Source organism: Muntiacus reevesi, chromosome 1 (assembly GCF_963930625.1).
Source record: "Muntiacus reevesi chromosome 1, mMunRee1.1, whole genome shotgun sequence".
In the NCBI taxonomy this organism is placed as follows: Eukaryota; Metazoa; Chordata; class Mammalia; order Artiodactyla; family Cervidae; genus Muntiacus; species Muntiacus reevesi.
In genome coordinates, this window is record NC_089249.1 from 218,036,511 (window position 1) to 218,108,599 (window position 72,089).

General features: G+C 39.2%; 4 protein-coding genes across 4 annotated transcripts; all 4 read right to left on the reverse strand.

The window, feature by feature from the left end:
* Positions 1–12,872: 12,872 nt before the first annotated feature.
* On the reverse strand, positions 12,873–13,823 carry LOC136157389 (olfactory receptor 2V1-like). The gene has a single exon (XM_065919300.1). The coding sequence runs from the start codon at positions 13,821–13,823 to the stop codon at positions 12,873–12,875; it is 951 nt and encodes a 316-aa protein (XP_065775372.1).
* Positions 13,824–33,914: 20,091 nt separating this feature from the next.
* LOC136157400 (olfactory receptor 2V1-like) lies at positions 33,915–34,865 on the reverse strand. Its single transcript, XM_065919307.1, has one exon. It carries the CDS (start codon positions 34,863–34,865, stop codon positions 33,915–33,917), a length of 951 nt encoding a protein of 316 aa, XP_065775379.1.
* An 8,799-nt stretch (positions 34,866–43,664) lies between these two features.
* On the reverse strand, positions 43,665–44,976 carry LOC136157411 (olfactory receptor 2V1-like). The gene is made up of 2 exons (XM_065919312.1): positions 44,054–44,976; positions 43,665–43,794 (listed from the first exon to the last, which is right to left on the reverse strand). The coding sequence occupies exons 1-2, from the start codon at positions 44,974–44,976 to the stop codon at positions 43,665–43,667; spliced, it is 1,053 nt and encodes a 350-aa protein (XP_065775384.1).
* Positions 44,977–58,755: 13,779 nt separating this feature from the next.
* On the reverse strand, positions 58,756–59,703 carry LOC136156025 (olfactory receptor 2V1). Its single transcript, XM_065918369.1, has one exon. The coding sequence runs from the start codon at positions 59,701–59,703 to the stop codon at positions 58,756–58,758; it is 948 nt and encodes a 315-aa protein (XP_065774441.1).
* Positions 59,704–72,089: the final 12,386 nt, after the last annotated feature.

Sequence of the window (72,089 nt, forward strand, 5' to 3'; positions counted from 1 at the left end):
GGTTGTCAGCAACAAAGACTGGAAAGATGGTAATCTTAGTTTTCTTGGTCAAAATTGTTATCATTGCTTATTTGTTCTCCAGTCTCTGGACTCAGCTCCAAACTAGGCAGACAAACCTGTTGGGTCATTATCACAAGTGTGCTCTCATCAGTCTGGTGTCCACGGTTATGCTTCATTCCTGGCAGTGCTGATCTGGAATCTACTTCCCTGAGCTGTTCTCTGGCTCTCTTGGAGGCATATCTCTGTAACTCACCATGTCCTAGGATTTCCCTGTCTACTGCCATGATCTTCTGACTCTGGACAGTTTACTTATCACTGCTAAGATGAAAACGGCATTATGCATGTCCTACACCTGGAGACTTATAAAAAAAATTAAATATATGATTAAGCCCTATCCATACCCACTAACAATCACCTTTAGGGTGGAACCAAGGCATATGCACAAAAACATCTTCTCAGATGTCTTAGAGACATAAGCACAACACTGGTCATGACCACAGCATCTCAAGAATCTCATTCTTGCTTCTTTTTTTCTATTCATAATTATGCTATCTCACACTGTTTCAAGACTCTTTGTCTCTCTTTTTGCACCTCTCCAGTTTCTATTAGGGGAACTTCTTGAATTGTAAACGTGACATCACACAAGACAGAATGAACACACTCCAAAAAGCACCCCTGGAGGCCCACCATTTGTAGAGTGAGCAATGACTGCTCCTTCCTTGGTAAATTCAATGGATGTCACTGAATCTTGGAAGAGTCACTGCTTCTCATCAGTTTAGAGTCAACTGAGGTTACACACTAGGTAACGTGAAGGATGAACAACCGGGAGACAGATGTGTCTAAGTCCTTGCCCTCATATACACCAGAGTCCAAGTAGCAAAGTGGGGTGAAGGGTTGATTTACATCCAGAGAGGTATTTCTGAGGTTTTGAGGTTCTCATGATGCATTTGACATAAAACTTACTTCAGGGGCAGTGCCTGCTGTGTTGGAAAATATAATTAAAAATCAAATGTCCTCCCTACCCTGAAAACCTTCCAAAAAGGTAAACAAGAAAGAAAATTGTTTTATTTTTGAATAAGCATTAAATCAGAATGTGATTTGCATCACAGATGATCTGCTAAGAAATTCCACAGAGAAGGAATATCAACCTTCTGTATAGCCAGGTGATGACAAACTATTACATACATGCACTCAAGTTAAACAATAACTAGTCCTCAAGGAAGAGGTCTTGACAGCACCTTTTGTCAGATTCCATGCTTAATTCATGTGGTAATTGGCATGATTCTCTGTGTTTGCTACTTGGCTTTATCCAAAGGAAATACAGACTTCTCACAGGTTTTGACTAGAGATGGTTCTGCAGCTTGGGGCAAGGTGCCTGCAGAAGTTAGGATCCTACCCTCCTACAGAGTGTGGGAGGTAAGGATTCTATCTTCCTTGATGATTACATTTCAAAGAGATGAATTTTAGATCCTTGAGGAGACATTCCTGATTCAGAAGTTTGGTTAGAGATTATTTTACTTTTAAAAGATTGCTATAGTTTATCAATCCCTGAGCTTCCCAGGTGGCACTAGTGGTAAGGAACCAATGCAGGTAGACGTAAGAGACACAGGTTCAATCATTTGTTCAGGAAGATCCCCTGGAGGAGGGCAGGATACCCCACTCCAGTATTCTTACCTGAAAAATCCCTTGTACAGAGGAGCCTGGTGGGTTACAGTCCGTAGGGTCACAAAGAGTCAGGCACAACTAAAGCGACTTTGCATGCATTCACTTACCTTATCAGAGACATAAGGAAGTTACAATTATACTTCTTCTAAGCAATTGCTGAGGAAAGAAGGAGGTGGGAGTCTTTTCCTTTGTTTTCAAGTTGGTTTGTCCTTACATCTATTCCCCCTTTTCCCACCTCCTTTCTCTTTCTCTGTCTCTCTTCACACCCAAGACTCACTAGAGGAAGAAATTTTCCTCCACTTGTCTAGGTTTTCAAGATGGTCTAAGAATTAAATTCACCTATGTATCAACACATTTACTGGAGAAAATCAAACAAAGTTTTAATAACTTTCATACGTGGGAGAGACCTAGGAAAAGTGATTAACTCACCAAAAGTACAAAAGTGAAAGTCCCTCAGTCCCACTCTTTGTGACCCTGTGGAAAGGAAAGTGAAAGTTAAGTCGCTCAGTCGTGTCCAACTCTTTGTGACCCCGTGAACTGTAGCCCACCAGGCTCCTCCATCCATGGGATTCTCCAGGCAAGAATACTGGAGTGGGTTGCCATTTCCTTCTCCGGGGGATCTTCCCGACCCAGGGATTGAACCCAGGGATCGAACCCAGGGATCGAACCCAGGTCTCCTGCATTGCAGGCAGACACTTTAACCTCCGAGCCACCAGGGAAGCCCTCACCTTAAATACGATCTTGGCTTTCAATACAAAAGAGGATGTTGGCGATCCTGATTTGTGACTATCCACATGGTGATGAAAAAGCAAATGTTTGGTAAATAAATGTTTGCTGGGCTATGCAGTGACAATGGGAAACTGAGTGACCTCTGATCTCTAGGCTCTACCTAGAGTCTGCTCTCACACACACGTACACCGAATCCATGTTCTTTGCAGATATCTCTTTTGATAGCTGTATTCTGGGAAAGGTCATCTATCTAAATTCTTTTAGGTACTTGGGGTGAAAGTCAGTTTCTTCTTTAGTCTTTTGGGCCTTGATTATTTTCAGCTCTAAGTAATGCATATGCTAAGGAGACATTTTGGGGTGACAAATTTTATTCTCCACATCTTTGTAAATCTATATTCCCTTTGCCTAAATCTACAGCTATTCACCTGTCATTTAAAGCTTCTCTCTCTCCCTTTCATTCTCTGACTCTCCTCTTCTGAGGCCCTGCTTCTTAGCCTTTCAAGAGAAATAAGATCAAATCCTGCTTGATAATCACTGATGTCAACTGAGACGAAATGAATTTTCATGGCAGGAGGAAAGGATGGGGCTATATCAGAGATCTGAGGTAGAAATGGGAGATGGTTATTTTCCTTATGTGATCGAGTTGTCTGGTAAGTTATTGTTTTTATGTTTGCTTTTTCTTCCCTCAGGGTCAATGCCATGAACATTTGGAATGACACCTCCCTATCAAACTTTATCTTTTTGGGCCTGTTCAGTTACTCACCGTATGACTTCTTCCTTTTCCCCTTGTCCTTCTGGCCTCTGCTACAGCCCTGGCTGGCAACATCCTCTTCCTCCTGTTCACTCAGGCTGACAGGCGACTGCATACCCCCTTGTACTCTTTTTTCAGCCAGCTCTCTATCATGGACCTGACCGCGATAGGCACAGTGGTACCCAAGATGGCAGCCAACCTTATCTCAGGAAGTAAATTCATCTCTCAGGGCAGCCATGCCACTCAGGTCTTCTAAATGGTCAGTGCTTCCTCCTGGCAGTCATAGCCTATGACAGGGACACGGCTGTGTGTCACACTCTGCGATAGGTACCCTGTGCTCATGAAACGGAAGACATGCTATCTGACGGCCTGGCATCCTGGGTGAGAGGAGTGGCTGATTAACGTGGGCATGGTCTTCAGCTTCCCCTACTGTGGCTCTCTCAGATGGACCACTTTTTCTGTGAGTTTCCCACCCTGCCTGCGCCTCTCTTGTGCAGACATATCCTTCTTCGAGGACCTCGTCTATGCTTGCTGTGTGGTCATGCTGCTGCTGCCCCTGTGGGTCATTGTGGCTTCCTATGCCTGGGTCCTCACTGCTGTGACTAACATGACCTCCACTGAGGGGAAACAAGGCTCTGACCACAGCTTCTTTCACCTAGCTGTGGTGCCTTTACCATGGGGGAGCCATCTTTAGCTACATGCAGAAAGCCTCTGCTAGGACATCAGTGGGAAAATGAGTCACCTTCATCTTCTACACCATCTTCACCCCAATGCTCAACCCGCTTATTTACAGACTGAGTAACATGGAGGTAATGAGAGCCCTGAAGAAAGTTCTAGGGACATGGAGAATGTAGTCATGTCCACCCTTCTGGGGTTTCCTCTCTCGATTTTGTTTTTCCTCTGAAGTCTAAAGTCTTCTTGTGGCTCAGACTTCCTTCTCTGTACAAATTGGGCGGGCCCTTGTACCTACTTGGGGTGAGGCTATGAGCCGAGCAATCTGAAAATGTTTGGATTCAAGAGGTCATTGTAACAGATGATAAGTGATCAGTATCACAATGATTCTTTCCTCCATTGAGCACCACTCTCTCCATGCAATGAAGGACTGTAGATATATTACTTACCTCTCCCCAGGTTTGCTAGGGAAAGTCTGTCTTCTGAACTGCATGTTAAAAGTGAACAAGGAGTAGAAAGAGATTCAAAACTCATTGTCCCTGAAATGAGGTGCAAAGATCAGAGGGTGGCCTTAGATGTAGAAACTGTGCAAACTTGGACAAAGTTACTTCGTTCTCTGGGCTTCACTTTATCATCTGCATCAACATTGTTGTCATTCATTTGCTCAGTTGCAGCTGACTCTGCAACCCCATAGTCTACAGCCCACCAGGTTTCCCCATCCTACACTATCTCCCAGAGTTTGTTTAAACTCATGTCCATTGAGTCAATGTGCAATCCAACCATCTCATCCTCTGTCACCCCCTTTTCCTCCTTCTTTCTATCTTTCCCAGCTTCAGGTCACCATAGCTACCAGTAAAGTTTGTCCAATATTTCACGACACTAACTACTAATTGGGATTTCCCTGGTGGCTCAGATGTTAAAGAATATGCCTGTAATTTGGGAGACCCAGATTCAGTTCCTGGGTGGGGAAGATCCCCTGGAGATAGAATGGCTACCAAATCCAGTATTCTTGCCTGGAGAAATCCATAGACAGAGGAACTTAGTGTAATACAAACTCTAGTTCAATGTTTCTGATGGTGTTAAGCAATATGATGAGATTTGTCTGTTCTTGAAATTGTACTTTAAATATAAGTATCAATTTGTAAAACATCAAAGAAAAACAGCTAGAACTTCGTTTTAGTCTTCTTACATGAAAAATACCTTGGAAATTTGAGAGATTCAAATTTGTCATTCTATTCTAGTAGGAATTTGAGGGAAGATTGATTCTTTATCACTGATACCAAGTTTAGAAGGGAAATAAGGTGTGAGGAGAAAACTTCAGCAAGAACTGGCTTCTATCATGTTTCTATCACAAGGGCTTTGGGGAGATTTGTGGAATAATCTCTTAAGCCATGCCTTTTACAAAAATATCCCTAAATAAAGTCTATCAAAAAAATCTCCCCTCAATCATTCCATTTTTACTACTCCCAAGAGTGCATTTTCACTGCACTCATACCCTGAGAGCCTAGGGCTTTGGGGCACCAAGTTGGTGTGCACACACAGTAGTGAAGGAGGGGGCACAGGCCAGTTCTGGGAGAGTTTGGAGTCTAGATACTGATGCAAAGTGTTCCAGGCAGAGGGGACAGCTGAGCAAAGGCTGAGCACAGTGTTCTAAAGCAGAGAGCGCCAGGGAGAGTTGAGGGAGAGCTGGCCAGAAAGCACAGCCCACATCTCGTACAGCCTCCATCTCACACAGCCTGATAGATATTTGAAAACATGGGGCTTAGAGTAGAGAGGAGGTATGATCTGCCCCCTTTTTATAAAATTACCCTGTACCCTGTAGACTCCACCACAAGGCTCCCATAGTCATTAAGATGAGATGGCATCTTGGCATCTCATGGCAAGAGATCATGGCACTTGGACTATGGTGGAAATTTAAGATAGCAGAAGTAGGCAAGTTCTGGGTACTTGTCTTTGGTCTTTTTTAAAAAATTAAGTACAGTTAATTTACAAAGATGTGTTAGTTTCAAGTGTTACCACAAAATGATCCTATATATGCATGTGTGTGTTCATACATAGCATATATATATATATATATATATATATATATATATATATATATATTCCCTGTGCTATACAGTATTCTGGGTACATTTAGAAGGTTAAGTCAGCTTATTAATTAATGTTTCTAGCTCATGGTTTTAGCAAGGATAAAATGAGTAACTGCATTTAACATACTGTGCACTGTGAGCTCTTTGTTAGTTCTTTCTATTAAAATGCATATATATTTTAATAATGAGTATATTTCTTTAAAAGTGATGGGCAATTTTGTGCCATTTGAAGGAAACCAGTTTTCAGATGGCTCTTTATAATGTCAGTGAGTTTTTGGGTGGATGTGTTATAGATCAACACGTGTGCTGCCCAACATTTCATTCTGCAACCTCCCTAGTGTCCAAGGGGACTTGGCCTTGGTGACTCCTTCCTCCCACTTCTCATAGACACAAGTTTCCGATTGTCCTAAACAATCCCCACACCACTTCTCCTCCTTCTCCCTCATGGGCTCCACAGGAAGCCATGAGTAGGTGGGCATCATCACACACCCCTAGCCCAGGATCAGACCTCCTTGCACCTGCAGGGATGATGAACCAGGTGGACAGGCAGTGCTGAGGACATGAGGGCTGTCTGCCTTTTTGAAGTCAAAGAATCATAACTTCACCACCAGCCCCAGGTGAAGGGACAGTTCTCCAGCAGGAGGACCCTCTTGCCTGGAGGGGTTGGTCATTGGAGGGATCAGCCCTGGGGCTGATCATGACCACCTCCTCCATGAACCAGGGCTCCACCCAGTGTGTGGGGTTCTGGGGCCTTCACCTCTGCTGTCCTCAGCTTAAGCAAGGCTGTACCTTAGCCAAAATGTGCAAGTTCCACAGGTGAAGAGGTTTCTGTACAGATCTTCCTCTATTTACCATGCAGTTAAGCATGGATAAATGTACCCTAGTTGAAAATAGTGTAAATTGAAAATGCATTTATTACATCAGATCTACATGCCACTGTCCAGTACTGTGAGAGAGTTTTGTACCTTATATCACAAGCTGGATTCAAGATTGTTGGGAGAAATATCAATAACCTCAGATATGCAGGTGACATCACCCTTATGGCAGAAAGTGAAGAAGAACTAAATAGCCTCTTGATGAAAGTGAAAGAGGAGAGTGAAAAAGTTGGCTTAAAACTCAACATTCAGAAAACTAAGATCATGGCATCTGGTTCCATCACTTCATGGAAAATAGATGGGGAAGCAATGGAAACAGTGACAAAGTTTATTTGGGGGCTCCAAAAATCACTGCAGATGATGAATGCAGCCATGAAATTAAAAGATGCTTACTCCTTGGAGGGAAAGTTATGACCAACCTAGACAGCATATCAAAAAGCAGAGATATTACTTTGCCAATAAAGGTCTGTCTAGTAAAAGCTATGGTTTTTCCAGTAGTCATGTATGAATGTGAGAGTTGGAGTATAAGGAGAACTGAGCGCTGAAGAATTGATGCTTTTGAACTGCGGTGTTGGAGAAGACTCTTGAGAGTCCCTTGGACTGCAAGGAGGTTCAACCAGTCCATCCTAAAGGAAATCAGTCCTGAATATTCACTGGGAGGACTGATGTTGAAGCTGAAACTCCAATACTTTGGCCACCTGATGCGAAGAACTGACTCATTTGAAAAGTCTCTGATGCTGGGAAAGACTGAAGGCAGGAGGAGTAGGGGACAACAGAGGATGAGATGGTGGGATGGCATCACTGACTCAATGAACTTGAGTTTTTGTAGACTCCGGGAGTTGGTGACGTACAGGGAAGCCTTGCGTGCTGCAGTCCATGGGGTCGCAAATAGTTGGACATGACTGAGAGACTGAACTGAACTGATCATTATCCTGGAAAAATTATAAAATTCAAAGTTTGAACAGTTTCTACTGAAAGCATATTACTTTCATACCATTGTAAAGTTGAACCATTTTAAATCACACTACTGTAAGTTGGAAGGGCTTCCTCTGTGGCTCAGTGGTAAGGAACCCACCCGCCAATGTAGGGGTCATGGGTTGGATTCCTAGGTCAGGAAGATCCCCTGGAAAAGGAAATGGCAACCCACTCCAGGGTTCTTGCCTGGGAAATCTCATGAACAAAAGAGCCTGGTGGCGTCCATGGGGTCACAAAAGAGTTGGACATGACTTGGCAACCAAACAACAACAACAATAAACTATAAGTTGGGGACATCTTTTTTTATCTATAGACAATTAGATGGACATGAATGTATCAAGTGATTCCCAGGTGTCAAGTCCCACGTAAAACTCCAAAATAGTCCTACTCTGATGTCACTTATGTCTTTGTGGGAGAGAATTGATGATCAAAACCGCAAGAATGGTATGAATATTTATGCCTCCATTTTCCTTTTTTTTTTTTTGCCTTTTTCTTCAATAATGAAGTCTCAACCTCATTATTTGTTTATCTTTGATTTTCTTTCAGTTTGAATATGATATGCCTAAAGTTTAGGACTTGTTTTGGTGTGTTTTTGGCATTCATTTTTTATTGAGGTATAATTGACATATCACATTATATTAGTTTCAGATGTACAACATAATGATTTAATATTTGTGTTTATTGTAAAACAATCACCACAATAAGTATAGTTAACATGGATTACCATACATAATTTTAATTTTTCTCTTCTGATGTGAACTTAAGATCTACTCTCTTAGCAATTTCAAATATGCCATAAAATATTATTAACTATAGTCATTATTAACCATGCTGTACATTACATCCCCAAGATATATTTATTTCATAGGTTGTACCTTTTGACCCTCTTGGAACATTTTGCCAACCTTTCCGAATCACCTCTGGCAACAACCAGTCTCTACACTTTATCTATGACTTTATTTTTTCTCTTTTTTTAGATTCCACATATAAATGAGGTCATCAAGTATTTGTCATTCTTTGTCTGACTCATTTCACTTAGTATAATACCCTCAAGGCTCATCCATGTTGACACAAATAACAAGATCTTTATCTTTTTTATGGCCGAATAACATTCCATGTTATTTACATATATATAACATTCTGTTATATGTACATATGTGTAAATATTTAAATAACATGGAATGTTATTTACATATATATGTAATGACATTCAACTAATGTGAAATGACATTCATACCAATTTTATAACATATATATATAAATAACACGTACACACATGTGTACATATATATGTATATATACATACCATATTTTCTTTAGCCAATCATCCATTGGTGAACTCAGGTTGTTTGCACATCTTGGCCATTATAAATAATGTTGCAGTGAAGAGGTTGTGTAGATATCTTTTTGAGTTAGTGTTTTCGTTTTCCTTGGATAAATACTCAGAAATTGAATTGGTGGACCATAATGTCATTCCAGTTTTAATTTTTTTAGGAACTCCATACTGTTTTCATAGTAGCTGCATCCTCTACATTTCCACCAACAGTACATGAGGGTTCCTTTTTCTCCACATCATTGCCAACACTTGGTATTTCTTGCTTCTGTTTTAACAACCATACCAATGGGCGTGAGGTGATAGCTCATTGTGATTTTAATTTGCATTGTGATTTAATTTGGTGATTAGAAATATTGAGAATCTTTTCATGTGCTGGTTGCCATCTCTGTGTCTTCTTTGGAAAAATATCTCTTCATATCCTTTTGCCTATATTTTAAATGGTCTATTTGGAATTTACTGCTATTGAGTTATATGAATTCTTTATATAATTTGGGTATTAATCCCCTATCCACTATATAATTTGAAGATATTCCTCCCATTCATTAGACTGTCTTTTCAGCTTGTTCATAGTTTTTCTTGCTGTGCAAAATGTTTTTAGCTTGATGGAGTCCCACTTATTTATTCTACTTTATTATTGCTACTGTTTACTTGTTTTTAGTGTCACATTCAAAAAATGATTTCCAAGACTAATGTCAAGGATCTGCTTCGCTATGTTTTATTCTAGGAGTCTTGTGCTTTCACATCTCCCATTTAACTCTTTAATCTACTTTGAGGTAATTTTTGTGTATGTTGTAAGATAATGGCTCAGGTTCATACTATTACATGTGGTTTTCCAATTATTCCCACAGCATTTATTTTTTTTTTTACTTTTCGGTCATGCCTCATGGCATGTAGGATCTCAGTTCCCCAACAAGGGATGGGACCTGCACTCCCTTCATTTCAATAGGAGAGTATTAACCACTGGACTGGCAGGGAAGTCCCCCCAACAGTGTTTATTGAAGGGACTACCTTTTACATCTTTGTTTTCTTGGTTCAAAATATTATTTTGTAAATAATTTTCTGAATCTATTAAGATAATCACTGATTTTATTCTTCATTTTATTAAGATGGTATATTACCTTGATTTACTTGTAGATGTGGTGCAATCTGTGCAACCCTAGAATAAATCTCAATTGATCATTGCGTATGATCTTTTAAATGTATTGTTCCATTCAGTTTGAAATATTTTGTTAGTATTTTTTTCATCTATATTTATTAATTATGGGTATTGGCATGCCATTTTCTTTCTTTTTTTTTTTTTTATTAATTGGAGGCTAATTACTTCACAACATTTCAGTGGCTTTTGTCATACATGGATGTGAATCAGCCATAGAGTTACACGTATTCCCCATCCCGATCCCCCCTCCCACCTCCCTCTCCACCCGAATCCTCTGGGTCCTCCCAGTGCACCAGGCCCGAGCACTTGTCTCATGCATCCCACCTGGGCTGGTGGTCTGTTTCACCATAGTTAATATACATGCTGTTCTCTCGAAACATCCCACCCTCGCCTTCTCCCTTTCTTATGGCATCTTTGCCTGGTTTTGGTAGTAGGGTGACACTGATCTTATAAGTAAATTGAAAGTATCCCCTCCTCTTTTGTTTTTTGGAAGAGTTTGAGAAGGTTTGGTATTAATTCTTTTTTGAATGTTTGGTTCTAGACTGCTTTTGCTCAGAGATTTTGATTATATTGATATTATATTGATTCAATCTCCTTACTACTAATGAGTCTATTCAGATTTTCTTTTCTTCATGTTTTAGCCTTGATTATGTTTCTGGATATTTATTCACTTTTTCTGGGTTATCGAATTAATTTGTTTATAATTGTTCACATTTTTATGATACTCTATATTTCTGTAGTGTCATTATATTGTGTTTATTTCCTTTCAGACTTTATTTGAGCATTCTGTTTTCATATTGGTGGGTCTAGGTAAAGTTTTTTCAAATTAATTTATCTTTTTATAGAACCAGTTCTTGGTGTCATTGTTTTTTTCTATTGTCTTTTTAACTCTATATCATTTATTTTGGCTCTATTCATTATATTTTCTTCAATCTATTGTATTTTTGGCTCATTTGTTCTTTTTCTACATAGTTGAGTTATAAAGTGAGATTGTTTATATATGATTTTTCTTGCTTTCTTTTAAATGTAGACATTTATTGCTAAGAACTTTCCTCTTAGAATTCCTTTTGTTGTATTCCATAAATTTTGGTCACTGTGTCTTTTTTTGTTTTTGTCTTGTGGTATTGTTGACACTTCTTTTGATTTTTCAGGTATTTTTTGATGTTTCTTTTTATTTGTTCTTTGATCCGTGGTTGTTCAGTAGCATGTTGTTCAAGACCACAAATCTGTGAGGCTTTTTTTCTTTTTCAGTTTTCTTCTTGTAATCAATTTCTAGTTTCATATCATTGTCGTTGGAAAAGTGCCTGATATGATTTCATCTTCTTAACTTTAAGAATTTTCTTGTGACTTAACATATGATCTAACCTAAACAATGTTCTTTGGGCAATTGGGAAGATTATGTATGTTGTTACTTTTGCATTGTTGTGGTTGTTCAGTACTAAGTTGTATCCGACTCTTTGCAACTCCAAGAACTGCAGCACACCAGGCTTCCCTGTCCATCACCATCTCCCTGAGTTTGCTCAAACTCATGTCCATTGAGTTGGCGATGTCATCCAACCATCTCATCCTCTATCACCTCGTTCTCCTCCTGCCCTCAATCTTTCCCAGCATTAGGGTCTTTTCCAATGTGTCAGCTCTTCACATCAGGTGACCAAAGTATATGAGCTTCAGGTTCAGCATCAGCCCTTCCAATGAATATTATGGTTGATTTCCTTTAGGACCGACTGGTTTAATACCCTTATTGTCCAAGTGACACTCAAGAGTCTTCCCTAGCATCACAGTTAGAAAGCACTAATTCTTCAGCTTTCATCCTTCTTTATGGTCCTACTTTCTCATTTGTACATGATTACTGGAGAAAACATAGCTTTGAATATATGGACCTTTGTCAGCAAAGTGGTGTCTCTGATTTTTAACACACTGTCTAAGTTTGTCATAACTTTTCTTCCAAGAAGCAAGTGACCTATTTAGCAAACTCTAAGTTACCGTCATTGCTGAGTTTAAATGTGTCACAAATCAAGTTTCCCAGAAGCAAAGTGAGATAGATTTTGCATGCAGAAACTTTATTGGAGAGTCTTTTCAGTATGAAGACCTATAAAATGGGAAGTTAGTTAAGGAAGCAAAACTGGATACAGAGATAAGTGGTCCATGATGCCTATGTGTAGTGCTCTGGAATTGGGGAGCTCTGGGGAGCTCTGGAGCTGGATGGACCCTCAGAGTCAAACTGAGGCAAGGTAGCCAAGCCTTTGTAATCCTCCATTGACCTCTCCAGGCATCCTCAACTATCCTAAGAAGCAAGGCCTAGGGCAAGATGTCTCTTCTCAGCTATGGGCAATTCCTTGAGAAGAACACAGCTGAAAGCTTCCACCTGTCAACTCTTTCAACAACCATGGAATGAAGGATGTGTGTCTTCTATTCTTGTAACTGTCAGCCCAACTTTTTGCCCAAATTGCCACAATCTTCGTGAACATGATAGATTGAGTTGACTAACCTTAATTTGACTATCCTTAATCAGAGAATGACTTTTACTTTTAGCACGGCACATTCATATCTCTTCCAATGAAACGACAGTTGGTTAGGCCAGGTTTCCTGGCCCTGGAGCATATTTCCAGGTGCCAAAACCAACCTAGCTCTGCCCAACACCACAAGAACACCTCCCCAGGAGTTTCTTGAGAGCACCAGCCACTTCCTTGTTCCTCAGGCTGTAGATGAGTGGGTTGAGCATAGGGGTAATCATGGTATAGAAGGCAGAGACCACCTTGTCCTGCTTGGAGGAATGGTAGGCCTGAGGCCGCATGTAGGTGATCATGGCAGCCCCGTAGAAGAGAGACACAACTGCCATGTGAGAGGAACAGGTAGCAAAAGCCTTCTGCCGACCTTCAGCAGAGCGCATGTGGAACACAGTTATCAGGATCCTCAGATATGAGGCAGAGATGACAGAGAAGGGCAGGAGCAGCATGAGGACACAGCACACATAGATCATAGTCTCATAGAGGGAGGTGTCAGCACAGGCCAGCTTGAGCACTGCAGGGACCTCACAGAAGAAGTGGTCAATCTCTTGGGAGCCACAGTAAGGGAATCGTAGTGTAAAGATAGCCTGGATCAGCCCATCCACCAGGCCAAAGAGCCAAGATCCTGCCACCATGAGCCAGCAGACACGGCGGCTCATGATCACAGAGTACCTCAGTGGGTTGCTGATGGCCACATAGCGATCATAGGCCATGAAAGCCAGTAGGAAGCACTCATCCCCCAGGAGGGTGAGGAAGGACAGGATCTGGAGCCCACAGCCTGTGAAGGAGATGGAACCATGGCCCAGGAGATAGTCGATGGCCATCCGTGGTACAATGGTGGAGATGAGCATGAGGTCCATGAGTGACAGCCAGCTGAGGAAGAAGTACATGGGGCTGTGTAGACGGGAGTCAGCATTGATGAGGAGGATCATGAGCCCATTGCCAGAGAGGGCCACCAGAAACATGATCATGATGACAGAGAAGAGAAGGAGATGCAGTGGTGAGTGTGTGAAGAGGCCCAGGAGGATGAAGTGGGAGATGAGAGTCTGGTTTCCCAACAAGGCCATTGTTCCTTCAGAAGGAAGTGCCAGAGAGAGGACTGGGGTCTAGAAGCAGGAGGTTTGTATTAGTGCCATAATACTGAGATCATTGCAAATTTTCCCAATATGTTGCCCTCTTTAAAAGTTATTTGATTTAGAATAAAAGGTATGGTTTCTTTAAGAAAAAATATCCTAACAAAAATGCAGGATACTTCTGTTGCTTTTACTTTTTAAATCTTTCTGCACATAATTGAGAAGCCTGTCTTAACTCATTATTGTTAAAGTAAGTGCTACTTCTACTTCTGCTAGGATTGGTCTGTACTCCAACCCACAGAGATGCTTCTCCTACAGAGTTCTGGGCTGGCCTCACTAAAGGATTTCTTTGTCCCCAGAAAAGACCTAAAACAGCAAAGACACTAACAACTGTGTGAACTGAGCACTGTTATGACCTTTATGAATCTCAATTCTTATCTTAAATTGGGATAACAACTGTCTGTGAAGTGATAGTAAAGGTTGAAGATGACAACATAAGCAGTGTCTTGTAGTGCAGAAATATTGATAGCTGACATTACTTGATCATTTCTCATGTGCCAAGCACCATGATGAGCACTCTGTAATCATATTTAATCTTTATAACTACTAAAAATTATCATTTGCCCCATTTGTGAAATGGGGAAAGTGAGTGAGTGGGGATTAAAAATTTTTATAATCAACATTAGATGAGATATAGGAAGGTAAGCTTGAAACATGAATAAGAATTTATAGAAAAAAAGTATGTAGAAGATGAAACCTTAAAAAGAACTTTTAAAATACACCTCAGACTACACAGTTCTACTTACAAGAATTCATCTTACAAAAACATTTGCACATATATGAAATGTTGCTTTGACAACAGGATTTGGTGTAGATTTGTTTATAGTGGAAAAAAGATCGCAAAAGATCTAAATATCTATCAATAGAGGAAAAATTGAATAAACAATGGAATAATAAACTGTAAAAAAGAAGAAAAATGAGTTTGCTTTTTATGTGTTTATATAGAATTCTCCCCAAATAATATTGTTCTGTAAAAAAGGCACTGACAGAGCAGTTTATGAGCTATATTGCATACTATATAATTACATGCCATAATTAAATGTTATATATACCTATATAAACTATGCTTTATGTGTTATAATCATATAATTATTCTATATTCTATATTATACATCATATATCATGGAATACAATATAATATTACATTTTACTGATACATGTATAAAAAAAGAAATGAATATGTGTCTGTATATGTTTACATCTATAAACTTAGTGTAAAATCTCTGGAATTAAACATAAGAAGCTAATAATGCTGCTTACCTCAGAGGAAAGAATCAGAAGAATAAGATTGCTGAGACCTAAGTTAGGGGCTTCCCAGGTGGCACTAGTGGTAAAGAACTTGCCTGCCAATGCAAGAGACTATAAGAGATGCAGGTTCAATCCCTGGGTTGGGAAGATCCCCTGGAAGCAGGCACAGCAAATCACTCCAGCATTCTTGCCGGGAGAACCCCATGGACAGAGAAGCCTGGCTGGCTACAGTCCACAGGTTGTGGAGTCTGATGTGACTGAAGCGACTTGGCATGCCCACAAGTTAGGAAACGAATCTTTATGGCATATGATTTTTACCTCTTAAATTTTACTCTTTGTGAGACAATATATACTTTTAAAAATACATAAATATAATATTGAGGTGATAACCAACAACATTTGTCATGGGAATTGATCAAGTCATAACCAACGTTCATACACAGCATGTTGTAGATGCTTAATAGATCTGGACATCTTACTGGATGAAGAGCCAAAAAATTTTCAGGAGTAAAGCAATGTTTAACAGATCAGAGTAAAAAGTGAAACTGCCTCTTTAATTATCAAAATAAATAAAGTCTGATATTGGTGAAGTAACAGAATGATTGGCAAAAGTAACAAAAAAAATCCGGTATCAGGCATGTATGTGTGAAAATTTTAAATTGGATTAAAATACTGTAGTTTAATTTCTGTGAGAAAAGAATATTCAATAAATGATTTAGGACAATTTTTCACCTGTTTGAAAAATCTTTAAAAAATTAGGCCCATAATTGTACCTCTCAGTAAAACAAATTCCTGGAAGCTTAAAGATTTAAAATGAGAAAATTTATAATATTATTGGAAGAAATATAGGAAAATGTGTCTGTGTTCTTGTGGTAGGATTGGTCTCATTAATTACAGCAAAAGAAATGAGAAAAATCTATAAACTCATATATAATGATAAAAAACCTACAATATATTACCAAATACATATCATTTTCATATTCAAACCATATAAACAATGCCTACAAGTCAATAAGAAAAATAATGAACATGATGAGCAGTAATTCTCAGAAAATAGACTGCAAATAGCATCAATAAAATGACTTTATTTCACAAGAAACTAGAGACACTCAAATTAAAAGAGAAACACACTTTTACATATCAGGTTGGTATAAAGCTTGGTAATGCTAAGTGTGGGGAGACAAGAAAATGGCAAATAAGTACATGTAATGTGCTGAAGGACACAGAATATAACAGTGGTTACCTCTGGAGAAAGGATTAAGACTGGGTAAGGATGGTGGTCAAAGAAGAGTCTAGTTTAACCTGTGATGTTTGAATTCTTAATAATAAGAACATGTTCTTATGAAACTATCCCCAAAAACTGCAGAGGAATGAACACTTCTGAATTCATTCTGTGAGGCCAACATCAGCCTGATACCAAAACTAGACAAACATACCCCAAATAGAAAAAAATTACAGGCCGTTATCTCTGATGAATACAGATGCAAAAATCCTCAATAAAACACTCACAAACCAAATGCAACAATACATTAAAAGGTTCATACACCATCATCAAGTGGGTTTTACCCCATGAATGCAAAGGTTTTTCAATATTTTCAAATCTAATCAGTGCAACACAGAACATTAACAAATTGAAGAATAAAGACCACATGATCATCTCAATAAATACAGGGGGAAAAAGTTAAAATTCAGCATTCATTTATGATAAAAACTCTTTAGAATGTGGGCATAGAGGGAAAATATTTCAACATAATAAAGGCCATAAATGACAAACACAGCTAACATCATAATCAATGGTGAAAAACTAAAAGAATTTCCTCTGATCAGGAATAAGACAAAGATGTCCACTCTCATCACTTTTACTTAACATAGTTTTGAATGCTCTAGCCATATCAATCAGAGAAAAAAAATAAATAAAAGGAATCTAAATTCATGAAGAAGTAAAACTGTTTACAGATGACATGATGTAGGAAATAGGAAATTCTATTTCCTACATAGGAAATAGAATTATTTCCAATAGGAAATTTCCAATAGGAAAAAATAGGAAATTTCCTACATAGGAAATTCTAAAGACACTACCAGAAAACTACCAGAGCTCATCAATGAACTCAGTAAAGTTGCTGGATACAAAATTAATATACAGAAATCTGTTATATTTCTCTATACTAACAATGAAACATCATCAAGAGAAATTAAGGAAACAATCTCATTTATCATCACATGTAAAAAATGAAATATCTAAGAATAAACTTACATAAGGTGGCAAAAGACCTGTACTGCAAAACCTATAAGACACTTATGAAAGACAGCACAAACAGATGGAAAGATATACCATGTTTTTGTATCAGAAGCATTACTATTATTAAAATGACTATACTACCCAAAGCCATCCATAGATTCCATGCAATCTCTATAAAATTACAGTGGCATTTTTCACAGAAGTAGAACTAGAAAATTTTTAAAATTTGTATGAAAATACAAAGACCCCAAACAACCAAAGCAATCTTGAGAAAGAAGATTGAGGCTGGAGGACTTGTGCTTTCTGGCTTCAGACTATACTACAAAACTACAATAATCAAAGCACTATGGTACTGGCACAAAAACAGAAATCTAGATCAATGGAACAGGATAGAAGGCCCCAAAATAAGCCTATGCACTTACAGTCAATTAATCTATGACAGAGGAAGCAAGAATCTATGATGAAGAAAAGATAGCCTCTTCAACAAATGATGCAGGGAAAATGGGAAGTCACATGTAAAATAATGAAGTTAGAACATTCTTTAACACTGTATACAAATGATAAGCTCAAGTGTATTAAAGATGTAAATTTGAGACCAGACAGTATAAAACTCTTAGAAGAAAATATAAGCAAAACACTCTTTGACATCAATTGCAGAAATATTTTTTGGCTATGTCTCCTGTAGTAATGGAAATAAAAACAAAAATAAACAAATGGGAGCTAATTAAACTTAAAAGCTTTTACATAGCAAAGGAAATCATAAATAAAAAGACACTCTGAGGGATTCAGAATGGGAGAAAATATTTGCAAATGATGTGACAAATAAGGGGTTAATTTCTAAAATAAGGAAACAGCTCATACAGCTCATTATATGTAAAAAAAAAAAAAAAATCAAAAAGTGGTCAGAAGATCTAAATATACTCCAAAGTATATGTATGTCTCCAAAGAAGACATACAGATGGATGATAAGCACCTGAAAAGGTGATCAATATTGCTAATTATTAGAGAAATGTAAATCAAAACTACAGTGAGGTATCACCTCACAGCAGTCAGAATGAACGGCCATTAATAAAAAGTCTACAAATAATAAGTGCCAGAGAGGATGTGGAGAAAATGAACCCTCCTATGTTGCTGTTGGGAATGTAATTGCTGCAGCCACTATGGAGAATGATATGGAGGTTCCTTCAAAAATTAAAAATAGAGTTACCATATGACCCAGTAATCTCATTCCTGGGCATATATCTGGAGAAAACCACAATTCATTCAGATACGTGCCCCCTGATGTTCATTGCAGCACCATTTGCAATTGCCAAGATATGGAAATAACCTAAATGTCCACTGACAGAAGAATGGATGAAAAATATTTGGTATTTATACACACACACACACACACACACAATGGAATATTACTCAGCCATAAAAACAAATGAAATAATGCCTTTTATAGCAACATGGATGGACATAGAGATTATCTACTAAGTATGCCAAAGATAAACATCATATGATATCACTTACATGTGAAATTGAAAAAAATAATATAAACAAACTTATTTCCAAAACAGAAATAGACTCACAAACATAGAAAACAAAGTTATGTTTATCAGAGGGGATAGTGATGGGCAATATTTGTGATATATGAGAAATTAACATATACATACTACTATGCATAAAAGAGATGAACAACAAGGACCTACTTAAGCACATCTTGTAAAAACCTATGATGGAAAGGAATCGGGAAAAAAATAAATATATAAACATATAGCAAAATCACTTAACTGTGTACATGAAGCTAATATGATATTATAAATTGACCATACTTCAATATTTAAATGATTAAAAAGAAATGCAAAAAAAAGCAATAAAATATCTTTAGATGAATGTTTCAGAGTCCTTGTGATATGTAAGTAAGTAATGAAGCTCAGATGTTTATAATTTTGTATTGAATTAGAGGTAGGCAAATGACTTCACCAGGCCTGCACAAAGAAAAGTGACAAGGAGGAAATCATGTAGATAGAATGTCTAATGAATTTGCTCTTGTTTTAAATCACAACATTATGTCTTGAAAAGAGATTTTTAAAAAGGTTAGTAATCATATTGCTTTTTTTGAAAAATGTTATTGATTCTAAGACCTATAACAATTCTCAAATTTTAGTGTTCATAAAAATTATTTCTGATGCTGATTAGAATAGCAGGTTTCTTTTGCCCCATCTAAGAGCTACTAAGCGGGGAATCTTACTTTTATGCACAATGAAGTTTGAGATAAGCTGGCGGAAAGTATCCCCCCTACATGTCCCCCATTTTATTCTTGTTATTGAACTTGCCTTTACTAATCTCTAACTGGAGTCAAGTCACCTCCCATTTCTGTCTCTTTTACTTCTCAAATTTTATTGAGATAAAATTGTCAAATAAAATTGTATATATTTAGATGTGGGAAAAAAACAGTAACAAGTTCATATATTCCTTAAATTTAAGTGAATTTGTCATAAGCAGGTAGTTGATGCACCTGGAACATCTTTTTTCTTTTGTTTGTTTTGTAATATAACATTATAAAACACATCCAAGAAATTAACAATTAGGAAATTTTTAAAGTAATAAATTAGCATTTTAACATGTTCTTATAGAAAAAATAATCAATCAGATACTGTTCTCAATGTCACTTACCTCTGGGGTGTTGTAGTGGATCTCTTTGTTGCCACAGCTACCTGGCCACACACATCAGTCATAGCACACGGGACCAAATTAACAATCCCATCCCAGGCAACGACTATAATCCTCATAGAGTGTAGAGCAGTGGCACTGATGCAAGCAAAGTGTGAGAGAAAGAAGGTGAGGGATTAGAGAGGAGAAGGATGAAGAGAAACACTAACAACAGACCAAGAAATCAAGGGAGAGATGAAAGGAGTAATGGGGAAATGTCAAGGAAAAGAAGATAAGATAAACAGCCATAAAAAAGAAAAATAATAATAATGAGAGAATGTGTTGGAATATAAAAAATTATTCTTCCCCTGAAGAGACAGAGAAGGCGGAGAACACAGACATGGTGGGAAAAGGGAACACAGATGCTGAGAGAGAAGGATCAGGGGAAGACAATGGCACAGATGGGAGAAGGCACAGGAAGAGAAGGGGTGCCCGAGTGCAGAGGGCAGCCAGGCAGAGGCACAGAGCTCTCCCATAACCAATGCAATCGTAAGATCTCTGAGTTCTGAGAGTTCAGTGTCTGACTCTGCCTACCCTGCTGGGAGGAGCTATGGAGCAGACTGCATTGTCTGCGACCTCTTTTGGCTTCCATGGTCAACTTTGCCCTCTTTGGTATCTTGTCATACTTGCCCTCAGGCCTCCCCCAAGCACCGGAGGCAGTAGTTTTCAGTCTGGACCGAAACCATGTAAAGACCTGATGCTTCCCAGCTTCTTCTTCCATCACTAGAACATTCTGTGCTCATGTTTAAGAGCCTGGCTTCTTCCAGGTGAGCAGGTGTCCATAGAGCCTGTAAGGCCAAGCTCAGCAATCGAGACATTCCAGACCTCCTTGTTGAGTCCCAAACTTCATCTCCATCTCTATATGCCCAAATCAATCCAAGTTCTTGCTGGACAGAGCCTGTACTTGTATTCATACCATCTCATCTGTCTGGAATGCCTTCCCTGATTCTTCATTCATTCAATAGATATTTAATGAGCATTCACTATGTACCTGGTAATGTGCTAAGTGCCGAGAATAGAAGGAATAAGCAGATACACTTTCCTTCTGGGAGATGATGCCCCCATTGACCTCTCCTCCCCTGAAACCCTGACTCTTCCATCAAGTTTCTTCTCCTCAGTAATTTCTCCTCTTTCCTATATCACTTGTGTCTGGAATCAATAAGATACTCATTAATCAAGTAATGCCCTGTTGACCAACAGAACATCAAAGGTTCCTAATACAGGGATTTATGAACCTCCAAACTGTATGCACAATCTGGTGTTTATGTGAACAGCCATGGACAGAAAATCCACAGTTTTCTTATAATCCTTTAAAAAGTAAAAAGATTGCTTTTATTTCTGAATTGAAGCTATTTATCTGGTGGAGGTATTTACATATACAAAAATGGATTTCCCCAACCTTTTATTATGTTTACTGAGCATAAAGCCCGTAAGTGTGGTCCCTGTGTGTATTGCTTATATTACCTATTCACACCTGAGAACATTTAGCATCGGGAAAGGTGGCATCCGGACAAGTACCATGAATGAAATTTTCCTGTCCTTAAGGGTGCCAGAGAAGAAATTCTCAACTTTGGGATGAATCAGGAGAAGTTTCCTGGAACCCAGGAGGGATTTTTGATCCTAAAGAATAATTGGAATACCTCAGACTGAGCAGAGGCCAAGTATTCCAGGCAGAAGGAAGAAACAGAGCTTGAGGCAGAAAAGAGAAAGCAAAAATTGATGGAGGAGGCAAGTTGAGTCCCTTGACTGAGCAGGGGTCCACACAGGGAGACAGTGGAGGGAATCTGCTCATGAATGCCATACTTAGGAGATAGAACTTTATATTGATACATCACCGAGTCATGGTTAAGAAATAGGATCTGGCCTTAGTTTGGGGCAACTGCTCACTGAGCCTTTCATCTCATTTGCAAAGTGAGGACAAGAATAATCACCTTCCAGGGTGGCTATGCAGACCGAGGTTGTGTGTTCCAAAGCACCAGACAGTTGCCTGATTCACACAGAAAACACTCAACAAGTGGTGGGCATTGTTGGCTGTTAAGCAAAGGAGCAGATTTATGCCTGTTCACTGGATAGCAAAGAGACAGGAAGACAGGAGAAGAGAAGAAGCTACTAATAATCAGTTTGATGGTCCAGGCTGGAGACAGCTCTGGGGTGTGTTACCTGGGACAGGTTCCTTAATCATTCTGTTGCCCAGTTTTATCATCCATTCTGACAGTGAAAATAAAATAGGATAATGTATGTGAAGTCTCTACTCTATTGCCAGGTTCATTGTAAGTACCCAACACACAACGGCAGCTATAATCATGTCTTCAATTTCATCACTTTTTGTTCCCTGGACAAAGATGAAGTGTAAAGAAGCAAAGTTTTTTTTAAGCACATGGCAATGCTGGGAAAAGACAAGCAAAATCTTGTCTTCAAGAATTGGAAACATAAGTACAAACAATAGATAAGCATGAGAGGACTTTGTAACCTTCATTACCTTTCAAAACCTAACAACCAAGTTTCAGAAACACTGTCCCAGTACCTTGAAGGGACCAATTTCAGGCAGTCTAGCCATTGTTGCACCTCTTTAGACTTGAAAAGACAAATTGTGCACACCCTCCCTATAACCTGTGATGAGATCCTATGGAAGTAAATTTCTCTTTCTGGGTCTCAGTCTCACACCTGTAAAATGACAAGTTGGATGAAACAACGCTCAGCTCCTTCCTAGTTCTACCCATGGATTAGAGAATTAAGAGAAAAAAATATTTCAAAACAAAATCTGACCACACAAGAGTCTTCTACCTTAAGAGAAATAGTAAGTAGGAGAATGGCAAGGATAATTGTGAGTTGAAAAAATCATCTTAAGCATTTCATAGTGGGGAGGTGAAGTATCAATACAAGATGCAGAGAGGAAGAGCCAGACCTGAAACTATATAATCAGTGACATCAGGAAGGCCTGGAGAGTCATGAGGCAGGTTCCATCCCGAGTCCTGTGTCCTGGGTGAACAGATTCCACAACCCAGGTAGGGCTGCTCTGATCAGTCAGTTGGGTCTGCAACAAAGTTTCTCTTAGTGCAGAGAAAACTGCATATCTCCATCTTCTTGAAGGAAATAGGACTGAAAGAGAAGCAGAAGAGAACCATTAATCAGAGAGAAGAGAAATTTCTAGGGGAAAGAAAGGCTTGCTTGATCAGAACTCTTCTAGAATTTCCTTCTATCTTGCTTGTGAAAGTAGCAGTTGACCAAGATGCCTGGGGCACTCCCCATCCAATCAGCAGGAAACAGTCAATGCTTCCCACCATGACTGTCTGAAGAAATTCAATAAGACTCATAAAAATGAAAATAGAATAGCTCAAAAAAGAAACTCAGAAAATCCTGGAAGAGAGAGATTCATACTAAAACACTGGCAGAATCTTTAGAAGTTAAGAAAAGTCTTTCAGAAACAAAAATTAGAGCACAGAGAGACCATATAGCTCTCATCCAAAAGGAAAACAGTGGAAGAGGGCTGGACCAGGAGGGGACAGGCTTATAGCTGGGAGCCAGCACAGAACCTCTCACCTGTGGAAAAACCCCTTGCTGGGCCAGATTCAACATCTAGCTCAGGGGTTTTACTCCGTGTCACTTATCACTGCCACACACTTTTCTCCTGTCTGCTGTGACTAAAGAAAGTTACTTCTGTTCTTACAAGTCCTTAGAGAACCCTTCTCTGCCACATCTCTCTCCCCAGTCTGTTGCAATTAAACCTCTTGGGAAAGGAAACCTCTTGCAAAGTTCTCTGCTCATCAATAAACAAACTCTTTCCCAGGAGTACGAGGAGAAGAAACTGGGGAGAGATTCTCTGGGTCAGTCCAGGAATAAGTGTCTCTCCCCGGCTTAAAACTTGAACAAGAAATGCTGGGTTTTGCTCTGGGTTATGACTCACAATATGAATGCCCAGTCAATACTGTATGTAGGTGAAGACAACAGGGTATCTTCCAGAGTCTTCCAGACTGTTACCCCTCTGATTTCTTTTGCCTCCTCCTGTTACCTAGGCTATGAGACATTCCCATCCAAGATGACACTGATGCTTCTAAACTCAGAACTCAGTTCCACTGGAATTCAACGAAGTCCTAAAGAGGACAAAGATTCAACGAACATTTTGTTAGGACAAAGGTCATCTGTCCCTGAACTGACCACTTTTTGCCCACTTTTCCATCAACTCACACCCAGTTGAACTTCTGTTAGACTAAGAAATTTAAAGGTAGCATAGCACAGACACTTGACCTTACAGTCAGACAGAGCTGGGTGTCAATATTTTTAGACTTCACCTTGGGCAAAGGACCCATCTGAACACCAGTTTTCTCATCTATAAAATGGGAATAATGATTTTCACTACAAAATGCTTGTTGTGAGGCTGAAATTGAAAAGATAACCAAAAGTCATCTCCCCATTACAGTTTCTAAGAATTATAGTTACTAGTATGACTTCCCTCCATTTTCTCTAAAGCCCTCAAAACAGAAACAGATACAGACTTTACAAAAATAGTTTATAAAGCTTATTAAGTCAATAACAAAGCCATGGGGGCGGGAGAAAATGTTAAGGAGAGAAAAGAATCTATTTCCCAGAGTTATCACTTTATAATATTCAAAATATCCAGTTTTCTATGCAAAATCACAAAGCATGAAGAAAACAAGAGGGTATAATCCACTCATAGAACAACTGAATAGAAGTTGTCCTTGAGAAAGCACAGATATTAGACATATCAGAAAGAACTTTAAATCAGCTGTCTTAAATATTCTGAAAGAGCTAAAGGAAACCATGGACAAAGAGCTATAGAAACTAGAAGAATAGTTCATGAATAAATCGAGAATATCAATAAGCAGATACAAATTATAAAATGAAATAAATAGAACTTCTGAAGTTGAAAATGAAAAACTCACTAAGGGTAAAAACAGCAGATTTTAAAAGGTAGAAGCAGAAGTAAAATCAGAGAATCTGATGATAGATCAATTTAGATGATTAGGTCTAAGAACAAAAATTTTTAGAAATGACAAATAATTTTTAAAAAGCCTAAGAGATCTGTGTTATATAAGCAAGTATAGCAACATAGGCATTTGGAAATTCAAGAAAGAGAATAGACAAAGACGCAGTAAGAACATTTAAAGGAATAATTGTTGAGAACTGTTCAAGTTTGATAAAAACACATGAAAAAACACATGTAAGAAGTTCAATGAACTCCAAGCAGCACAAACACAAAAGAGATACTTCTACATTATAATGAAATTGTTGGAAGCCAAAGACCAGGAGAGAATCTTGAAAGCAACAAAAGAGAAACAACTCATCATGCACATGAGCTCAATAAGATTAACAACAAATTTCTCAGAAACCCTGAAACCATAAGGAAGTACACTGACCACTTAAACCACTGAAATTAAAAAAAAACAAACAACCATCAACAAAGAATTCTATATTGAAACATAAATACTACCATATGTAAAATAGTTATCCAGTGGGTATTTGCTATAAGATACAGAGAACCCAAAGTTGGTGCTCTGTGATAACTTAGAGCGGTGGGATGGGGAGGGAGGTAGGAGGAAGGTTTAAGAGGGAGGGGACATATGTATACCTATGGCTGATTCATGTTGAGGTATGGCAGAAACCATCACAATATTGTAATTATCTTCCAATAAAAAATATATTTTTTAAAAAAGTCCACAGCTAATATCATATATAAGGTGGAAAGGCTGAAAATTTTCCTTCTAAGATGGAGAAAAATACAAAGATGCCAGTTTTCATCACATCTGTTCAACACAGTACTAGATTTAAATATTTATTCTTGACTTTTGAAAAAAAAAAGAATTTTATATCTGGCTAAATTACTCTTCAAATAAAGGAGAAAAAATAAATTTTTAGCTGCACAAAAGCCTTGAGATTACATTATTAGTAGACAAGAAATGTTAAAAGGTGTTATTCAGGCTGAAAGGAAATGTTGCTAGAAAGGAACTTGAAGTCATATGAGAAATAGAGAATGCTGGCAAAAGTAACGTAAGTATAAAAACCAATATTACTGTATTTTTGGTTTGTAGGTTTCCTAAATTATTTCAAATATAAGTATATTAAGGGAAAATTATAAAGCTGTGCTAAACAATGTGTAAAGGTGTAATATTTGTGACAAAAGCAAAATAAAGAGAGACAGAGCAATGTAGGGGGCAGGGTTTATATATAATAAAAACACGGTTATATTAAATCAAACTAGATTATTATAAATTTAAGATATGAATTGTAATTCCTATGGCAATTGAGAAATAAATTTATGTACAATACACACAAGAGGAAACAAGGAGAGAATTAAAACAGTACACTAACAAAAAAAATGAATTACATACAAAAGACAGTAATGGAAGAAATGAGAAACTAAAAATCTGTAAGACATATAGAAAATAAATGTCAAAAAGGCAGAAGTAAGTCTGTCCCCGCCAGTAATTACTTTAAATTTCAGTGAATTAAACTCTCTAATTTAAAGCAAATATTGGCAGAATAAAACATGATCCAACTATGCTATCTTTAAGAGATTCACTTAGATAAAAAGACATAGATTAAAATTTTTTAATGGAAAAAGAATGTTCCATGCAAATCTATCAAGAAAAAACTGGAGTGGAAATACTAATATCAGAACAAGTATAGTTTTAAAAAAACTGTTACAGAGGAGATGAAGATGTTGGAATAGGAGGAAAGAAAACCCCAATGAAAATATCAAAAAAACATTTACATGTGGAACAGTTCTCACTGAAAGTAACTAGAGACTGGCAGAAAGACTCCTGCACAACCCAGGTTGTAAGATGACCCACAGAAAATCAGGTAGGAAGGGAAAAGAATCAGTCCGATCTGCCTGTGAACCTGGAAGGGGACTTAGAGGAACAGGTGGATTACAGAGTGGAGATCCTCATATGGTAGTGAGAGATTCGAACCAGATACTGGGTGTACCAGCCCTGGGAACCAACGGGGGGAAGATGAGCCCCTTTGGTGGGTTGGAGGGCCAGTGGGACTAATAGGAAGTCTGTGGGAGGTTTGGACTTGGCTCAGGAGGAGTGCACATGCTCCTCAAGCAGGGCAGAGAAGGCAGATGGACAACTGCAGGAGTGGCTGGCCAGTTTCCCATGACTACTCTAGTGGGCTTGCCTGCCAAGTGCACACTCCAGCTCTGCTTGCAAGCTCAGATATGAGACACAGAGGAGACCCTCTGTGGCATCTGAGCAGAACAGGGGTAGCCATTACCAGCACTTACATGGGCAGCTCATTAGAAGCAGCTCTGATCTCTCCTAGCAACCATACCACCACAGTTTGTGCCCCTACTTATACCAAGAGTCCATACAGGCCTCACGTACTTGGACGAGCAGCTCAACACCGAGGCAAGAGCAGCAGAGTTCAAGCCAAGAGCCAGCTGTGAGAGACAAATGAGGCTCAGACCCCAAGTGTTGTCTGAACAAGGAAGGGGCAGCGAATACAGGCGCTTACTATCAGACACACTCATACCTCTGACTCCAGCTGGACTATCACAGCCCATGCTCCAGACCACACCAGCTACTCTGGCCCCAGAACTACTAATCTCTGGCAAAAGGATTCTGTGCTGGGGAGGTTGAGAGCACCACTTACAGGAAATCAAGCCAGCTTAGACCCAGCCTTCAGAGTTTCTGCTCTAGCAACTTCAGACCTGCCTCCAACCCTGATAGGGAAGTGACAGTCACTGAGAAGATGGGAAGCTCTGAAACACACCTAGCTCAGGTCCTGGCCCCACGATCTCCATACCAGCCTCCTACCAAGATGAAAACTGCCTGAGGAAAAATGTGAGTTCTGTTCCTGTCAAATCCAGCTCTCCTACCAAAGTCATGGGTCATACTGTGTAGGGATGCTCCCAAACAAGGACATCGCTTCAAGACTGCAATAGGTAACTGTTTTACCTAATTCCATAGAAAATAAAGAAAGTGATGGAAAAGGAGAAGACAGAGTATTTTTCAATTACAAGAGAAAGAGAGGAGGGAGATCAAGATGGCAAAATAGAAGGATGTGGATGGGAGGTGGGAGGGAGGCTCCAGAGAGAGGGGATAAACATATAATTATGGCAGAGAAGGCAGATGGACAACTGCAGGAGTGGCTGGCCAATTTCTCATGACGGCTCTAGCGGGCTTCCCTGCCAAGTGCACACTCCAGCTCTGCTTGGAAGCTCAGATATGAGACACAGAGGAGGCACATTATTGTATGGCAAAAACCAACACGTCACTGTAGAGCAGTTATTTTCCAGTTAAAAAAAAGAAGGATGTGGAGCCCACCTCCTCCCACAAATGCATAAATTACATCCATGTGTGGAGCAATTCACAGAGTACCCACTGAACACTGGCAGAAGGTCTCACACAACCAAAATTGCAAGAAAGGTAACCATGTACTGGGTAGGATTAAAGGGAATCTAGATGGAACTTGGGCCCCTGAAGGGGGGCTTTGAAAGAAGAAAGGATCCTTCACCCTAGGAACCCCCTTCACTGGCTAGAAGTTCATCTAGAACAGATAGTGAGTTTCAGAGGCTCAGAGGACAGTGCAGCAGCTGGCTTGTGGCAGGTAGAACGTACAGCAACCAGTGGAGACAGTCCTGGCCACCTCCCTGCACTACTCAGCTCTAGAGTTTGGTCCTGGCCACAACTGGGGATGTGCTCTGATCTACCATAGAAGCCTCATTGTTAACATGTACACGAAGAGAGGGGCAGGGTCCTATCATATCAGCCTCAATCACCGTGTGCTCACAGCAAGTATGGCTCTGCCTCTACAAGCTCTGGGAATGCATCTGCAGATTTCCCTCCTTCAGAGGCAGGGCTTAAATCTGAGGCATGTTCTGGCAGCCATGCAACTTTGATGGATTTATGCTGCCAGCAGGTTTGTAAGCTAGGCACTTGCAGGACCTCCAAGCAGGAGCTCCTTTGGCTGGAGCTGATCTGACATTAGCAGTGGTGAGTTTTGTATGTGCATGCATGTAGAGGTGGGGCAGGCATCTGAGCTGATTCCACAGCTCCAATGGCAGGTTCACATGCAAGAATACTGTCCTGGTGCCTAACTTTGGCATATCTGTACTGGCTGATCCACACCAGTGACTTTGTGAGCACAGCACCTAAGGGACACCCAGGCTGCTTGCCAGCATTCCCATGGTTGAGGTGGGGCTGAGGGCAGTGGCAACAACAGTATACTTGTGAGCACACACAAAAGGTGACAGGCAATGCCATAGAGTGAACTATCTGGTGGATAGCTCCTACAGGGCAATACTCCATGGCTCTTCTCTCAGTTATAGTGCTCAAGTCCCACCTACCTTATACTGCAGCTTAGAACTGGATCAAGGAGCTTCTACTCCAACAACTGGGGAGTAGATCCAACCCCCAACAGGGCTGTGACAACCACAGAACAAAGAGGAAGCCCCACTCAACAGCCAGTGTAGGCTCCAATCTCCACATCAGTCACAACCCTATCAAAAGGATGCTCCTGGAGAAGGGAATGGCAACCTACTCCTGTATAGCTGCCTGGAGAATCCCTTGGATAGAGGAGCCTGCCGGGCTACAGTCCATGTGATCACAAAGAATCCAACAAGACTGAAACGACAGCATGCATGCATGGCATCGGATGAAGGCCTGCGCACACTGAGGAAAGACAGATAGGCATCCATACTAAAAAACAGCCCTCACACCCAAAACTTTAGACTAATACAGGCTACACAGGGTTGATCCCACATAGAAACAATCCTTTAAGGTCAGGGTAGATAACTATTTCTCCTAAATTCAAAGAGTCAGAGAAATACAAGTTAAATAAAGAAGCAGAGGAACCATTCCCCATTTACATGTATATTATCAAGGGTGAAACAGATCGCCAGCCCAGGTTGAATGCATGAGACAAATGCTCAGGGCTGGTGCACTGGGAAGACCCAGAGGGATGGGATGGGGAGGGAGGTGGGAGAGGGTATCAGGATGGGGAACACATGTAAATCCATGGCTGATTCATGTCAATGTATGGCAAAACTCACTATAATATTGTAAAGTAATTAGCCTCCAACTAGTAAAAATAAATGAAAAAAAAAAAAGAGAATTCCCTTAAAAGAACAAAAACTGAAACAGACCTCTCCAGTCCACTATACCTTGAGCTCAAAACGGACATAATAAAAATACTAAAGACATTAAGAAAGGCTACCAATAACAAAGAACAAGAAACTATAAGTTTTTAAAAAAGGAACCAATCAAAATTAGAAAACTGGCATTTCCCTAGTGGTTTGGTGGTTAAGACTCTGTACTTCCAATGTAGAGGGTGCAGGTTCAATCCCTGGCCAGGAAACCAAGATCCCACATGCTGTGAAAGTGTGTAGCCACCTCCAAAAAATAATTATAAAACTAGTTTTCTGGATAAAAGCCACACTAAAGGCAATAAATAGTAAATTACATAATGCAGAAGGAAAATTAAGTCATCTGGAAGATTGATTAATGGAAATCACCCAATCAGAACAGTAGATAGACAAGTTAAAAAAAAAAAAAAGACAAAGAAAGCAACATAGGCAATCTGTGGGATAACATAAAGCAAGCCAATCTACACATAACAGGTATCCCGGAAGGAGAAGAAAGGGAACAGGATTGAAACTGTATTTGAAGAAATTATGATCGAAAACTTCCCAAACCTAAAGAATGAAGCAGATACTCAGGTACAAGAAAAATGGAGGATCTCAAACAAGGTGAATCCAAACAGACCCACATGAAAACATTCTAAATGGCAAAAGGTAAAGAGAGGATTCTGATGGTAGCAAGAGAAAAACAAGAGTTAGTTACAAGAGAACCCCACTAAAACTATAAGCTGATTTCTCTACAGAAGAAATCTCTTGCAGGCCAGAAAGGAGTGGCAAAATATACTCAAAGTTCTGAAAGGGAAATACCCACAACCTAGGATACTCTACCCAGCAAGATTACCATTTAGAACAAGAGAGAGAAAGAATTTCCCAGGCAAGCAAAAAAAATTAAAAGAATACAGCAATATAAACCTATCCTAAAAGAAATATTGAAAGATCTTCTCTAAATAAAAAATTAGCAAGAATCTATAGGAAAGAAAAAAATCACATTAAGAAAGCAAATTGTTTAAATAAGCCAATACATAGAAAATAAAAAATGGAAAGCAATTGTAACTATAATGAACAGCAAAAGGATAACCATGAAGATGTAAAAGAGGACATAAAAATTTAAAAATGTGGGAAAGGAGAGTAAGAAAACATAGATTATATATATATTTTTAATTTTTGTTTATTTATTTATTTATTTTTTATTAGTTGGAGGCTAATTACTTCACAACATTTCAGTGGGTTTTGTCATACACTGATATGAATCAGCCATAGAGTTACACGTATTCCCCATCCCGATCCTCCCTCCCACCTCCCTCTCCACCCGATTCCTCTGGGTCTTCCCAGTGCACCAGGCCCGAGCACTTGTTTCATGCATCCCACCTGGGCTGGTGATCTGTTTCACCATAGATAATATATATGCTGTTCTTTCGAAACATCCCACCCTCACCTTCTCCCACAGAGTTCAAAAGTCTGTTCTGTACTTCTGTGTCTCTTTTTCTGTTTTGCATATAGGGTTATCGTTACTGTCTTTCTAAATTCCATATATATGTGTTAGTATGCTGTAATGTTCTTTATCTTTCTGGCTTACTTCACTCTGTATAATGGGCTCCAGTTTCATCCATCTCATTAGAACTGATTCAAATGAATTCTTTTTAACGGCTGAGTAATATTCCATGGTGTATATGTACAGAAAACATAGATTATATTTTAGAATGTGTTTGAGTTTATACAGACTAACTGCATAAAGCAAGTAGATGTGGTAGTGGGTTAACATACTTGAAAACCAGGATAACCACAAGTCAAAAACATATGATAGGATCACAAAAACCAAAGAGAACTCAAGCATAAAACAAAAGAAAGACACCAAACCACAAAAGAAAAAATGAGAACAACAAAATCAACTGGAAAACAAGATTTAAAATGGCAATAAATACATACCTATCCATAATTACCTTAAATGTCAATGAACTAAATCCTCCAATCAAAAGACATAGGGTGGCAAACTGGACAATAAAACACAAGTTTACAAAATGCTTTTATAATAAGAGACCCAGTTTAGGGTGAAGGACACATTTGGGTTGAAAGTAAGAGGATGAAAAAGATATTTCATGCAAACAGAAATGACAAGAAAGTGGGGTTAGCAATACTCATCAGACAAAATAGACTTTAAAACAAAGGTCATAAAGAATGATAAACAAGGACGCCATATACTAAAAAATAAAGAAAAAAAGAAAGGCTCAATACAAGAAGAGGATATTATTTTCATTAACATATATGCACCTAATAAAGGAGCACCTAAATACATAAAACAAGCACTAGCAGACATAAAGTGAGAAATTGACAGGAACACAATAACAGCAGGAGATTTTAACATTCCACTGACATCAGTGAACAGATCTTCCAGACAGAAAATCAATAAGGCAATAGAGATCCTAAATGAAATAACACATGGAGACTAAACAAAATGCTACTAAAAATATCAATGGGTAAATGATGAAATCAAAGAGGAAATTTTAAAATATCTTGAGACAGATGACAATGAAAACACAAATCTACAAAATCTATTAGATGCAGCAAAAATAGTTCTAAGTAGGAAATTCCTAGCAATGCAGGCCTTCCTGAAAAAATAAGAAACATCTCAAATGAACAACCTAAATTACCACCTAGAGGAATTAGAAAAAGAACAAAGGCTAAACTCAACAGAAGGAAAGACATAATGAAGATCATAAAGGAAATAGAGATTTTAAAACTAGAAAAATCAGTAAAACCAAGAGGTAGTATTTTGAAAGGATAAAAAAAATCAACAAACCTCTGGCCAGGTTCCCCAAAAGAAAAGACAGAGGACTCAAGCACAATAAGAAACAAAAAAGGAAAAATAGAAACTTACATTTTAGAAATTTAAAAATACCATGAGAACACTATGAGCAATTATATGCCAACAAATTGAACAACCTAGAAGAAATAGACAAGTATCTGGAAACATTGTTACTGCTCAGTCAGTATGTCTGAGTCTTTGTGACTCCATGGACTATAGCACGCCAGGCTTCTCTGTCCACTCTCCCAAAGTTTGCTCAAATTCATGTCCATTGAGTCAGTGATGACATCCAACCATCTCATTGTCTGTTGCCTCCTTCTCCTCCTGCCCTCAATCTTTGCCAGCATCAGAGTCTTTTCCAGTGAATCAGCCGCATCAGGTGGCCAAAGCATTGGAGCTTCAGCTTCAGCATCAGAACTTCCAATGAATATTCAGGGTTGATTTCCTTTAGGATTGACTGGTTTGATCTCCTTACTGTTCAAGGAACTCTCAAGAGTCTTCTCTTGCACCACAGTTCAAAAACATCAGTTCTTCGGTGCTCAGCAGCCAGATATGTGTACCCCATCCACATTGATAAGTCATGAGATTCAGGCAGCACACCAAGGAGAACCATGAACTTGGGCAGCTCTCCTCAGCCTTCTGTAATTCTTGAAGGGACACAGCTGAGGGTGGTCTTGTGCCCAGTCTCCCAGCAGCTGAGGGATTAAGGGTCTGTGTCTTCTGTACTATGTAACCATAGAGGCTCTGACTTCCTGCCACATTGCCTATACTCAGCATGGACAGGGTAGATTGAATTGATGTGCTAATCTGGTTACTTCTGGTCAGAAATTAACTTTAATTTTCAGTAAGACATATTTGTACCTCTTTCAATCAAACTACATTTGAGTAAGCCAGGTTCCCAGGGCCCAGAGCTGTATAAGCAGTGGCAGTGCCAAGTTACACCTGTCCCCCACCACATGGACACCTCCCCAGGAGTTTCATGAGAGCACCAGCCACTTCCTTGTTCCTCAGGCTGTAGATGAGTGGGTTGAGCATAGGGGTAATCATGGTATAGAAGGCTGAGACCACCTTGTCCTGCTTGGAGGAATGGTAGGTCTGGGGCTGCATATAAGCAATCATGGCAGCCCCATAGAAGAGAGACACAACTGCCATGTGGGATGAACAGGTAGCAAAGGCCTTCTGCCGACCTTCAGCAGAATGCATGCGGAGCACGGTTATCAGGATCAACAGGTAGGAGATGGAGATAATAGAGAAGGGCAGAAGCAACATAAGGACACAGCACACATAGATCATAGTCTCATAGAGAGAAGTGTCAGCACAGGCCAGCTTGAGCACTGCAGGGATATCACAGAAGAAGTGGTCGATCTCCTGAGAGCCACAGTAGGGAAAGCTCAGGGTATAGATGGCCTGAATTAACCCATCCAGCAGACCAGAGAGCCAACACAATGCCACCATGAGCCAGCAGACTCGGCGGCTCATGATCACTGAGTACCTCAGTGGGTTGCTGATGGCCACATAGCGATCATAGGCCATGAAAGCCAGCAGGAAGCACTCATCCCCCAGGAGGGTGACAAAGAAGAGGATCTGGAGCCCACAGCCTGTGAAGGAGATGGAGCCATGGCCCAAGAGGTAGTCGATGGCCATCCGTGGTACAATGGTGGAGATGAGCATGAGGTCCATGAGTGACAGCCAGCTGAGGAAGAAGTACATGGGGCTGTGTAGACGGGAGTCAGCATTGATGAGGAGGATCATGAGCCCATTGCCAGAGAGGGCCACCAGAAACATGATCATGATGACAGAGAAGAGAAGGAGATGCAGTGGTGAGTGTGTGAAGAGGCCCAGTAGGATGAAGTGGGAGATGAGAGTCTGATTTTTCACCAAGGTCATTGTTCCTGCAGAAGTATGCACCAGCAGATGGTTGGAATCTGGAATCAGGTGGTTTATGTTTAATGCAACATTACTGAAGTCATTTACAGCTTTTTCCAATATGTTGCCCACTTTAAATGTTATTTGGTTTAAAATAAAAGGCATGTCCTCTTAAGAGAAAGAATCTGTAACAAAGATGCAGGCTGTTATTGCTGATGCTCCTTTAAATCTAGGACTTGCTGCATCTCCTTGAGAAGCACATGTCAAGCTATTATTGCTAAAGTTGGCACTGATTTTGCCTCTACTACAACGAGTCTGTCTCCAGTCTATAGACAGTCTCTTACCAACCTCTGCTGCTGCTGCTGCTGCTAAGTTGCATCAGTCGTGTCCGACTCTGTGCGACCCCATAGACGGCAGCCCACCAGGCTCCCCCATCCCTGGGACTCTCCAGGCAAGAACACCGGAGTGGGTTGCCATTTCCTTCTCCAATGCATGAAAGTGAAAAGTAAAAAGGAAGTCGCTCAGTCGTGTCCGACTCTTAGGGACCCCATGGACTGCAGCCTACCTGGCTCCTCCTTCCATGGGATTTTCCAGGCAAGAGTACTGGAGTAGGGTGCTAAGCCAGCCTTAATCAAAGATTTTCTTTTTCAGGTAAATGTACTAAAGCAGCAAAGGCATTTACCACCTCTGTGAACTGAGCATTTACATAACCTTTCTGAACCTGTTTTCTCATATTAATTTGAGATAACAGCTATCTTACAAAGTGATATTAAACACTGAAGGTGAAAGCATAAGCTATTCCTAGTAGGACAGAAATAATGATACCTGACATTACACGAGCATTTCTCATGTGCCAGGCACCACCATGACCACTCTGTCACATCCTCATAACTGCCTGGAAAGACTGATTATTATCACTGTTAATAAGTGGGGAAACTGAGAGAGAGGGAGATTATATTTTCAGATATGGAAACAAAATATTTCTTAAGAAGCTAGTAAATGAAAAGCTGGAGGCAACCTAAAAACCAAACACATAGTAAATTATAAAATAATCAAATAATAAAATATGTTGCCAGTGGAATACTTATGACATTTTAATAGCTACTGAGCAAAAAACTTATATCAACTACTCTTTTTAAGTATTTAAAACAACTGTGAGAAATATGTCAATATACTTAAGTACATGGTTCCCTTTAGGTAGTAGGGTTGAGGGTTATCTCTCTCCAACTGTGTATTTTACACATCTTCTATTAGCAATATGGAAATATAATGTTAAAATAACATTATACTATGTATAAGATCAACATACAAAAATCTGAATCTTCCTCATACATACCACTAAATAAACAACTTATATAACTGCAATAAAAACTGTAAAGTGTCTAGGAAAGAACCCAATGCTAAAAGTTATAAAGCGTAATTGAAAGACAGAAAAGAAGGCCTGAAAAAAGCTATGCATATTTTTAGAGACATAAGCTCAACAGTGTAAGGATATAAATTCTCCACAAACTTAATCTATAATTTCTTTGAGATCCCAATTAATTTCCAAAAAGACCCTTGCATTTTGGATATGAACATTTAGAGGTAGAATTCTCTCAAAAGTCACTCAAAATCAGTAATGAGAGGAACACAGTCTATGTTGGATAAAGTTAGGCTAGCTGAAAGTAGAACCCACAAAATAAAATTCGAAGGGATAGCAAAAGCAGTAGCAATTGAACAAGGAAAGGGAAAAAAGACACCTGTGAGCATAAACCACAAAGTAACCTCTCCCAAGATAGGAATAGAATCAAAACTACCAGTTTCAGCCAGCAGAAGCTGGAAAGTGGTACAAGGATTCTAAAGACAGTAGTTTATCCCAAGGAGCAGAGGAGAAGGACTTGGACAAAGATTCATGCAGATGAGTTGCATTTGCAGGAATAGTTCTGTATTAGTGATAGGGAGAAAAGACAGGATGTACATTAGGAATAACCACATAGTTCTCCATCCCAGTAGCTCAAGGAAAACTAAATAGTATCCTCAAAACCTAGTCTAGCAATCCACGATATACTAAAAATTCAACCTCTGGATTAAAATGGCAAACTGAACACACCTAATATCTGCTTCCTGAAAAAAGCCACTAGAAAGACAGCAGTCACAGGTAAAAAGAACTAAGTACCTATCAGGAGGAAAAATTGAAATAATATGCAAATGAGGTTGCTTTTTGTGTGTTTATATAGAATTGTCCCCAAACTATATTGTTCAATGTAAAAGGGACATTACAGAAGAGTGTATACAGTAAAATTGTACATATAAGGTATTGTATTACTTACTTTATATTAATTACATGATATATATGTTTAAATAAGCATCATATTACAATCATACATTTATACTCTATTATATTTCATATATTTCAGGGAGTATTACTTAATATTATATTTTACTCATATATGTGTAAAAAGAAATGAATATGTTTCTGTATACATTTATTTATGTAAATGTCAAAATCTCTGAAAGAAACTAGTAACACAATCAATTATTAGTTTTCAGTTAAGTGCTCACTGACTCTTTCATCTCATCTGCAAAATGAGGACAAGAATAATCACCTCCCAGGGTGGTTCAAAAGCGCCAGACACTTGCCTTGTTCACACAGAAAATGATCAACAAATGGTGGGTACTATTGTTGAGCAGAGTAGGGCTAAGCCTGTTCACTGAATGACAGAGAGACAAGGAGACATAATAAGGGGAGGAACTATTAGTAAGAAGCTGTGATGGTTCAAGCAAGAGATGGCCACTGGCTGTGTTACATTGGGCAGGTTACCTGATCATTGTGATCCTCAGTTTTATCATCCATTCTGGCAGTGAGAATAAAATGAATTATGTATATAAAGCAGCTACTCTTGTGTCTGGCACATAGTAGGTACCCTATACACATGGGCAGGAGCATAATGACGTCTACAATTTCTGTTACTTATTATGCTCTGGACAAGGTGGTAGCAAGAGAAATGTAAGGAAGGAAAATATTTTTAAGTGCATTGCATTAGAGTTTGGATTTACATCTTAATAGGAAACTTGGCCACTGTTTAATTAGGCTCATCAGATGCATCAATTGACTTTCAATAAATGCCTTGGGAAAACTAATCTTTACTGATAAAAACATGGCTCCACTCCAATGTAATGTAATCCCTTGGTACCAACTGTAAAGCAAATTTTTTTCAACAAAGCCTTGCCAGATAGCTATTGCAGATATAGTCTCAGCTAGGCAAAGCAGGAGATATTTTAGTGCAGAAAGGCAATCCTGCATCCCTCAGATAAGGCTTGCAGAGTCCAAGGTTGTGCATAAATGACTCCTGGAGGGGTGCACCTAGGAATTTTCTCAGAGAGCCTGGAAGCAGAATGAGGAGAGGTCAAAGCTATGGTAGAACTTTCTCATAGAGAATGAAGCTACAGTGTAAAAAGAGAAAGGAGCAAACACACCAAAACATTTCTCCAAATAAGAGCAGAGTTCTGGCCTCTTCAAGTAGAAGAGGAATAGGAGAGATCATCCAACAGAAAAAAAAAATTTTATGTGGTTTTAGGGAAAGACAAGCAAAAATTTGTTTTCATGAGTTTCAAACATAAGCACAAATGGTAGATAAGCATGAGAGGACTTTACCATAATCTTTCAAAATCTAACAAACAGGTATCAGAGACACTCTCCCAGTGTCTTGAAAGGGCCAGTTTCAGATGGTCTAGCCATGTTGCACTTCATTAAACTTGAACAGACAAATTATGTATACTATTGTAAAACTGGTCATAAGACCACAGGAATGAAATTTCCCTTCTCTTAGGTCTCAGTTGCCTGAGCTTTAAAATGAAATACTGGATCAAGCAACTCTTGGGTTTTCTCTAGTTCTACCCATGGAGTAAAGAATTAGGAGAAAAATCATTTCAGAAAACAAAATCTAACCAAACAAGAGTTTTATAATTTAAGATAAATAGTAATCAGGAGAACATCGGGGATAGTTGTCAGATGAAAAATCATTGTAAGCATTTCTTAGCAGAGAGGTAAAGTATAAGACACAGAGAGGAAGAGCCTTACCCAAAACCATGTAATCAGGAAGGCCTGGAGAGTCATGAGGTAGATTCCATTGGGAGCTCTATGCTCTGAGTAAATAGATTCCACCCAAGAAGGACTGATCAGATCACTCAGCTGGATCTACAGTGGGGTCTCTCTAACTGTAGAGGAAAGTACACATCTCCATCTTCTTGAAACAGAAGCCCAAGGGAATTATTAAACACTGAGAAGAGAAATTTCCAGGGAAAAGAAAGGCTTGTTTGGTCAGAACTCCTCTAGAATTTCCTCCTAACTTGTGAAAATATCAGTTGGTCAAGATGTCTCGAAGACTCCCCATCCATCAACAGGAACTATCCATTGTCTCCCACCTTGGCTGTGGAAAGATTTTGAAGAAATGCATTAAGACTGGTTGAAATGGGAAGAAAAAGTTCAGAAAGAAGGAACCCCAAAATTCTGGAAAAGAATGTTGCAAGCAAAAACCTGTTAGAATCCTTAGTGGTCAAGAAAAACCCACTTGGAAAGAAAACTTAGAGCACAGAGAGACCATAAAGCCCTCATCCAAAAGCAAAGACCATGGAAGAGGGCTAGACAAGGAGGGAAGGGCTTCTATCTTGGAGTCAGCAGAGTCTATCACCTGTGGAGAAACACTTGTTGGCCAGGTTTACCATCCAGCTGAGAGGTTTTATTCTTTGTCACTTCTCACTGAGACTCATTGTTTTCCCTTCTACTGTGACTAAAGAAACTTACTTCTGTTCTTACAAGTCCTTAGAGAACCCTCCTCTGCCACATCTCTCTCCCCAGTCTGTTGCAGTTAAACCTTTTGGGAAAGGAAGCCTCTTGCAAAGTTTTCTACTCATCTCAGTTCACCAGTAAACAAACTCCCTTTCAGGGAAACATTGAGAGAAAAACTGGGGAGAGATTCTATGGGTCAATCTGGGAAGAATTGACTCTTCTTCCATTCCAAAATGGAATGGGAAATACTGACTTTTGTTCTGGGATATGATCTACATTGTAAGTAGTCACTAAATAGTGGACGTAGGTGAAGCAAACAAGGAATCTTCCAGAGTCTTCCAGACTTTTGTCCCTCTGGTTCCTTCTGCCTCTTCCTGTTACGTAAGCTATAAGATATTCCCATTCAATATCACACTGACCTTTCTAACCTCAGAGCTCAATTACACTGGAATTTTTCAAGTCAAAAATTCAGCAAATACTCTGCTATGAAAAACAAATCACCTCCCTAGACTGACCACCTCTTTCTCACTTTTCCATCAGCTCTGACCCAGTTGAGTTTCTGTCATACTAAGAAATTTACAGAGATAAACATAGCATTGCACACACACTTGACATTGAAGTTACATAGAGCTGAGTATCAATATTTTTAGGCATCATTTTGAGCTAGGAACCTACTTGAAGCCATTTACTCATTTGTAAAATGGGAACAATAATTGTTCATCGCAAAACATTTGTTGTGTGAATTAAATTGATAGACAACCTTAAGTCATTTCCCTGTTATAAGGTTCTAAGAATTGTAGTTACTAGTGTAACTTGCCTCCATTCTCTCTAAAGCCGCAAAACTGTGACAGAAACACAGACTTTACAAATATAATATAAAACTCATTAAACAAATATCCAATGCCTATAGAAAGCAACAAAACAAATGCCAAGAAGGAGAGGATATTTAATTTCCAAGGTTACCACATCATAATATTGAAAATTATCCAGTTTTCAATGAAAAAATAACAAAGCATGAAGAAAGTAAAAAGTTATAATTCATCCACAGAAGAAAGCAAAGACTTTAGAACTACTGGACAAAAACTTTAAGTCAACTCTCTTAAATATTCTCAAAAAACTAATGCACAGTGATCTACAGAAACTAGGAAAGCGATGCATGAATAAAAAGAGACAGCTACATGTAAAAGAATGAAACTAGAACACTTTCTAACACCATACACAAAAATAAACTCAAAATGTATTAAAGACTTAAATGTAAAATCAGAAACTATAAAGCTTTTAGAAGAAAACACAGGCAGTACACTCTTTGGCATATATCACACCAGGATCCTCTTTGACCCACTTCCTAGAGTAATGGAAATAAAAACAAAATAAACAAATGGGACCTAATTAAACTTAAAAGCTTTTTCACACCAGAGGAAGCAATAAGCACAATTAAAAGATCCTCAGAAGTGGAAAAAATAATTGCAAACATAACCACTGACAAATGGGTACTCTCCAAAATATACAAGCAGCTCATATAGCTCAATAGCAGAAAAACAAACAGCCCAACAAAAAAATGCACAGAAGACCTATACAGACATTTCTTCAAAGGAGACATACAGGTGGTCAATAAACACATGAAAAGATGTTCAAGATCACTTATTATTAGAGAAATGGAAATCAAAACTGTTAATACAGTGACTGGTATTAATCTCACACTGGTCAGAATGGCCGTCATCAAAAAATCTACAAACAATAAATGCTGGAAAGGATGTGGAGAAAAGGAAACCCTCTTGCACTCTTGGTGGGTATATAAACTGGTCCAGCCATTATGAAAAATAGTATGGAGATTTCTTTAAAAATTAGGAATAAATCTACCATATGACCCAGCAATCCCACTACAGGGCATATAGCCCAAGAAAACTACATTTTAAAAGATACATGTACTCCAATGTTCATTGCAGCACTATTTACATTAGCCAGGACTTGGAAGCAACCTAGATGTCAACTGACAGATGAATGGATTAAGAAGATGTGGTACATGTATACAATGAAATATTACTCCACCATTAAAAAGAAAGAATTTAAGTTGGTGGTAATGAAGTGGATAAACCTAGAGCCTGTTATACAGGGTGAAGTAAATCAGAAAGAGAAAAACAAATATCATATATTAAGGCATGTATATAGAATCTAGAAAACTGATACTAATGAACTTATTTGCAGGGAAGGAACAGAGATGTAGTTGTGGAGAACAAACTTGTGAATACAGCGGGGGAAGGAGAGAATGGGTTGACCAGGGAAAGTACCTTTGACATATATACATTATCACATGTAAAATAACTGGTGGGAAATTGCTATATAACCCAGGGAGCCCTGACTGGTGCTCTGTGATTACCTCCAGGGGTGGTATCGGGAAAGTGGAGGGAGGGTAAAGAGGGATGGGATATATGTACAGTTATGGCTGATTCTCATTGTTGTACTGCAGAAACCCACACAACATTGTAAAGCAAATTTCCTCCAATTAAAAATTAAATTTAAAAAAATCTAGAATAAAAGACTAAGAAGGGCATAATAAAATGATAAAGGGATCAGCATGAACAGAGTATATAGCATTCATTAAAATGTAAAACCTAATATAGGAGCACATATATATAAAGCAAATATTGTTATTGTTGTTCAGTGTGAGGTACAGTACATCATAACATAGTCAATGTTTTATAATAACTTTAAAAGGAATATAGTCTAAGAAAATATTGAATTGCTATGTTGTTCACCAGGAACATAATATTATAAATCAATTGTAATTGAATTTTTAAAGATACTATTTTAAATTCTTCATTTAATCTTCTATAGTATGAATTTCATCTTGAATGAATTAGTGTTAATTGGGCTTATGTTTCTGATTCTTGCTTGCTTTGGGGCTAATTTTCAAGGGGAGATTTATATTTATTTTATTTTATTCTTATTCTTATATCTCTCTAGAGAAGGAAATTGCAACCCACCCCAGTATTCTCACCTTGGGAACCCTATGGACAGGGGATCCTGGCGAGCTACAGTCCACGGGGTCATAAAGAGTCAGACATGACTGAGCACGCATGCATGCACACACTTGTCTCTCTCAGCGAGTCTCTGTAAAAAATGCATTCCAATCTCCTTCTGTATTCCAAAGTTGGTGAGGAGCTCTTTCCAGGCTTCTGATGCCATATCCTTAAGCACGTTCTAAAGTGAGTCTTCACAGATGTTGCCCTCATTGTGTGGGCTCTATAGTAGAGCCAACTGTCTGCTCACCTGGAGATCTTGAGTTATCCTAGCAGGCACTGTAGAGAGGCTGAGCTGTAAAAGCCTTTCTTTTCCTGTCTAGCATCCAGTTGTGCACATCTTTCTTTTCTTTAACACCTTTCTCTACTCTTGTTTCCTGCTCAATGTGCTGAGTGCTGTCCTCTATGTTCCCATGACCCAACTGTGATGCTCAACCATGGTTGCTCCTCCAGCCTACACCAACTTTCACTTAATCTCCTTTCCAACTCAAAACTTATCCACAACATGGGCAGAAGAGCTGCCAACTGGCTTTTGTCTAGGAGTGGGTGTTCCCTTTAACCTGTTTCTACCGTGGTTCTCTCTGATTAACACTTCCTTTCTGAACCTGTGGTCATTTGAGTTTATAATTCTTGCATTTAACTTGTCTAAGGTCTTTCCATGATTTAATTTCTTACTTCTCTTCAAATCAACCATAAAAGGAGCCCCTCCTAATGCCCACATGCCGTGAGTGCATGTACATGATGATATTTTGCTATTTCAGCTTTAAATCACCATTATTCCTGAGTCATAGGTCAGTTTCGCAGAAGTAGACTGAGACATGCTTTGCAAGCAAAAAGTTTATTACAGAATGCTCTCAGAATTAAAAATTCTGGTGAAAGAAGAGGGTTAAGGAAGAAAAGTTGGATGCAAGAAGAAGTCGTCTGCAGTTCCTCAGATGATCCTATGGGGAGACTGAATTTGGGGAGCTCTGGAGCTCGGTTGTCCCTTCAGGGTCAAACTGAGACAAGGCAGTCAGACATTTATATCCTATATTACCAGTCATGAGATTCAGACAGCTCTCCAAGGAGAACCATGGGCTTTAGCAAGGTGCCTCTCCGCAGCATGGACAATTCCTTGAGAGGAACACAACTGAGAGTGGTCACCTGCCCACTCTCCCAGCACCTGAGGGCTGAAGAATCTGTGTCTTTTAGTCTTTGTAATCCCAAAAGCTCTTACACTGCCTATACTCAGCATGGACAGGATTTATTGAATTAATGTGCTAATCTGGTTGCTTCTGGTCAGAGAATGACTTTTATTTTCAGTGGGGCATGTTCATACCTCTTTCAATCAAACTACAGTTGAATAAGCCAGGTTCCCAGGGCCCAGAGCTGTATAAGCAGTGGCAGTGCCATGCTATTCCTGTCCCCCACCACATGGACACCTCCCCAGGAGTTTCTTGAGAGCACCAGCCACTTCCTTATTCCTCAGGCTGTAGATGAGTGGGTTGAGCATAGGGGTAATCATGGTATAGAAGGCTGAGACCACCTTGTCCTGCTTGGAGGAGTGGTAGGTCTGGGGCTGCATGTAGGTGATCATGGCAGCCCCGTAGAAGAGAGAGACGACTGCCATGTGGGAGGAACAGGTAGCAAAGGCCTTTTTCCGACCTTCAGCAGAGCGCATGCGGAGCACGGTTACAAAGATCAGCAGATAGGAGACGGAGATGACAGAGAAGGGCAGAAGCAGCATGAGGATGCAGCACACATAGATCAAAGCCTCATAAATGGATGTATCTGCACAGGCCAGCTTAAGCACTGCAGGGATGTCACAGAAGAAGTGGTCGATCTCCTGAGAGCCACAGTATGGAAAGCTCAGGGTATAGATGGCCTGAAACAACCCATCCACCAGGCCAAAGAGCCAAGATCCTGCCACCATGAGCCAGCAGACACGGCGGCTCATGATCACTGAGTACCTCAGTGGGTTGCTGATGGCCACATAGCGATCATAGGCCATGAAAGCCAGCAGGAAGCACTCATCCCCCAGGAGGGTGAGGAAGAACAGGATCTGGAACCCACAGCCTGTGAAGGAGATGGAGCCATGGCCCAGGAGATAGTCGATGGCCATCCGTGGTACAATGGTGGAGATGAGCATGAGGTCCATGAGTGACAGCCAGCTGAGGAAGAAGTACATGGGGCTGTGTAGATGGGAGTCAGTGTTGATGAGGAAGATCATGAGCCCATTGCCCGAGAGGGCCACCAGAAACATGACCATGATGGTGGAAAAGAGAAGGAGGTGCAGTGGTGTGTGGTTGAACAGGCCTAGGAGGATGAAGTGGGAGATGCAAGTCTGATTTTTCACCAAGGCCATTGTTCCTGCAGAAGGATGTGCCAGACAGAAGGTTGTGATCTGAAAGCAGGAGGTTTATATTCAGTGCCATATTACTAAAGTCATTAACATTTTTCACAAAACTTTTCCCTCTTTGTATGTTACCTGGCTTAGAGTAACAGATATGTTCTCTCAAGAGAAAGAATGCTAATAAACATGCAGGCTGCTGTTGTTGTTTTAGCTTCTAGGTCTTTCTGCACATAATTGAGAAGCAAATGTTAAGCTATTTTTACTAAAACGGACACTGCTTCTACCTTTGGTAGGCTGGATCTGTCTCTAGCCCACACTGCTGCTCCTGAAGTTCAGTAAAGGATTTGCTTTTTCATGGAAAAACTACTAAAGCAGAAAAGACATTTACCAATTTTGTGACCTAGTCACTTATAGTCTTTCTGAACCTGTTCTCTCATCTTAAATTGGGATAACAACTGTCTTGTAAAGTGATAGTAAAGATCGAAAGTAACAACTTAATCAATGCCTAGTAGTACAGAAATGACAACAGCTGATGCAACTTGATCATTTCTCATGTACCAGGTACCATGTCGGGCACTGTCACATTCTAGCATTCAATCCTCATAACTGCTTCGAAAGAATAATGATTATTCCTATTTCACAAGTGGGGAAAGTGAGAGAGTGGGAGGTTTATTGATTTTTTTCAAATATAAAAGCATAAAATATTTTCTGGGAAACATAGAAAGTGAAAAACAGGACTACCCAAAAGCCCAACCCAAAGGAAAACCTAAGTAAATTATGGCATGATTAACTTATAAAATAATATGTTGTCAGTGAGATACCTATGACCTTTTAATAGATACTGAAGAAAAAGTTTATATCAATGAGCATTTTTGTATTTCAAAATACTGGGAGAAATATGCCAAGATATTAACCACGTGGTTCCACCTAGATAGTGGGGTTAAGAGTTATCTCCCTCCAAACTTTTGTTTTTTACACATTTTCTATTTAGAAATATAGAAATATAACAATTTTAAAGTAACATTATACTATGTATAAGATCAACAGCCAAAAATCTGTATCTTTCTCACACAATACCACTAAGCAATTAAAAAGTGGAAAAAAAATATTTACAATTGCAGCAAAAACTATGAAGTAGGGACTTTTTTGATGGCACAATGGATAAGAATCCACCTCCAAATGCAGGGAACGTGGGTTTGTTCCCTGGTTTGGGAAGATTCCACATGCTGCGGAGCAACTAAGCCCATGTGCCACTACTACTGAGCCAGCACTCTAGAACCTGCAAGCCCTAACTACTGAGCCTGTGTGTGGCAACTACTGAAGCCTGCATGCCCTAAAGCCTGCAGGCCACAACTACAAGCTCACATCCTACTACTGAAGCCCGAGTGCCTAGACCCTATGCACTGCAACAGGAAGAGCTCCCGAAATGGAAAGTCCATTCACACAATTGAAGAATAGCCCTCACTCACCACAAGTAGTGAAGAGTAGTCCCTGCTCATCACGAATAGAGAAAGCCCACACCCACACATAGCAATGAAGACTCAGTACAGCCCTAAATAATAAATAAATAAATTTTTAAAAATATTTTTTAAAAAACTGTGAAGTACCTAGGAAAGAATGCTGATTCTAAAAATTATAAAACATAAAATAAATAAATAAAAAATTTAAAAAATAAAAATTATAAAACATAACTTAAAAACAGAAAAGAAGGCCTGAAGAAAGCTATGCAGCTCAAAATTGTAAGGATGCAAATTCTCCCCAAAATTATTCTATTATTTCTATGTAATCATGATTAAATTCTCAACACAACACTTGCAGTTTTGAAATAACAGTGTACAGCTGGAATTCTCTCAAAAGTCACTCAAACACAGTAAGGAGATCAAGAACAGAAACACTGTCCATGTTGACTGAAGTTGGAGTTAACTTAAAGAAGAACTCACTGAGTAAAATTGTCAGGGTCACCAGAAGCAGTAGGAACTGAGCAAGGTGAAGAAAAAAGTGGAAAAGAACACCTGTGAGCATAGACCTCAAAGTAACTCTTCAAAGAGAGGGGCAAAACCAAAACTGATCGTTTGTGCCAGCAGAAGGAAAGAACTGGTACAGAGAAAATCTTGGGACCTGGTTTATTCTAGCAAAGGTGAAGGGATTGAACAAAGACTCACACAGATGAACTGTATTTGCAAGAAGAATTCTGTACGGTGGCATAGAAAGAAGAGAGGATATACATAAGAATAACCCTACAGAGGGTTCTCTGGCAACCTAGTGGTTAGGACCCTATGCTTTCACTCCCATACCCTGGTTCAGTCCCTCGTTGAGCCACTGAGATCCCGCAAGCTACGCAGTGGTGTGGCAAAAAAAAAAAAAAAAAAAAAAAAAAAGCCCTATAGTTTTTTAACTTAGAAACCTAAGGTTAACTAAATATCATCCTCAGCATTCAGAGTCCCAAGAACTCCACTTCTTGAATTAAATGGCTGATTGAACATACTCAACTTTTGTTTCCTCAAAAAATCTTACTAGAAAGAGGGTAACGAGCAAAATCTGAACACAAGAAAAGACAAGAACAACAAAGCTTTTAGAACCTCAAATAAATGGGTGGATTGTAACTAGCATGCAGACCTAAGATGGCTAAGGGACTATAAGTCAGGGCAAGGGTGAGACTGGAAAAGGTGATTTTCTGAAAGTTGGCTAAAGGAGCACAGTTCCCTCCGAACTCCACACACATGGGCCCCACCCATCCCTCATCCTGGCAGAAAGTAGGAGAATAATTCTCCAGAGAGGTTGAATCCAATAATTCCAAACCCAGTGGAGGCCCAGTGGAGGTGATGGTACTCTGAGCACAAGGCAACATGTCAAGAATGGAGGTAGGGGGAGTTCCCAAGATCTAGACTTATTCCCTTTAAGCAGGAAAATAGATAAGCCTCTACTCAATTCAGAAAACATCTAAAGATACTGACATTGTAAATTAAAAAAAAAAAAAGTCCAGTCATTTCGCTCAAAGTGAAGCCACAAATGACATGCCCATGGGCTTGCATGGTATCTCTGCCTGGGAAAGAATCCACCTGCCAAGCAGTAGATCTGGGTTTGATCCCTGGGTCAGGAAGATCCTCTGGAGAAGGAAATGGCAACTCACTCCAGTACGCCTGCCTGGGAAATCCCATGGACAGAGGAACCTGGTGGGCTACAGTCCACGGGGTTGCAAGAGTCAGACATGACTTGGCAACTAAATCACAACTACCACCTACATGCTTAGGGTGTCCAACGTGTTTCTTTTGACCCCACATTTTAATTCAGGTAGACAACAGAGGGTCAGCAAACATTTGAAAAATGTTTCCAACCTCAAAGAAGGAAAGGAAAATCAACAGCAGAGCAAAATGGATGAAAAAAGAGACTCTTCAGGGAAACAAAACTGTTTACGTTCAACATTAAATGAAATAAGGAAAGATACTATAAACATGAACTAGAATGATGTGCAGTAGAAAAAGGAGCATTCAGAGGATAGAGGATTTTTTAGTAAAAATATAGTTCTATTTATTCATTTTACAGATATATGTGCACATACATGAGTTGATGCACAGACAAGATGGTTTGGTGTAGATTTGTTTATAGTAGAAAAAAGCTTGAAAGCAATCTAGCAACAGAGGAAAAAATGAAGAAATACTGGAATAATATTCAAGTAAGTAACAGAATGAGATTGCTTATTATGTGTTGATAAAAACTCCAAAATAATACTGTTCAAAAAAAAAAGCACATTACAATGTGGTCTATATAATCTAATTGTAAATATAAAATGCTATACTGTATAATATATAATTATGTACCATAATTATGTTATATATTACTATGTAAATTTTATGCTATAATAATATAATTATACTATACTGCATATTATATAATATATACAAGTAATTTATATATAATATTACATTTTACATACATATAAATATGTGTATATATACATACATACATAGAAGATATTTATATATAATACATGCATATACAAATAAATTAAATCTCTGGAATAAAACACAGGAGCTACTAACAGTGTTTGCCCCAGAAGAAAGAATTAGAAGAATCAGATTGCTGAAATCTAGGGTAGAAAAAGAAAGTCTTTATGGTATATTATGTTGTGTCTCTTGAATTTTACTCTTTGTGAGATAATACATACTTAAAATAAATACATAAATATAATGCTGAACTGATAACCAATAGCATTATTAATGGGAATTTATAAAGTGAGAACCAAGATACCTGTTGGTACTTAATTAGTGTTTTTTTGAGCAAAGAGTAAAAAAATTTTGAAAGGGTTAAAAAATGGCTAACAGAACAAAGTTAAAAGTGATACTGCCTCATCTATTACCAAAATGTAAAAAATCTAGTATCAGCGAAGGAATAGAAAAACTGACCAACAAAAGAATAAGTCCAGAATCATCCTATGTATGTGAAAATTTACATTCTGATTTAAATAATACCATTTAAATTCTGTGACAAAAGAAGGGCTATTCAATAAATGATGTAGAACAATTGCTCATCTCTTTTGAAAATCAATTAGGTCTCTAATCATACCACACACAAAAATAAATCCTGAAAGCTTAAAGAACTGAAATAATAAATAACAGTATTAAAAGAAATATGGAAGAATGTGTTTATGACCTAGGACAAAGACTAGATGCATTTAAATATGACATAAAGAATGAAGTATACATATATATACTACCCATTTTATATAGTAAGTATGTAATAATAAATAAAATATCACTTAATATGTGGAATCTAAAAAATGAACTTATTTACCAAACAGAAACAGACTCACAGACTTAGAAAACAAACTGATAGTTCCCAAAGGAGAAAAGTGAAGGAGAGAGATAAAGTAGGAGATTGGGATTGACATATACATACTACTGTAAGCAAAATAGATAATCAACAAGGGCCTACTGTTTAACACAGGGAGCTCTACTCAATACTCTGTAATAATATATGGGAAAAGAATCTGAAAAAGAAAGCTACATGAAAAAAAAGAATAGTTACATGTATATGTGTAATTAAATCACTTTGCTAGACACCTGAAATTAACAAGCCTCAGAAATCAACTATACTCCAATATAAAATAAATATTTTTAAAGATATGATATATTATAAAATACATATTAGACAACAATTCATAAATTTTTCTATTCAAAATGTTTAAAGAATAACACAATACAATAAGATAAAGGATAAACAAAATAAGCAGTAAATCCCAGGGGAAAAAATCCAAATAAACGTTAAATAAAAACTGCTTTACAGCATTCTTCTTCCTTGATGCCCTGCAATAAACCCTTTACTTCACCAAAACAAAAGCAAAAATAAGCAAAAAAGACTGCTTTATTTCACTAGTAACTAGAGAAAATCAAGCTAAAACAAAGATACAACTCTTTAACCAAATTGGAATAAGGTTTGGGAATATTAAGTATGGGGAGGAAGGAATATGAAAAACAAGTATACATAAAGTCCTGAAGGGCACAGAGTATAATAAAGGATACTTCTGGAGAGAAGGGTAGAATTGGGTGAGGATAGTGGTCAAAGAGGAACTCTAACTTAACCTACAATGACTGACTTTTTGACAAGAATGTATTTATGTGTTTCTGGATTTTAGTGAAGATTGTCATCAGCAGATAACTAACATATGTGATAGATCTTTGCTCTTTCAGCTTGCTTTGTAACATAACTTTTAAGACACATTCAACAAATTAAACATTAGGAAATTTTTTAAAATAATTTATATTTTAGCAACATTGGCCAAATACAATTCTCAATGTCAACTTGGGGGATATTGTGGGGGATCTCTTTGTTGTCAAAGCCAACTAGCCGTACACACCACACTTGTAGCACATAGGATCAAATTGATAATCCCATTCCAGGCAAAGATTGTAAGCCTTGTAGAGCAATAGGATGCAAATGTGAAAGAAAGAGGGTGAGGGATTAGAGAGCTGAGGGATGAGGAGAAGCATTAACAATGGATCAGGAGAGGAAGGGAGAGATGAAAGGAATAATGAGAAAATGTCATGGAAAAGGAGACAAGATTAACAGCCACAAAAAACAAATAGAAAAAAAAAATATAAAGAGAGAATGTGTTCCAATATAAAAAATTATTCTTCCCCAGAAGAGACAGAGAAAGTAGAGAACACAGACAGGGTGAGTAAAGGGAACACAGATGCAGAGAGAGAAGGATCAGGGGAAGACAACGGCACAGATGGGAGAAGAAACAGGAAAAGGAGTCTCTGAGTGCAGAGGGCAGCCAGGCAGAGGCACAGAGCTCTCCCATTACCAACACATCAATGAGCTCTCTGAGTTCTGGGACTCTGGGAGCTAGGAGAGCCCAGTGTCTCTGGCTCTGCCCGCCCTTCTGGGAAGAGCTGTGGAGCAGACTGGATTGTCTTCAAACTCTTCTGTCCTTCCTCAGGGGCAGTTGCTTACAGTCTGGAGAGAAGCAGTACAGTGGCCTGACCCTTCCCAGCTTCCTTCCCAAACCCCACTGGAACAGCCTGTGCTCATGTTCAAGAGCCTGGCTTCTTCCAGGTGAGCAGAAACCCACAGACCCTGTAAGGTCAAACTCAACAGATCCCGACATGCCAGACCTGCCTGTTGAGTTCCAAACTTCATCTCCATATTGATATGTCCAAGTCCACTCAGGTTCCTACTGGACAGAGTCTGTGCTTGAATTCATGCCATCCTATCTGCCTGGAATGCCTTCCCTGATTATTCATTTATTCAAGTGATACTTACTGAACACCTATAATGTGCCATGTTCTGTTCTAGGTGCTGAGAATAGACTAGATTAGCAGATGCACTCCTCTCCTGGGATCTGACACTCCTGTTGATCTTTCCTCCCAACCCCCAAATTCTGACTCTTCCATCAAGTCCCTCCCCCTCAGTGGTCTCTCCTCTTATATCAGTTGGTGTCTAGAATTAATAAGTTGCTGATTAATATTGTAGTGCCTTATTGACCAACAGAAAAGGAATTTATAAACCCTGAAATTATACACAAAATTTGGTGCTTATGTGCACAATCATGGACAGAAAGTCTACAGTTCTATTATATTCTCTTAAAAAGTGAAAAGAAACTGCATTTTATTTCTAAATTGACATTATTTATCTGGTGGTGCTGTTTACACTTTCAAGAATGGATTTCCCCAAACTTAAGTTTACTGAACACAAAGACTGTTAGTGTGGTCTCTGTGTGCACCACAAGTGTTACCTATTCACACCCAAGAGCATGTAACACTAAGGGGATGTGGCTGTCCAGCAATTCCCATGGGTGCAGTCTCTCTGCTCTTAAGGGTACCAGGGAGGAAGTTCTCCACTATTTTGTGGAATCAAGAGAGGCCTCCAGGTGCCCAGGAGGGGAAATTGGATCCTGAAGGATAATTGGAATATCCAAACTTAGCAGAAGTCAATTAAATACTTCAGAGATAGGGAAAAGACAGAGCTTGAGGTAGAGAAAAGAAACTAAATATTGATGGGGGAGGCAAGTTGGGCCTATTGACTGAGCAGAGGATCCACATAGGGAGGCAGTGGAGGGAGCCTACCCATGAATGTTCAGATTCGGGAGTTGGAATGGAACCTTATATATCACCAGGTCATGGTTAAGAGATAGAATTTGGCCAATTATTAGCATTGGGCAAGTGCTCACTGAATCTTTCATCTCATCAATAAAATGATGACAAGTGTAATCATCTTCCACAGTGGTTATGAAGATTAAATGAGTTCACATGTTTAAAAGGTCACACAGAATAGGCTCAGCAAATGGTAGGTATCCTTGGCTGCTGAGAAAAGAAGCAGGTCAATGCCTAGTCACTGAATGGCAGACAGACAAGAAGACAGGGGAAAGAAGTAACTACTAGTAGTTAGCTATGATGGTCCAAGCAGGAGATGGTTGTGGGCTGTGTGGGGCATGTCCCTTAACCATTTTGACCCCCCAGTTTTATCATCTTTAAAGGATAAAATGAGGGTAAAATAGGATAATATATGTAAAGCCTCTTCTCTAGCATCTGGTATACAGTAAGTGCCCTATACACAGTGGCAATTATTATGATGTCTACAACCTCTGTCTCTTATTATGCTCTGGACAAAGGTGGTAGCAGAAGGACAGTAAAAGAATAAGTTTTTTAAAAAATTAGTTGCACTAGAAATCAAAATATACAAGTTGAAAGAAAATTTGAACTGTTTACTCTGACTTACCAAATGTATCAACTGATTTTCAGTAAATGTCTTTTAATGAATTGATTGGGAAAACTAATCTTTGCTAATAAAGGAAACCCCACTATAATGTAATCTAACACTTTGCTATTGATTGAGGTACATATTTCTCCAGAGAAAGCCTTTCCAGGTGGCAACATATAAGATTTTACTTGGGCAATGCAGGAGATATTTTAGGACAGAAAGTGTTTCCTGCATGACTCAGATCAGACTTGCCAGAACCCAAGTCTGTACATGACATTTCTGCAGAGGTACCTGGGAATTTTGTCAGAGAGCAGAAAGGGGGGAAGTCAAACCTAAAGGGTAACTTTATCAAAGAGAAAGAAACTACAGGGTTGGAAAAGAAGGGAGCAGGCACATCAAAACATATCTCTCCAAATGAGAGTAGAGCTATGACATTCAACTAGATGCGGTAGTGGAGAGGACTTCCAAAAGAAAAAATATATATACAGGGTATGGGGGAACAGCAAGCAGAAATTTGTTTTCTAGGGTTGAAAATATAGGCACATATGTAAGTAGAGGATTTTATCCTGTCTTTCAAAATCTAACAACCAGATATCATCACAGGCAGATAACTCTCCCAGTACCCTGAGTCAGCCAATTTCAGGTAGTCTAGACTTTGTTGCATCCTCTCTAGACTTGAAAAGACAAATCATGCCCACTTTTCCTGAAACTTGTGATGAGACCCTGAGGAGGTAATCTTCTCTTTCTGAGTCTCAGTCTCCCAAGCTTTAAACTGAAAACCTCAATCAAACAACCCTCAGGTCTTCTCTAGTTCTACCCAAGGAATAAAGCATTAAGAGAGGAAAAATTGTTTTTCAGAAGTAAAATCTAACCACACGAGTTTTCTACCTTAAGAGAAATTGTAAACAGGAGAATGGCAGGAATGATAGTGGGGTAAAAAAACATTTGATAGCAGAGAGGTGAAATATAAGACACAGCAAGGAAGAGCCTTACCTGAATCCAGGTAATCAATGACATCAGGGAAGCCTGAAGAGTCAAGAGGCAGATCCCACTGGGAGCCCTATGTCCTTGGTGAACAGATTCTACAACCCAGGGAGGATTGATCAGATTGGTCAGTTGGGTCTACAGTGGGATCTCTCTCATTGCAAGAAAGATCTTGCAACCTTCTTAAAGGAAATGTGCTTGAAATGGAATCAGGAGGGACTTAGGAAATGTAAAGAAAAGAAATTCCCAGGAGAAATAAAGTCTTGTGTGGTCAAAACACCTCAAGAATATCCTCCTGTCTTATGAAAATAGCAGTTAGCTGTGGTGCTATGGGTACTTCCCAAGCTGAGGGAGAAAATATTAAATGCCTTTCATCATGGTTCTGAAGAAATGCACTTAAGACTGGTTAAAAATGGAAGAAAACGAGTCTGAAAGAATGTAGAAATCTAGGAAAACCTGGAAGCGAGATTTCCATGCTAAAACCTGCAACAATCTTTAAGGGTTAAGAAAGAGTCTTTCAGGAACAAAAATTAGAGCACATAGAGACCAGACATTCCTCATCCCACAAGAAAGCAGTGTGGGAGTGGGTCAGACCAGAAGAAAAGGGGCTTCTGATTGGGAGAAAATATAGAGCCTCTCACCTGTGGAAGAAACTCCTTGCTGGGCTAGGTCAAGCATCTATCTAAGAGACTTTATTCCTTGCCAACCCTCACTGCCATCCATTGTTCTCCCTTCTGCTGTGGCTGAGGAAAAGTTACTTCTGTTTTCACAAATCCTTAGAGAACCATCTTCCGCAACATCTTTGTTCCCAGTCCCTTGTAATTAAATCTCTTGGGGAAGGAAGTCTCCTTCAAAGTTATCTGATCACCTGACCTCACCACAAGACAAAATATCTCCTGGGGATATGTGGAGAAGAAAACTGGGGAGAGATTCTATGGGACAATCTGGGGAAAACTGGCTCTCCTTCCATTCCAAAATGGAATGGGAAACGTTGGCTTTTTTTCTGAATTGTGGTCCACTTTGTGCATGTCCAGTAAGTAATGTGTGTAGATGAAGCTACCAGGAGATCTTCCAGAGTCTTCCAGACTGTTGCCCCTCTGATTCCTTCTGCCTCTTCCCATTATCTAGGCTAAATGAAGAGTGTGCACTGTGTGCTCAGTCATGTCTGATTCTTTGTTACAACATGGGCTGTAGTCCACCAGGCTCCCCTGTCTTGAAATTTTCCAGGCAAGAATACTGGACTGGGTTGCCATTTCCTACTCCAGGAGATCTTCTCGACCCAGAGATCTAATCTATCTCTCCTGCTTCTCCTGCATTGGCAGGCAGATTCTTTACCACTGTACCACCAGGGAGGCCCAGGATAAATGAAGAGATGCCCACCCAAAATCACACTGACCCTTCTAACCTCTGAGTTCAATTCTGCTGCAATTCAAAGTCCTCAAGAGATGAAAGAGTCAACAAACAATCTGTTATGATAAAGAGGTAATCTGTCCCTGGACTGACCTCCTCCTGCCCATTTTTCTGTCATCTCGAACCCAGTTGAGCTTTTGTTATACTAAAAAATTTACAAAAAGTAAAGGTAGCATAGCACAGACACTTTGCCTTGAAGTCAGGCAGAGCTGTGTGTCCATGTTTTTTAAACTTCTTTTAGGCAAGGGACCCATGTGAACCCCAGTGTCCTCATTTGTAAAATAGAAATAATAATTTTAACTATAAAATATTTGTTCTGAGATTTAAACTGAATAGACAAATTAAAGTCCTCTCCCTGTTATAGAAATGCAGTTACTATTGTAACATCTCTCCATTCCCTCTAAGGCCCCACAAAAGAGAGAAAATACAGACTTTACAAAAATCGTTTATAAATCTCATTAAACAAATAACTCCTATAGCAAGCAGCAGAAACAATACTGAGGAGGAAGAAGAATCTAATTTCCAGAGTTGCCACATTATAATATTCAAAATATCCAATTTTAAGTAAAAAATCACAAACTATAAAGACAAGAAATGCAAAGCAGCTATCCTTGAGAAAGCACAGACATTAAACCTACCAGACAAAGACTTAAATTCAACTGACTTAAATATTCTCCAAGTGCTGAAGGAAACTATGGGGGAAAAGCTACAGAAACTAGGAAAACAATCCATGAATAAATAGAGAATATTAATAAATAGACAAAAATTATAAAATGAAACAAACAAACATTCTGAATCTGAAAAGTACATAACCGAAAAGAAAAATTCACTAGAGGCATCAATATCACACTTTACAAAGCAAAATTAAAGATGAGAGCTCTTGATTAGGGTCAATTCAGATTAGCAAGTCTGAGAAGTAGAAAGAAAAAAGAAAGAAGAATAAAAAAGAATCTAAGAGACTATGGGATTCATCAAGCAAAGCAACATAAGCATTTCTTTCTTTTCAAGAAAGAGAGGAAAGAAAGACACTGTAAGATTATTTAAAGAAATAAATATTAAAACTGTTCAAGTTTGATAAAAAGACTTGAATCAACACATTTAAGTTCAATGAATTTCAAAAAACACAAACATGAGACATCCTTACAGTGACACATTATAATTAAATTATTGGAAGGTAAGAACAAAGAGAATTTTTTTTAATTTATTCTTTTATTGAAGGATAGCTGCTTTACAGTATTCTGTTATTTTCTGTCAAACCTCAACATGAATCGGCCATAGGTATACACATATCCCCTCCCTTTTGAACCTCTCTTCCATCTCCTACCGCATCCCACCCATCTAGATTGGTACAGAGCCTCTGAGTTTCCTGAGACATACAGCAAATTTCCCTTGGCCATCTATTTTACATATGGTAATATAAGTTTCCATGTTACTCTTTCCCTACATCTCACCCTCTCCTCTCCTCTCCTCTCCCCCTGTCCATAAGTCTATTTTCTATCTGTTTCTCCATTGCTGCCCTGTACATAAATTCTTCAGTACCATTTTTTCTAGATAGCATATGTATGTGTTCAAATACGATATTTATCTTTCTCTTTCTGACTCACTTCACTCTGTATAATAGGTTCTAGGTTCATTCACCTCATCAGAACTGACTCAAATATGTTCCTTTTTATGGCTGAGTAATATTCCATTGCCTTTCTTAGGGACTGGAATGAAAACTTACCTTTTCTAGTCCTGTGGCCACTGCTGAGTTTTCCAAATTTGCTGGCATATTGAGTGCAGCACTTTAACAGCATCATCTTTCAGGATTTGAAATAACTCAACTGGAATGGAATTCCATCCACTAGCTTTGTTCACAGTGATGCTTCCTAAGGCCCAATTGACTTTGCATTCCAGTCTGGGTTAAGTTTTTTCAATTTAATTCATTTTTTAAATAAAACTGGTTCATAGTGTCATTGGTCTTTTCTATATCTATATTGTTTATTTCTGCTTTGATTGTCATCTTTTCTTCTCTATTGTATTTTGGCTTCTTTGTTCTTTTTGCTTCCTTGAGTTGTAAAGTGTGATTGTTTATTTGAGATTTTTTTTCTGGTTTCTTTTAATGTTGGTGTTTATTGCTATGAACTTTCCTCTTAGAATTCATTTTTTTGCATCCCGTGAATTTCAGTGTATTGAATGTCCCCTTTTAATTTTTGTCTCAGGGTATTTTTAATGCTTCTTTTGATTTGTTCTTTGATGCATTGATTGTTCAGTAGCATTTCTGTTCAAATCTTCACTTTCCAAAACAGATATAGTTTTACTTTTGCAGAACTTTAAGTACAGAAATAATCACAGTTGCCACAGCAAATTTGGTACCTGAATAGTGCTTTTAAAAATGTTTTCATACATATATCCCTTTCGATGTCTTCTTCTTGCCTTCATTCTATAAGGTTTATTAAGTAACTACTACCTATGAGGCACAGAACCAGGTACTGGAAATAAATAATTTATTAGCAGTTAGGGATATATTTGTATTTCTTTTTTAAGTATAATTGATTTAAAATGTTTTGCTAATCTCCACTATACAGCAAAGTGACTCAGTTTTACATATATATATATATATGTATTTTAAAATGTTCTTTTCCATTATGGTTTATCCCAGGAGATTGGATATAGTTCCCTGTGCTACACAGTAGGACTTTGCTGCTTACTCATTCTAAACGTAGTAGTTTTCATCTACCAACCCCAAACTCCCATTCCACACCTCTCCTTCCCCCACATCTCTTAGACTAGGAGCCAGCCAATAAAGAATCATAGAGACTCAATTTCTTCCATCTAGAGAGTTTTTATTTAAAATATTTATATTTATTAGGTGAAATCATCAACTATATAATATAGATGATACATAAGTGAAAAAAGACTGTGCCCAGGACATAGCAAGCACTCAATAAAACACAACTATAACCAAGAAGAATTAAAAATAGAATGAATTTCCTTCAAAGACTTCATAAATGATCAATAATGATAGTAATAACAATGCATTGCTTCCTCATGGTGCTTTAGATTTACATACAGTTATCCCAACAAAATCGCTGTGAGGCAGGGCAGTGTCATGATTCCCGTTTATTGATGAGGAAGCAGTCACTCACAAACCGAGAATGACTTGCCAACATTACGCAAACAGGAGGTGGCAGCACCAGGCTCCAGATGCCCTGGTGTTCAGTGCCAGTTGCCAACCCTGCAGTGATCCAGCCCCTTCTTCAAGGCGCCCATCACCTCCCGATTTCTCAAGCTATAAATGAGAGGATTGAGCATAGGTGTAAGGACTGTGTAGAAGAGAGAGACCACCTTGTCGTGGCTTGGGGCCCGGTAGCGCCTAGGCCTAAGGTAGATGAACATGGCTGCCCCATAGAAGAGGGACACAGCAGTAAGGTGGGAAGAACAGGTGGCCAGAGCCTTTTTACGAGCATGAGCAGAGTGCATATGGAGCACAGCTCCCAAAATTCGAGCATAGGAAGCCACAATGATGGAGAAGGGCAGGAGCAGCATGAAGACACAGCAAGCAAAAAGCAGGGAATCAAAAATGGATGTGTCTACACAGGCCAGTTTCAGTAAAGCTGGAACCTCACAGAAGAAATGATCCACATTCCTTGAGCCACAGTAGGGTAAGCTTACGGCTCCCACCATCTGAATCATTCCATCTATTATCCCAAAAGTCCATGAACTCCCAGCAATTTGGAGACAGACCCTCTGGCTCATGAGGATGGGATAGTGAAGTGGGTGGCTAATGGCCACATAGCGGTCATAAGCCATGAGTCCCAGCAAGAGCCCTTCAGATCCCACGAGAGAGACAAAAAATCCAATTTGTATGGCACAACCCACAAAGGAAATGAACTTCCTGCCAGAGAAGAAGTTGAATGCCATCTTGGGCACAATGTCACAGACCAACAGGAGGTCCATGAGGGAGAGCTGGCTGAGAAAGAAGTACATGGGTGTATGAAGTCGAGGATCCATGTAGATGAGGCAGATGAGGAGGACATTCCCACAGAGGGCCACTGTGAAGACCACCATAACCACAGAGAATAGGGCAAAATCAGCCTGGCTATGAGAAAAGATGCCCAAGAGAATGAAGCCATCTATGGATGATTGATTCAACCATATCCCCATGGTTCAGTTGTTCACAGTCACCTGAAAACATGGACAGAGAAATTCTGAGATTGGGAGACATGTCTTTACTTATCTCTGAATTATTCTTCTTCAGTCATCTGTATCTTTTGTAATTCATTAGAGCACAACAGTACATGCTTAAGGATATATAAGAGGATAGGAGCTTTCCAGGTGGCACAGTGGTAAAGAACTTGCCTGCCAATGCCAAAGATGTAAGAGACATGGGTTTGATCTCTGGATTGGGCAGATCCCCTAGAGAAGGGCATGGTAACCCACTCCAGTATTCTTGCCTGGAGAATCCCACGGACAGAGGAGCCTGGCCAGCTGGTCCATAGGGTTGCAGAGTTGAACATGACAGAAGCGACTTAGCACAGCACATTCTTTCATTTTTCCCAAAAGATAGATGAGAGGATATTTGCTATCTCATAGAATTGAACCATTTATCTACATTTGTATGTATCCATACCAAGAAGAGTAGAATCTGAGTTAGTTTATCTGTCACAGGACTATTGGACAATCCTCTTTCAATAGGCAAAATACTGACTTTCTCATATGCCACTGACTGTTTTTAGCTGGACTAAATTTACTCAGTATACTATCTCTAGCAGAACTTGGACCATTTCATCCCAAGAGATAATTCATATATGTGACAATAAAGGAAAGTAATGGATACTTGAGGTGTTCTTTATTTTGCTGAGCTCAAATACCTTAGGACAATTTTTAATTCCTCTATGTCTTTTACATCCAAACTATCAGACAAATCTCTTGTCTATACTATTCAGAATATCTCAGAATCCAGTTAATGCTTATCTCCTCCACAGCTGCCTTGGTCCAAGCCACTATTCTCTCTTAGATGGACTCTTACAGGCTTCTAGTTAGTCTCCAGGCTCCTATCATTGAAACCCGAGTCTGTTCTCATAACAGTTTAAATGAGTCTGCTTAAAATGTAAGTCATACAATGTAATTCTCTTGCTGAAAGTATCTCAATGACTTCTCAAATTAAATATGAGCCACCAGGGAAGTCCCAAATTACCCCAGATAAGGCCCAAATATTTACAGTGGCACACAAGGCCCTACACGACACACACACAAACACACACACTCATATTTCGTTTCCTACCATGTCCCCTTTGCTCACTGTGTTTCCTTGAACTTCCTTGGACACTCCCACCTTAGGATCTTTGCATTTTTTCTCTTTGGAATGCTCTTTCCTCATATTTCTATCTCTCATCTGCTTGAGATTTTTACTCAAATGCCAACCTCTTAAGAGATACAATCTGTGAAAGTCACTAAAATTATAAGCATCTTGCATTTTTCAAGTCCTTTCTCGCTTTTGTTTTGTCCACAACACTTATACCATTCAACACACACAGGATTACATTTTAAAACTTTTATTGTCTGTCTCATCCTATTGAATGAGAGCATCATTTATCATTCACCATGACATTGGCACCCTCTAATGTGTTCAGCCCCCAATGGCTTCCTGGTTCATAGTATATCCTCAATACATATGTGTTGATTGAATAAAATAATCAAGGTGAAGTAATACATAGCTGCAACTTCTACTTTCTGAAAGCAGAGAGATTCTCACTTCAGTTGCTGGAGCCCTTGTTCTTGACCTCAATATACTACTTCATTGCTATAGTTCTTCCTCTGAGGGATAATAAGTGATATAGTAAGAACTATCTTGAGATATTTACAAAAGAATAGAATTTCTCTGCAAATGGATTACAGGGGTATCCAGGAGACATTGATTTAGGATATATTCATGTCCACCTTACCTCCTTGCAAAGAGGAAACAAGGCAACCACACAAGATATGCTCTCTGTATAAAGAAACAGAGTAATTTCTAAAACTAGGATAGCCTTGCCCAGATCCACCACCATGGAGGTAGGCTCTGTGAGCTGAATTCCTACAGAACAGAGCACATTCTGATTCATGCCCAGAAAAGACATACCCAGGTATCCTTGCCAAAAACAGCACAAAGGTGTGATGGGAGGTCCTACTACAGGAGCAAATCACTGTTCCTATAGTCTTCAAATACCATCTTGGCCATATCAGACCCAGACTGAATCAATCAACTGAACAAACCAGGTCCCATAGACCTCAAACCAGAAATTCCTCCTTTTATGTTAAGGACCTAATGTGTATATAATCATTTGGCTACATGTACCTTCAACGACATACACTCCACACCTCCACTTTCCCCCTCACCCACCACTGTATACTACAATACTATAGAGTTGATTAATGACATATAAGCTCCTTTGAATTCTAATTATTATAACACTCTATACTCACCATCTCCATTTGGACATTCAATGGGCTTATCCTACCTAAAGTGATCAGACAGAGTTCTTGGTCTCTTCTGGAAAAACAAAACACCTGGTCTAACCTCCCCATGTAAATTAGGGGCAGGTCTGTCCAGTTTCTCAGGACACAACACAGGGGTCATATTGAATTTCTCCTTCCCTCTCACATCCCAACATCATAAATCTCTCATGGTTCTTTCTGCAAAATGTATCTACCCCTGACCACTTTCCATTCTTGCCCATCCTACCTGGCCACACTGTCATCACTGCTCTCCTGGTTGATGATGGTCTCTAACTGAATTTGCCTCATCAGCCATTCCATCCCTGCTGCCATCCTAGTCTATTTGCACACTGCACTGCAAGGCAGGAGACCTGGGTTGGGAGGAGCCCCTGGAGGAGGGCATGGAAACCCACTCCAGCACTGTTGCCTGGAGAATCCCCATGGAGTAGCCATGGGGTCACAAAGAGTTGGACATGACTGAGCAGCTAACCACTAAAGTGAACTCATCTCTGTAAGAATAAAAGACAAAATTTTTCAAGAATAAGGGAATGCTTTTATCAGCAGACTTTCTATCACCACTCAGACCTCCTTTTCTTCTGTTCTCCCCAGAATCCCCATGACTCTGGTCTCACCAGCATCCTGTGTTTACTCCCATCCCAGCCTCAGGGACCGTAGTGCTTGTTCTTACCTATTCATGGAAATTTGATTGCACAAAAGCTCTACCTTGTCCCTTCACCTACTAACTAACCTTCTAAGCCAGGGCTTCCTCAGATCTATTTGCAATTGAAATCCTTCTCTCCTCCCCATTCCTTCCCTGCCTAGTGCTTCTCATAGCATTCAACACCGTCAGACTTGCTACATTTAATTCATACAGATTTGTCTTCTGCTTTTCAACTAGAACCCATAACCCCCAATGCCATTTTTTTCTCATCAGGGAATCCCCAGCTCCTAGAGCAGTAACTGACATGTATTATATACTCAGTAAATATTGTTGAATGAGTGATTGTAATATGCAAACAACTCAAGAAACTACCCTCATCTTCCATGTTATTAATTTCCTGCTCATTAATTTAATTCCTTTCTGCTATTTAGTTAATGGCTTCATTTTTTTCCCTAGAAAGGACAGCATAAAGAAGCCACTTTGTATTTAAAATATACATTGGAGGACAGGTTGACACTAAATCCCATATCAGTCCTGTTCTTTGTCCCTTCACCCCTGCTTCTCCCCACTCTTCCTTTGTCTTCCTGCTGTAAACCACTATTCAACCCAGGAACACAACACTAAGACTCCCAATCCAAACCGAGAGAAAGAAAAAAAGAAAACATCAATTAGAAATTAAAGGAAGAAAAACAGAGAAATAGATCAAATGCAAAGAACTAGAAGATAGGTGGGCTCTGTGACAAACTAGGGATGGGATGGGGTGGGAAGTGGGAAGGAGGTTCAAGAGGGAGGGGACATACATACATAGAGGTACTATGGCTGATTCATGTTGATGTATGGCAGAAACCAATACAATATTGCAAAACAATTATCCTTCAATTAAAACTAATCAATTTTTAAAAATAAAAGGACTAGAAGAAAGACAGAAAAGACACATAACACTAAAATGTATATGCCCACCACCAATTCCAAAAAAAAAAAAAAAAAAAAGAAAGGGAAAAAAAGGTGATGGAGACAGACAACAGTGGGAAGAAAAAATGATATTTAAGCAGAAACATGAAATGACCAGCAATTAGTAACAGGAACTGGAAAGAGGAGAGAAGAAGGGTGACAGGAAGAGATCCTCACTCACCTTTAAGTGGGTTCCGTGAAGGAAAAAAATATTCAGCAGATACCCTATGGCAGAGATTCCAGTGTCAAAATCATTTCATTGCCCTTTTCTTATTTGTACTTACTGGACCAGAGCACACAGCAAGGAGACCCTTCTCCCAGCTTTGACCTCCTTCCTCTGCTCCCACCAACTTCTCAGCCAGACTCAGGCTGAGGTGTTGCCTGCAGCCTCCCTGTGACTCTCAGCTCACACAACAAGACTCAGACAGACAACAGCTTCCTCTTAGCATAAGGGGATATGGAGAAAGTGAACTTAGTCAAGGAGACGGTGGTGGGCAGATGGGGACAGTCAGGATCTGTGTATCTGAGCCCACCCTCTGATGCCAGTCCACATTCCATGGGCTGCCTCGCTGCCCTTGTTGCAGAACTGTCTCCCGTTGCCTGTGAAATACTTAACACTGAACCTGAATGAGGAAGTTAAAACTGTGAAGTCCCAGAGGAGCCCACAAATTCCAGGCCTGGAGCAGAAGCTCCCAAGCTTATAATTAAAGAAAACCAAATAGGGAGCTTGGGGACAAGACCAGAAGAAGGCCAGCGGGATGGAGGAAGGAAACCTGGCCATTAGAGAGGCACTGGGCAGCCAGGGCACAGAAAGCGGGGCAAGTTTCTTGGTGCTCTAACCTCCATCACAGACAAATTCCCCATTTCCCCAGTGACCCTGAGGTCTCTCATGGGGTCTCCACCCTTGGCTTTCCTGATAGGCTTTTTCTGCATCCCACAATCCACACATACTTTTTTTTTTTTTTTTTTTTTGCCTTCCCCATGAAGTCAATATACATTTATTGAGAATCCATGAAATACAGAGCACTGAGTGAACAGTTACACTTGAATCAAAGGTGGGGACTGAACACAATTCTAGCCCTAAGGAGTTTATAACCTGATGGGAGGGAAAGAAGAGCACTCATCTTCAAGAGAGTCAAATGGTGGCATGGGAGCTGGGTGTCATCCCAAACCTTATCAAATCAGTGTCTTTCACAGTTTTTCTGTGAGCAGTCCTGTGATTTCATTATTATGTCTGTCATCCCAGTATAATCATGGACAGCACTTTCACTCTCAAGGATGCCCCAGGTTTAATGATAAGTGAATAGTCACTTTAATTTTGCCTTTATGTCCCATGAAATCAATTTCAAAATGACCAATTCATTGGAAACCAAATTGCCTAGGTCAATTTATGTTTTTCTTTAACTCTTTTTTTGAATTTATATATTTATTTTAATTGGAGGCTAATTACTTTACAATATTGTAGTGGTTTTTGCCATACATTGACATGAATCAGTCATGGGTGTTCATGCGTCCCCCATCCTGAACGCCACCCCCCCCCACCTCCCTCCCCATCCCATCCCTCAGGGTTGTCCCAGAGCACCAGCTTTGAATGCCTTATTTCATGCATCGAACTTGGACTGGTAATCTATTTCACATATGGTAATATACATGTTTTAATGCTATTCTCTCAAATCATCCCTCCCTCACCTTCTCTCACAGAGTCCAAAATTCTGTTCTTCATATCTGTGTCTCTTTTGCTGTCTCACATATAGGGTCATCATTACCATCTTTCTAAATTCCATATATACGTGTTAATATCCTTTAACTCTTTGAAGTATGACTGATTTTTATTTTATTTTCACAACACTAATAAATATGTTTTATCTGCCATACAAAGCTCTTGGGGCCTTCGGTTGGAGGTTGATGCACAGAAAAAGCAGATTAGATCAGAAGGGGAATCGAAAAGATAGCTGGGAAGACACAGGGAGGTGGAGACAGAGAGACCTAGAAAAAAATAGACCTCTGTCAGTCTATTTCTAGGCACAGTAAACTGGTTTTTGAAGAAATTCCATACAGCCATTCATACCCTTCTGCTCCAGCCTCCTTCTCTGTAATTGTCCCCAACCTGCTGACCTGGTTTCCTATAAGTACTTGAAGTTTTTCCACTTCCACATTTTTGCTCGAGTTAAACTTCCATTGGAAATTATTTTGTCTGCTTTGTCTTTTCCTACTGAAACAATCTATTCTATAAAGACCCATCTAAAGCTCTTCATTTCTATTCTCACCTTCTAAAAATTCATTCCACACCCTTTCAGCCTCTCTGAGATCATACAGTGAATTGTCCATACAACTGGCAATTTGTTGTACCCTGTGAAATCTATTATGTTACTATTTATTTAAACTACATAGAGATTGGGTGAAACATGATTGCATACAACCAGAAAACAGCTTTATGTTTAGCTAGGACCACCTTCATTCTTGGAAAATCATTCACCACCTTTGATGGAGTTCAAGCTAATTCCAGGGCTGTCTGGTCCACTTTCAGGTAGAAGCCTATCTCCACTTAGCTAATCAAGACCAACTTTCAAGTAGGCTAAGATCCAGCTTGATACAAGTCATATCTTAAAACTCTCACCAAAATAAAAACTTTGCCCATGACCTCTGCTCAGCTCAGATCTGATTGGGAGCTTGGAGACCCACCACAGGGAAGAGTGGAAAAGAAAGATAGCACTAAGTCATGTCCGATTCTCGCGATCCCAAGAACTATGCAGCCGGGTTCCTCTGTCCATGGAATTCTCCAGGCAAGAAAACTGAAGTAAGTTGCCATTTCCTTTTTATCCTCCTCCTTTCATTTTGATACTTAGAGATCTTTCTTCCTTATTTGGTTTTCTAGGATTTAAGGGAAGATCATGAATTTAGGCGGGCACTGGAGAACCCTGTTGCGTATATATCAGTGTCATCTGCAGTGAGATATCTAAAGTCCAGTGTGTGATCTATTTGCTTGTCTGTCTATGTGCCTGTCTATCTCTCTCTCTATCATTCCTGCATGTTAATAGATGTTGAATGCCTTCCCCACCTTCTGAGAACTCTGCAGTGACAGTTTCCTGATAAGGGCTGACTGTCTCCAGTTGATTTCTTGTGACTCCCTCATTTCCTGACCCTGGCAGTTTCCTTTCAGTCCTTCACACAGACCACTCTCAGAAGAGAGTTTTCTAAGAAGGTTTGAGATGGTGGCCTCACAAAATATCTACTTGACAAACAAGCAATCTAGTCATCTTGACCCTAGACTGTTGGTGCACTTTGTCTTTTTCTTACAAGCATGAGCTGCTCCATCTTATCTCACAACTTCAGAATTCTCCAAACACCAATTCTACATTCACCTACATACACAGTCTCCCTGAGAAACACATGTCAACTTCTTGGAGATCTGTCACCTGATCAGTTCCATGGAAGCAGGCCCATGAGTGTTTGTAGTTAGTGAGCCTCCATCTGGAAGTTGAAAAGCCAGTCCCTTTTCTAGGAGTGTACCAAAGAAAGAGAACTTTTGAGTCCCCTCTCAATCAGGGAGCAGAGAAATAAAACGCTACTGTAGTCAAACTGAGTTAGGCTAGTTAATGTTTGATGCAACATGGAGAACAGAGGGGTCTTTAGTGAGAGAGTGTAAGAGGAGCTTGTTACAAAATTGTTAATGAAATTGTCACACAAGGTAACTTCTGCTTTGTTTCTAAATGGTTTTCTTTTAATGTGAGACACACTGAATCCTAAGAAACACTTCAACCCTTGATCCAGAAATGCAATCTCCAACTTTGACAATAAATGTGATCCTGGTGATCTCTGAGTGATGGATGCTGTATTCATCTGCTCAGGCTTCTATGACAAAGTAGTTTGTGTGACTTAAACAACAGAAATTAGTTTTCTTACAGTTCCAGAAGTACAAGATTAAGTTTTTGGCAGAATGCCGCTTCAGTTGTAGGCACTCCTCCTGGGTTGAAGATAGTGACTTTTTTCTCATATGATCTTTCCTCTGAGCATGTGCAGAGAAAGAATGAGCTCTCTGGTATCTCTGCCTACAAGGACACAAATTCTATCAGACAAAAACCCCACCCTTATGAACTTCTTTAACCTTAATTGCTTCCTTACACCAAATACAGTCATACTGGGGATTATAACATTACTCATGAATTCTGCTGCTGCTGCTAAGTCGCTCTAATCATGTCTGACTCTGTGAGACCCTATGGACAGCAACCACCAGGCTCCTCTGTCCCTGGGATTCTCCAGGCAAGAATACTGGTGTGGGTTGCCATTTCCTTCTCCAATGCATGCATGCATGCTAAATTGCTTCAGTCATGTCTGACTCTGTGCGACCCTATGGACAGCAGCCCTCCAGGCTCCTCTGTCCACAGGATTCTCCAAGCAAGAACACTGGAGTGGGTTGCCATGAATTCTGGGGAGACACAAACATCCGTTCCATTATAGATATCAAGGAAACTTTTGACTTTGGTATCAAATAAATGCTTAACAGAATTAAGCAAAATTAAATATCTTTTCCATATTGAACTTTCTATTTATCAAAAAAATTGGAAAATCTGGACAAAATAAAAAAGAAATTTGAAAGCATCAGAAATAAATCAAGACAGCCAAGACTCAGGGAGCAGAATTATAGAGAAAAGGGAAGCATGCTAAAGTGAATTCAGTTTTATATGAGTTTTTCCTCTTGAGGTGTCTGCTGATCAGTAAATAGCATAAGGTTTGGAGGGTGAGAAACTGAGCATAAAACAGAGACTAAAAGGTTAGGAGTTGAGTAGAGTTTGGGGGTCTGATGTGCTGGAGATCCAAAAATAGGTGTTAAGGCTTAGCAATGAGGCAGTTATTCTCCTCCTCTAAAAAAATTTTAAAGAGATAAACAGTCTTTCAGGTGGAATGTTGTAAAGGACATACACTACAAGCAATGGTGAGCTAGGAAGAGATGAGCTCTCACAAAGATGAAAATATAGTTTTAAATCAGTCCAATTTTAGATCATATTAAGGTGATCTTCTCAACTCTAATGGTCAGCAAAAGCAAATTCTCTTTTTAGAAAGTAACAACCTTCAAATTATTTCTACAGTTAATAAAATTACCCAGCATCTCAGGAGATGAGATCAAATAAACAAAAAAGAAAGTGTTAATAGGCAATAGAAGCAGACATATAGGAGATTCAGGTGTAGGAGTTATAAGAAATGGACTTTGAAATAACCATTATTTATAAATCACATAGTGGAGAATTTTACTAGAGCCTTGGGATCAATTTTTAGAAAATGGAAAGTTGAGAGTTGAAAAACATATTAGATAAAATTACAAGCAAAATACATGCATTTACCTCCAGAATAGACACAGCTGAATATAGGACTAGTACCAGTAGGAAATATTCAGACTGAAGCATAAAGATAAAAAGAATACTTAAAACAACAAGACTGCTCTAGCCTTGGGACCAGCCTCACCCAAGAGCAAGTGAATAAGATCTGTAGGACAATCACAGGCCTGTAGTCTAGGGACTCAGGCCACCCGTCAGCAGGCCAGATCCTGTTCTGAGACCACCTGGGCCCTGGTCCCACTTATCAACAGGCCAACACAAGCTTTGGAACACCCAGACCCTACAGAAAGCTCTGTCAGGAACCAGTTCCAATAACCAGCAGTCTGATACCAGCCCTGGGACCCCTGTGCCCTGCAGCAAGACCCCAGGACCCAACTCTGCCTGTCAGTGGTCCAGCACTAATCCCAGGACCTGGCCTCACTCACTAGTGAACAGACACCAGCCCTAGGATCTCCTAGACACTGACTCTGCTCACCAGTTAGCCCACAATAGCCTTGGGGTCCAATGGGGTTATGCAGCAAGCCACCTCATGACCTGGCCTTGCCTACCATCAGGATACAGCATCTGCACAAAGCAAAGCCTGACAGCCAACCAGGCCAGGTGTGAACCAAGTCTACCAGACCAAGTAGTCAGCGCATCAGTACAGAAAAACCCATGCAGCTCACACAGAGGGGACCACTAGAGCTCTGGTAACAAAATAGGAGTGCACTGCTGAGATACAAAGGACATCCCCTACAAAAGTTCACTTATCCAAGGTCAAAACACATAACTAACTTATGAAATACATAGAAATAAAGATAACAGTTTAGGTAAAGTGAGTAGACAGAAGAACATGTTCCAAATGAGGGAACAGGATAAAGCTTTTGTGAGGAAAAACAAAGTGAGTGGAGATAGGAAATTTATATAAGAAAAAGTTCAGAGTGATGACCATAAACATGATAACAGAATTCAAGAGAAGAAGGGAAGCACAGAGTGAGACAGTAGAAGTTTTGAACAAAAGTTAGAAAATATAGGCAACCAAAGAGGAATAATACAGCAAATGAAATGAAAAATACGCTAGAAGCAATCAACAGTAGACTAAATGACACAGAGGAACAGGTCGGTGAGCTAGAAAGATGGTAGCAAAAATCACTGAAATTGAAAAAATAAATAAATGAGGACAGTTTAAGAGATCTCTGGGACAACACCATGTACACTCATATTCCCATTATAGGTGTCTCAGAAGGAGAGAGAGAGAAAGGGGGGCTGAGAACATATTTGAAGACATAAGAGATGAAAACTTCCTTAATCTGCGAGTGAAAACAAACGTCCAACTCCAGGAAGCACAAAGAGATGAAAACTTCCTTAATCTGCGAGTGAAAACAAATGTCCAAGTCCAGGAAGCACAGAGAGATCCAAACAGGATTAACCCAAAGATGAACACACCAGGATACAACATAATTAAAATGGCAAAAATTAAGCTAAAGAGAAGTTAGCAGCAACAAGGGAAAAGCTAGAAGTTACATACAGGGGAATTTCTATAGATTACCAGCTGACTTTTCAGCAGAAATTCTGTAAGACAGAAGGGAGTGGCATAGTATATTTAAAGTTATGAAAAGGGAAAAAAACCTACAACCAAGAATATTCTACTCAGCAAGGCCCCCATTCAGACATCTTCTTCAATAAGTAAGGCAAGGAAAACTGCACAACTACATATAAAAGAATAAAATTAGAACATTCCCTAACATATACAAAAACAAATTCAAAGTGGATTAAAGACCTCAACATAAGATCAGAAATCATAAAACTTCTAGAAGAAATGTAGGCAGAATACTCTTTGACACAAATTGCAGAAATATTTTTTGGATCTGCTTTCTAGAGTAATGGAAATAAAAGCAAAAGTAAACAAATTGGACATACTTAAAAGCTTTTGCACAGCAAAGGAAACCATAGACAAAACAAAATGACAACCTATGAACTGGGAGAAAATATTTACAAATGATATGACCAACAAGGAATTAATTTCCAAAATATACAAATGGCTCATATAGCTCAGTATCAGAAAAGCAATCAAAAAATTGGTGAACGATCTAGATATTTCTCCAAAGAAGACATACAGATGGCCAATAGACACATGAAAAGATGCTCAACATCTTTTGGATGGCAACACCAACTCAATGGACATGATTTTGAGTAAACTCTGGGAGATAGTGAAGGACAGGGAAGACTGGCATGCTGCAGTTAATGGAGTCACAGAGTTGGACACAGCGACTGAACAACAAGAAACAAATAAATTTTGTGGCTTTAATAAACATTAGGGCCCGTTTCCCTTTCAAGATGACTCAAGTCTAGCCAATAACTAGGGTAGACAACTCTTGGAAAATATCACACCTCTTCCCTCCACAGGTTCTTTCTTCATCAGAAGTCATCTCAGAGAGATATATTCAGTCTCTCTGTGACCCAGTCTCTCCACTTGATCAGTCAACCCCTGTGGGACACAGGTTGAAGGAATTGTCACTAACTTGTGTGATGGAGCCTATCTGGAGCCACACATGGGTAAATCCTGCCCCTACAGTTTGATTCTTCTTTGAATGTTGGGAATTGACCATCCATTGTCCTCAACGTTTTGTTTCAGCTAAAATTCTGAGACAGAGAGAACACCATATAACACCAAGTTGCATCTGTAATTATTTTGTTTCATGTTTAGCTTATTTGTTCTGAGTTGGTAGTAATGAGTTTAAAAATTCAAAATTTAGAAAGGCATGTACAGAGAAATTCTCTCCCAAATATTACTGTATTTTTCTTGGTATAGTTTATTTTAAAAACCAGTATGACAGTGAATTTCTCCCCCAAGTTTACACATGTTAGAACACTACTTTCCTACACCTTGATTTTCTAATTTTTGATTTTTATTTTAAAAAATATATAAAGGCATACAAGAGGTTTATATATGTAATGCTTCTTTGCTAACTTCCTGGGATGAAAATTAGACATTTTCTGCCTTTTTCATTTTTAAATACATACATTTTTTTAGTGGAGGAGAGTCTGGAAACTCCTCCTGCCATTGGCCTTGGTTCTTGATAAGGATGAAAAAAATCTAAAGTCTTATCCATTGCAAGAAAATTTGTTGATGATAAGGAAAGAAAGAA

Coding starts and splice junctions, on each gene's coding strand:
- LOC136157411 (XM_065919312.1), bottom strand. CDS start 44,976: ATGGCCTTGGTGAAAAATCAGACTTGCATCTCCCACTTCATCCTCCTA. Junction 43,795..44,053: donor CTCAAGAAACTCCTGGGGAG/GTGTCCATGTGG, acceptor TTCAGCCCTCAG/GTGCTGGGAGAGTGGGCAGG.
- LOC136156025 (XM_065918369.1), bottom strand. CDS start 59,703: ATGGGGATATGGTTGAATCAATCATCCATAGATGGCTTCATTCTCTTG.
- LOC136157389 (XM_065919300.1), bottom strand. CDS start 13,823: ATGGCCTTGTTGGGAAACCAGACTCTCATCTCCCACTTCATCCTCCTG.
- LOC136157400 (XM_065919307.1), bottom strand. CDS start 34,865: ATGACCTTGGTGAAAAATCAGACTCTCATCTCCCACTTCATCCTACTG.